Genomic DNA, 71,249 nt, shown 5'->3' with positions numbered 1-71,249 from the left:
CTTTCCTCCCCTGTAACTTTTGGGTCCTCACATACTACTCCAAGCACGCCACGATTGTGAGCTGTAAGAAACCAGGGGGATTTTGAGTGGAGAGTGTGAAAGGGCACTAAACTCAGTGTCAAGAGGCCTGGGTTCAAACTCTGGTGCTATATGACCTTGGAAAAGTCACTTCCTCTCTCTAAGGCTGTTTCTTCAACTGTAAAATAGGAATAATATTGACTGCTTAATAGGAACTTCATAATGATTGAATAAAACAGTACATAAAATGCTTAGATACATCAGAAAGTGTTGGATTTCTTGACATTCCAGACAGAAGATATGAGGATCCATCTTGCCCCCTTTCCCTTGGGGAGGACAGCACCTCTACTAACAGTCGAGACCAAGAGGCTTGAGGTTTTCAGGGCCTAGAATTTCACCAGTATACATTCTGTATACATTCTGCATGAACATGCTGGACAGCAAGATATCCATCTGGTAGGATCAGGGTCATACCTGCTTTGTGGATTGAGAATGGTCCTCTTTGCTGTTCCCACAATGGCTACCAGAGGGCAGCACAAACCCCCAAATTGCCTCAGGCTTCAGGCTGCCTAACTGGGCTGCCTTTTCCACCTGGTTGGTTAAAGGCAGGCAGGCCCTTCTGGGCCTTCCTCTGAGGATTAAGACCTGTTTCAAACATCCTCCTCCACTTCCCCCTCTCCCAGGCAGGTCTTGGTTCCTGTGCTCCAGGCCACAGTGCTTTCTGTTTTTTCCTGGGGCTTTGTGCTCTGCTGGCCAACTTATAGCAGGTGCCAAGGCTCAAATTACCCAGCCTGTCCTTGATCTCAGCCAGTCATGCCCGAATTGTGACCCGTCAAGAGACACAGTCTGGATCCAGCTTCACACCAGACGGGTGTGCACAACAGCGAGAGAAGTGATATAGGGCTCCAGTTCACCTCCACCTATAGAGTCCCACCAGGCATCTTTTCTGGGTGAGACAACTGAAACTCAATTACCTTATGGGGACTGGGGGTGGGAGGGCCAGGAATTATTATATCTAAGAGGTTGGGGGCATTACTGGAATCCCCAACCCTCTCACCCCTCATCCTAGGCTTGGTGAAGTTGTCCCTGAAAAGACTCTCACCACCTTTCTTTCATGGTAGTGGTGCCTGGACAAAACTCAGAGAAACAGTAACCTTACTCCTACAATATCTCATCCTTCTCACCTTTCTTTTTACTCTTCTCCTTTCCTTTAATGCACCCACCCTCTCTACTTCCGTTTTCTCTTTGGGGCTAACTTCCTTCCCATTCTTTTCACCCTGTAGAAATCCTACCCTCTCTCCATCCCAAATGCTTTCCCCTAGACCCACCCCCAGCTCTTCATCATCTTCCTCTAATCCTCTCCTCTGTGCTGTGCTTCCTCTCTTAGGACAACACTGGAGCCCAAATGATTTATGAGCCACGTTTTGGAGACCCCAGACTCAGAAGCCAACAACTTCTGGTGCTGCAAGGGACATCACTGCTGGGATTAGCCTTACTGGTAAGGGTATTGGGATCAGAATAGTCCCGTGCAGAAAGCAGTAAGGGAAGAGGGAGTTCTGTGGCCAAGAGTCCGAGCAAGTGAGGGTCTTGCCAACCATTGTTGTTCTTGGGGTTTCAAATTTGTTGGTGGTGGAGACAAATCCAACATTCCTCATGTTATATCATTTAATTTTTCACATCCTTGTTTACTGTTCATCTTTCCAAAAGTCTATCATGACCATCCCCCAGCACCAGCTATGCCTTAGTCTGTGAGCCCCAGAAGGCAGGGATGACATATAACTCCATCTATAAAGCTCTTTGCATACTATCCCCTGGGAACAGACATTCAATGAAGATTTTTCAGGGTTGCTGTCATTGATGAGATGGTGCAGACAATGGAGTTAATAATGGTGGCCATGAAGGGAGTATGATCATGATGGAGTTAATGATGGTGACAAGTGAGGGTGCTGACCAGTGGTGATAAGGACAGCACTGGTGAAAATGAAGCAAGTGGAAATTGTGATGCTGACCACTCACTTAACCCACAAATATTTAGTAAGCACTTGTCATGTGCTTTGCACTGAGGCAGGAATCAGGGATCCAGAGATGAACTAGAAATAGACTCTGTCTACAGGAATTCTGGTTTATATCATAATATAGATGAGGTGCTGTGAAAGCACAGAAAAGGGAGTAATTCTACTTGGAGGAATACCTGAAGGTCTCAGGAAGGAAGGAACCACTGAAAATATGTAGAGTGGGCTGGTTGGGGGTGGTGGTACATGTTTGGGCCTGGAGCATACCCAAATGAAACCCATCGCCGTCAGGTTGATTCCGACTCATAGTGACCCTATGACAGAGTAGAACTGCTCCGTAGGGTTTCCAAGGAGCAGCTGGTGGATTCAAACTGCCAAACTTTTTGGTTAGCAGTCGAGCTCTTAGCCACTGTGCCACCAGGAGGAATGCAAGGAGAAGGGAAGGACAGGATGCAGTGAAGGAAGGTGTGGGTTAGACTGTGAAAAGCCTACATTTGAGGAGTCCCCAGGACACTCAGGAGGAGGCAGCAGAAGGTAAGTGAACAACACAGAGGAAACAGAGAAACAGTTGAGCCCTAGAGATACAGGTTTGGGGTCATCAGTCCATAAGCAGTGGTTGGAATTATGAGGGTGGATGAGCTATCTCAGGAGGAGAAAGCAAAGTGGGATGAGGATAAAAGCTGAGGATGGAACACTGGCATCACTACTGTTTCAAAGGTAAGAGGCTGAGATAAAGTGGCCAGAGGTAGAATGGGGACTTCCAGACCACAGATCCTGCTAGAATCCATGCATAGTACTTTATAATTTTAAACAATAATTATTAAGAACACATAGTGCTACAGATGTTTATGATGTTAAGTTAAAAAAAATACAAAATAGTACATATACAATATTTATATAACAATGGGAATCTGTCTCATATGGACAAAATCTGGTCAAGCACACAAACAAAAATATGTATTATAATAAGGTGATAGGATTATGGTTTCCAGTTTTCCCTTTATCAAATTTTTTTTATTATACTTTTTAAAAGATATTTTGTAAAAAATAAAATCATTATTTAACATTTGAACTAAATCCCTTCAGGAAACTCACATCCAGAGAGGGAAATTAATTTACCGATTATCACACTGCCTGTGAATGACAAAGCCAGACCTGAATTCTCATCTAATGATTTTTTCCCAGTGCCCTGGGCTGTTCTGGTGTACTGGCTAATCCTGGAGCCAGGTCAGTTGTGACTTTATATTGCCTCCTAATCTCTCTCAATCCACATTTTATCCTGCCATTCTGTCTTTGACCTTCCAATAGCATGCTGTCCCCAAGGCCCTCACTGCCTTTGCACCTGAAGAGACACATTGCCTCCAATTTTTTGCTTCTAATTTGTATGGTGGTCCTGGCTCAGGTCTACAGCAGTACCCTCTAATGACTTCATCTTGGCCCAGAGAAGCCCACAAGGCACCTTCTAAAGCCCCTCCTGAGTGTCAATGTACACTACACCCAATGGTCGAGTCAGCTAGGGTTTTGAAAAGTATCAGTGTTCCAATATCCTCATGGTGGACTAAGCATAGCAAATGTCTAACTCTGGGCCTGCTTGCTCAGCTTTCTCCTATCCCTCTTCCAACTTTTGCCAGCATGTGCTCGGGGAATGAAAACTTCTAATGCTGCTCCAGGCACAACAGTGGAATCTGCTGGGGAGTGGCGGTGAGGAATCCAACCCACTGCCCATTGACGTTGAGTTGATTCTGACTCATAGCGATCCTACAGGACAGAGGAGAACTGCCCCATAGGGCTTCCAACAAGCAACTGGTGGACTCGAACTGCCGACCTTTCGGTTAGTAGCAGCCAAACACTTAACCACAGCGCCACCAGGACTCCAAGGAATCCAAAGCACCTTTCAATCACATTCATAAATGATTTGGGGATTATCTGCTGCTTTGAATTACCTAGGCCATTGCTTACCTTCCATTAGAGTGATTCAACTTGGGCTCAGTAGAGTTTAATTATTCAATGAGCACAAATGTGCGGAGAAAACCCCATTGCCATCCAGTTGATTCTGACTCATAGCGATCCTACAGGACAGAGTAGAACTGCCTTATATGGTTTCCAAGGAGTGGCTGGTGGATTCGAATGGCTGACCTTTTTTGGTTAGCAGCCGTAGCTCTCAACCACAGTCCCACCAGGACGCCAAGGTATGGAGAGTTACATTTAAATTAGTAACATTCCTCCAACTCTCATCCACACATAGATCTGCCATTTCTTGGAGGGGGGGCTATCTGCCCCATCTCATCTTTGGAGACAGCAGCAGCTATTCAGTTCTGAGAAATCACTAAGGTTCTAAGGTGGAGTGAGGTACCACTACCTCTGGCCAACAAGTCCTGTACTGCCCACCTCCCTCCCTATATGCATTCCCTGGGACCACCTGAAGCAGAACTGAGGATTGAGGGAAGAAACATTGGGATTCCAGGCTCTTCATCTCCCATTCCAGGGTGGAAACTGAAGTCATTCAGGATGCAAAATGGTCTCCTGCAATAATCAAAATAGTTCAGATTTTAGGGAGGTCATCCAGTCCAGAGCAAAGACTATCCTAACTCAGAACACATGAGGCTGAATGCTAAATTGATTCATTGCCCAGAGCTCTTCAGAAGTGAAGTTCCATCTGCATTTGTCTGGGTGAAGAAGACGTCTTGCCTGGAGGCAGAAGGATGCACAGCTTCAGATGGCGTTGCCTGCCCTTCTCTGAGCTTCCACATTCTTTGCATCTGTGTTTTGGCACACATGTCATCTGTACATCATCTGTTTTTCCAAGTCTCTCATCTTCCACTCTTTCTCATTTCATTCCTCAGTATCCCACAGTTTGTCAACGGGATAACCTTGTGCCTCTTTCTCTTTTTCCTTTCACCTCCTCTATCCAAGCTTGCAACTTAGTTCCCAACCAACCCCGACTCAGCTTCTTAATCCAAACCATAAACCCTCTTCTCTGCTTTTAATGAAAGAAGCATGGGGAGAAGTAAAGGGTGGGATGAGAGATCCAATCTCTGTCCTGGCACTGTTCCTCACCTCCCCTGTACAAGCAGGCTGGGCCTGCCTACTAGGGATGTGGGAGGGGATCAGGGAAGTGGTTCTACCTGCGCCATGATCCCTTAGGCTAATAAATGGGGCAAGAAGAGACCCCCCCAAAGAAAGAAGTTATCATTCCTATGCTGAAAGGGAGCAAGAATTCATATAGAAATAAGAATCCAACTGATTTAACTGGACACTAAAGATTAGTGATTTCCAGTCTTGTTGCAACACCCCAGATGGCTCCCACCATCTCAAGGAAGACTATGAAATTCTCAAAAGTGAGCTCTTAATTTTAACAAAAATATACCACAAAGAGAACTGGCTTTGTTTTCCTGGAGATGGCAAGGGTCTCCCTCACATACACACAATCACAAGGAACCCAATAAGAATTGAAACTATTTTTCAAGGTTAAGAATTCCTGTTTTAGACACAATTGCTGAGAAAATCAGGAGAGCTGAGGGTGGAGAGATGTTCCAATCCCCAGGAAAAGAGAGATAAGCAATTTCCTCCAGAGCAGCAAAGGGAAAGAGGAAAAACACTCTATACTCTTTCCCTCTCAACACCTTCCCCCAACCCCTCTCATTAACTCTCTACTCCCGGAAACATGAAAATGAGAAACAGGCCGAGGAAAACAGGGAATGAGGAACTGAGAAGATAATAAAAAGGGAAAAACAGTAACTGAGAAAGGGCAATGAAAGAAAAGGTCAGGGAGAGGAAGGTTAAAGGCAGAGAAAACATGGAGAGGGTGCATCCTCCGAGTCCTGGTCTAGAAGCGAGGAGAGATGTGCCTGAGCAGCAGGTAGCCCCAGCCCAGCTGTCTCCCAGGACCTTGTGGCAGCTCCTACCCCTTTACCTCCCAGCTCCATGTGTAGACATGATTAGAATGCTGAGGCAAGAACCAGAGCAAGGGGGTATGTGGCAGAGGACAAAGGAGCACAGTCAGACCTAGGTCTCTGGGAGCTGGGCTCTCCTGGTCCCTGCCAGGAATCGCTGAAACATAAAAGCAGAGGATTATAGGGGTGGGTTGTGCGGTAGGAAAGCAAGGGGGAAGCAAGCTGTGCAGGGAGATGCTTAATGGTATCGGAAAATGCATGAAGGAATGGCCTGCCCCATTCCTACACAGCACAGGCAAGGGCCCCAGATCACCTGCCCACCCCCGACTCTACTGCAGATCTCTCCTGCCCACCCCACCACCCCCTTGCTGCAGATGTAGAATTTCACAAGCTGTAGCAGCTGTGACCAATACCTCAGCTCCCTACCAGCTTCCTTCCCCAGAAGACAGCAGCAGCAGGAAGGGGAAAGAAAAGGAAAGAGGGAAATAACCCCAAACCTTTTCATCTCAGCAGCCCCCAAATTTATCAGCAAGCTGAATTCTCAGCATCTCTTTCATTCCCCCTGGCTCATAACCAAATGATCAAACAAGGCTGAGAAGCATGAGGCTATTGAGCCAGCATTACTTCTCCTAGGGGTTGTCACATTATACACAAAAGGAGTTGCACCTGTTTCCAGAGATAGCCTAGGGTAGAAAGAGCTCATAGAGTCCCAGATTGCTGCAAGAAAGAATTTGATGGGGTTGAAACTAAACGTCCAAATTGAGGTTGCTTATGATATTTAAAGGGGGTGGAGAAAAGGCAGAAATAGGAAGAAAAAAGACAGAGGAAACACACACACAATGTAGTAGACAAAGGGGAAAAACCATAAAAACACAGATGCACAAATAGAGAATTTGAAAGAAGCGGGAGCCGCACCTGGAAAGCAAGACGTCACAGCTGCGGAGAGGGTGGGTAAAGCCAGAGAGTGATGGGGACGAGAAAAGACTCTGAGGAGGAGCAAAGAAGCAGACCCTTCCCCTCATCTGCCTTCAGCTTGTCTTTGACTTTATGGAAGCAAGTTCATGGGTTTTCTGACAATCATCATTCCCCCATCACTGCTTGAATAACAGAGCCCTACAGTGCCTGTGTGACATGCAGGCACACAATAGTTGGCTCAGCTTTTGCTTTTGCCTCTTTGCCAATCTAACACACACACACACACACACACACACACACACACACACACACACCACGCTGCCGCTGCCTCCCTCCCACAACAGGTCACTCTCAAGGACTGGGTAGCAGCTTGGCGTGTCCATAAGCTGTAAGGGACTCCACTCTGCAAATGCTCTTAGCCCCAGCTCACACACTCTTCGGACAGAGGCTGCCTGGGGGCTGCCGACTGTAACTTGGCGATTTAGAGCAGTGTGTGCAGCGATCCACCTAAGCAGCCCTCCATTTTCCTCAGGCTGCCACTGCTTCATCAATTTCACTAGCTGTGCAGCCAGTCAGTGAAAACAGAAGGGGAGGCAAAACTGCCTGGCTCTGGACATCTCCAGTAGACTAGGAGAAGATTCCTGGGAGGAGTTATGAGTTCATCTGAATGCCATTTAGGCACAGCACCAAACTCATTGGTTGTTTTTTGGGTGCCGTCAAGTCGATTCCGACTCATAGTGACCCTACACAACAGAGTAGAACTGCCCCATAAGATTTCCTAGGCTGTAATCTTTACAGGAGCAGATTGCCAGGTCTTTCTCCCACAGAGCCACTGGTGGGTGTGAACAACTGACTTTTCGATTAGCAGCCGAGCACTTAACCAGTGCACCACCAGGGCTCCTTCAACTCACTGGAGGGAAACAAAAGCCAAGACCCAGTTGTTTAGGAGTGGGAGTGGGGGTGTCAAAACCCTGCAGTCACGCTTTCTGATGGGCCTGAGGCAAAGTGGCGCGATGGTGAGAGAACGAGAGAGTGAAGGGGACGGGGACAAGCAGTCCAGCTTCAGAGGTAGGAAATAAATAATGTCCGGAATGGTCTGGCTCTGAAGTGGACCAAATGGCTCTCCTGTCCCATGTTTATGGGGTCATGGATCATTAAGCCAGCCAACCTACAGATGTCTTCATGAGACTTAACGACATTAGACTGAGGAGACCCTATAACTCAGCAGCAAGAACGGAAAACAAAGAGGAAAGAATTGCAGATAAGAGATGGTGGAAATAGAGAACTTAATCTTCGGAGGAGTCACATCTCAGTGGAGGATGTGGGGGTTCTGGGAACGCCTCCATCTTCCTCACTTCTCATTCTTCTGTGATAGTTTCTGCCCGTCTTCATTATTCAGAACTGCATCAGGCTTATACCACCCAGTAAATTCTTGATTAGCCACATACTCTTTTCTTCCTCATTCAGCTTCCAACTACTCCCCCACACATTCCTGGTTGTTACCCCAAAAGCATTAGGTCCCAGAAGAAGACAGTTTCTTTGGTATTTGCGAAGCAAATCAGAAAGATAATAAAATACAAAGCTACAACAACAAAAAAGTTACATTTACATGCACATAGTGGGATTTTCAAACCTGATTTAGATCGTTGATGTTGTTACCCACAAATTCTAAAAACCATGAGCTGACTCATGTAGGGGCCCCTGGGCTCCTAAAGGCTAATGTTTATTCTCTCAACAGCCCTGGGCAGAGAAAAGCATGAAAACCAGGAAGATACATAATCTGAACTGGTTAAGGGATTACAGTGGAGAACAGGATACAGGATCTCTTACTCTCTTAGGCTTGCGCCACCCAGTGGCTATGTGCAGAAAGTCAGAGACCAACAATCCTTTCAGAAACTGGGATGAGTGACTGACTGCTGGGCTGACACTCCAGGACCCAAATAAAGAAGGGGTGTGAGACCAGTATCTTCAAACCACCACTCAGGATCCGTATTTGAAAAGCAACCATTTATTAGAACCAATACAAGAGTATGAAAAGAGGGAAAAGAGGAAGGTGGAAGAGGGGGAGAGAATGAGGTCTGCATCGGATGTCAGTTGTGGAAACACATAAATGCCTACTTTTAAACATTTACATTTAAAAGGTGAACATATATATATCACTTATCCTTTAAAAAAATCAAAAGCAGACATGTTTGACTGAAATAAAATCAAGAGACACAACCTAAACTCCCCCATAAACCAAAAAAATTCCACAGAGAATCCTATTTCCCACTTTCCATTCAGAAATCTGACTACAAAGTGTAATTTATTTTGCTACTCAGGATGGTAGAGTGCTAAAATAAACCCAGCCTCTTGGGCCTTAGATCCCATCCTGTGGCAAGTGGAGGTGAGGCCAGCGGCCCACAGGCAAGTAGACTCCGGGCTACTTGGCAGGGTATCAGACTGTGCCCCCTCCATCCTCCATGACTCCACTGGCATAGCCACTGCTGGGTCAACAGTGGGCGCAAAGTCCACAAAACACAAAGAGAACCAGAATATGACAGCAGCAAGGGGCCAGGACCTTGTGCTTTCTTATGGGTTACAAATTGAGGGCCAAGGAGAAAGGAGAAAGAGCCCTGTTGGGAAGAGGAGCTGGCTGAGCCCCTAAACTAAGATGGAAAGAGTAAGGCTCTTGAGCCCACACCTGGGCAAATAGAAATAGTGTCCAAAGTTTTCCTAAACCAGAGGGAGAAAAGGTCAGGTTCAGACTGTGGACACTGAGAAAGAGATGACAGATGCCAAATACAGTGAATTAGATGACATTTTAAGGAGCAACAATGCCCAAATCTGAGTGTTAAACCTATTTCTGGGGGGAAAAAAATCCAATGTGGCTTTTTTTTTGATGGGTGGGGTGAGGTGGAGGTGGTAGTTACGTTTATTGAAACAGCTGGTTCCTATGAGGAGGCGGAGACTCAGGTACAGATACCACAAAGGGGTGCAGTGACCCAGCTGTCCTGGGATCAGTTCAAGGAGTGATAAGCAATGCTATAAATCAAAACCATTGGAATTGCTTTGCTCCTGGAACACCCTAAGTCTGCTGCAAGCCCACGGGGAATAAGACCTTAATTTCCAACCTGCAGAAGAGAAACAAGTAGTACCATCTCTGCCTCAGGATACCCTATCCAATGCTCTTCAGTTTGAAAGAGTCTCTTTTTGTCGACGCAAGATATAGAAAACACTAAGTGCCTTCCCCCATAACCTCTTAAGTTAAATCTGGGCTATTAAGATTGCCACATTCGTGAAAACACTGTCAACATCTGAACTAGCAGCTTTGATGAGGGATGGGGGGCAGAGAATTTGCTGAGATCACTAAGGAGTTCCAACCTTGGAGACAGCTCAGCGAGGACTGAATAAAGCATGTGACAGGCTTACAGTTCGGCTCAAGGCATCCTCCATTGAGGACTCTACTAGTAGAGTATTTTATCAATTTTGATTTGCAATGCCTCACAACACCCCTGTGAGGTAGGTCAGTACTATTACCCCCATTTGACAGATAGGTAACAGAGGCATTGAAAGGAGTGACTTGCCCAAGGTCAGTCATTAAGAATCAGTTGAGGAGGTTGGCAGATACGGTCAGCATCCACTCAATTCTTGTTCCACTTCCTAGAGCATTTTACTTCTCAGAGAGCATATGATGGCAAAAGGAACCAAGCTGGTACATCCACCTCACTCTGTGAACTCAATCAACACACAAGTATTAACTGAGAGCCTGTTATCTATCTAGTATAAAGTGAGGAAACTTGGAGAAACAAAATGCTTCTGAAAGTCATGTTAACGGATATGTAAGATTACATTTTAAACATGAAGGGCATTACCTATTCACAGGAACCCTGATGTGAATTCTTTTGCAAAGAAATACTTTACCGTCCTTCCTAATTCTACTTCCCCCTTTAGTTCAAAATTCATGCATTATATTCTTTCAAACCTACCCTAAGAGGTGAAGAAGGACTAAGTCACATGATTTCTCAAAGCTCTGTACTGAGTAACAGAAATCCCTAAAATCGAGAATGAAGCAAGACGACACTCAAGCTGGAATAAGAACAAGAACCATATCCTCAGTGGTGGCCTTGGTAGTGCTGTCTGAGCTGCAAGGCTGGTGGGGAAAGGTCAGCAACAGCAGTGGCAGCAGCAGCAACATTCTCTCCAGGCTGAACTAGTAGCTAGAAATCCTACCATCTCTAAACACCCTCCTGCTGCTTCTCACCCCTCCCTCTATAATACCCAGAGGGTAGAACCTCTCCTCTTTCTGCTTCAACTCAACATCAAGAGTTGCAGTGTCTTCAAACTCAGCTAAAGATTAAGGATACAATGATCCCTGCTTTTCTACTGGGGAGTAATGGGGATGAGTGTATCTCTGTTAACTAGTCAGACTTCTGTAGTATTTCTTTCTTTCTGCCAGAGGCTTAACTCTTTAACAAAAGAAAAAATAACTAATGTCTCCACCACTCCACCCTGCCCTGGATTTATTCTGGATTCTGCTGGAAATCATTATGTCCCTCATCCTAAAATGATGGTGGCAGGGGAACTAAACCCACAGACAGCCCTGGTTTGCAATCAAATAAATACTAACCACAAAATACTGACTTGAGCCATGAGTGTTATGACACAAACTGTATCTTTTTAAGTCTTCTTAAAGAAGGCAGGAAGCCCCTCCTTCCTTCCCTACCCACCTCACAGCAGCCAGTGCTGTAGGATTCTACATACAAAAACTCAAAAAACAATTTATCAACACACATAGGATGACCACCAGGGATACTCCAGTCTCAGGGAGAACCAAACATCCCAAGACCTAAATATAAACTTTGACTGCTCATCACACTGGACAAGTCCAGGTGGTGAGAAAGTTCCAGACTGATGTTTAAAATGACAATGACAGTTCAGGTTCAGTCCGTGTTTGGAGTGAGCAAAATTTCATAAGAAGTGTGATGCATGAGCCACTTGGGCCTGACTCATGGCTTAGGGTCACGCCTGCCAATCCCAGGGGACAGCACAAAAAAGAGAGAGAGAGAATGACAAGACAAAAAGTTCATTGGATCCAATCTGGTCTAATTTCTTGATAATAGTTTCCTATTAGATTTTCCGATTAATACTGATGGTTCTTACCTAGGCTGTGATAATTAGGTTTTGATCTATTGTGACATTAATGATCACAATCAGTTGACTTTGAAATTGTCTTAATTAATGGTTCTTTCCTCCTCGGCTGCCTGTAGTGCAGGTTCCTTTCATGATCACTGTCACCTCCCCCACCTTGTTTTAACTCCTTCTCTTACTGACCCTCAGAGACAAATAGCATTCTTCCCATATACTAAGATTTTAAATTATTTTAAAATATTTCTCAAACAGAGGAGCAAGATGAGATGATATTTGGTGAAATGAGGATCAAGATGACAAAGCAAGAGAACATGCTATCACTGAACAGGAAAAATTCCATCTCAGAAAACATCCAAAGTCAAGCGTAATGTTAAAAATGGCAATGACAAAAAGCTGAAGTAACTCTAAAAAGGCAAGATGAGGTAGATTAAAATTCAAGAAATTCAGCTCAAGCAAAAAGAAACTAGAATTGTTTTTTGTTTTTTTCTGAAGCTATCCAAAGAACCTTTACACTTTTCAGAACAGTTCATCTAACTTCTAAGAATTCTGACTTCCAGCTAGTCAACATTCAATTATTCAGGCAGGAGTAAGTATCTTTTCTTGTGGTCACCTAGGTCAGAACTGAGAACTTTCTTAAGGTCACACCATTTCTTAAAGGGGCTAGGCCCCAACCTAGACCTCTCTAGACCTATTAAATCAGAAAACTCCAGGGAATATGTATTTCTCGGAAAGGTTTCCACATAATTGATGTAAATCCCTGCCTGGAAAACACTGTCCAAAATAAACGTTCAGGCAGGTGTTAACAGATGTGCCCCAAGCCTTCATTTTAACAAATCTCTTGTCATTGAAAAGAATGTCCATTTTAGGCTTAAAACCAGCCTCATGTTACTTTCTCCAAAAAAAAAATGGTGTGAGCAACTCTGATAAAATGTCCATGAGGAACAAATGTTGTTACAGAACCCACAATAATGTAACACATAACTGGATCTGCAATAGTTAGTACTTTCTACAAGCATTGAGTAACTTAACCATGAACTACTTTGGCAAAGAGCCTAAAACAGTGACAGAAATCAGTTCTCAAGCCCCCCTAAACCTGTTGTTGCTCTCAGTCAGTATAACAGCATTTCTAACTAGGCCTCAGATATATTTATATTCTAGAATAAAATAAACCTTTCTTATGGTCTATGGCCAGTTAGTTCATCCAAGGTCATAAGTCTTTTTCACAGATGAACCAATTAACATCACCCTCTTACTCTAAAGCCACACACAGTATGCTGACATCAGCCAGTTGTCTCTGCTCCCATGTCAGAAATGCATACCCCTATTTATAGTACCTATTACTCTGAATTATTATTACTATTGGTCAGTTCATCCCCATCCAGTACAGAAGTTCTTGTGGGGGGGGGGTGTCTTTTTGAACTTTGTACACCCAGGGCAAAAATATGCTGGTTGAATGAAATGAATGCTGATGTAGGCTAAAGTGGATAGAACATAGACAATTCATTGCAAATCCACCATCATTATTGGGGGGGAGGGGGGCAAACTGTGCCCAATTCAGAGCAAATGCTCTTGGATATAAGGCTGGTAACCTATCTATCTTTGAAAACATAATTTTTATGATTAGTGGGTGAGGCTAGCACAAAACTGGAATACAATGGGTCCAGATCTTTCCTTTCTCTGCCTTGCCACAGGTATACCTGGTGGTCTGATTACAAAGGCATAGACCATAACACTTCAAATTTTTACTCTAAAAAAATCTAAACCAAAAGGATGGGGTGGTCATAGATGTTAAATGAGCCTTTCCTTTGATGTAATTTGTGGGAAACAATTTCTGCATTTAAAATCTAATGATCTAACCCTTCCTAGGGTTCTCATGTCATTGCAAAGCAGTATTTTAGGCACTCAACTTCTAACCCTAAAGGGCAGAGACAGTCACTCCCCAGCCCAAACACAGATCCCTCTGATCCCTTATTGTACCTCAGGTGAGCTGGGTGAAACCAACAAAATGACAAGATGAAAATCCCCAAAAACCTTTCCCAAGGTGCTAGAATTTGACCTGAATATAAGGAAAATGGACTGCAGGGTGGCTACCAAACAGGACTAAAGAGTTAAGAATAATCTGCCCAAGCTATGGCCAACAGGACCAGCCCTTCATCAACAACAAAAAGCATAAAGTAGATATGGCTGGGGGATAGCCAAGGATCATCTAAGAACTTCTGAGTGTTAAGGAACACCACAGAGACAAATGCTCCCTAGAGCAGACAAAAATTGGACTGCTATGTGAAGGAGAAAAAACGATATGCCCTTCTACAGGTTTCAAATGGGCACTTGAATCCAGGGTGACTTTCCCCAGCTGACCTGAACATTAGGGCTATCTGCCTAGCCCAGCGATCAGAATAGCTGCTACTGGTAGACTCTGCTTAGCAAAACTCTCCAATAATCTGTGGAAAGTGAGATCATTTAATGCTGATTACTAGAAGAAGAGATGTTTTGAAAGAGGACTAAACACAAGAAAAATATACTTTGAGCACCTGAGACCTAGACTTTTAAGGGTGCTTAGCCGATTATTTACTAACTCTTATATACGAAAACAGGTTTCTCTTTGAGGCTGCAATTCTCCAAGGGCCAGCGCAATTCCTGAACACTAACAAATGCCAGGGGCATAGGCAGACACCCATCTGGTTTCCTTTCCTTTGTGCCAAGGGCTCAAATCAGTACTGGCCTCAGGCTCCCTACATTCCTACAGAACCAGCTGGGAGTAGACATGGAGAGAACAAAAGTTGTTTTGGTGACACTCAGTATAAGACCATAATACAATAATCTGAGGACAAGAAAAAGATGAAGAGTAAGGTATTAAAGGGGTGATGAGTAGATGATGACAATGGAATTATTTTGTTAAATCAGGTTTTGATGAATGTCTTAAATACCACCAACCATGTGACCCAGATTTCTCAGGACCAATCTCAGTACCAAATATTCTGTTACGTTGTTCATCCACATCCTAGATTTTTGTTTTTAAAAATATGGTCACAGCTTGAAGGTAAAGGACCAGACTTGGGATATCTATGTGAATTGGCACAACATAGTTCATAAAGACAGTGTTCTGCATCCTACTTTGGTGAGTAGCATTTGGGGTCTTAAAAGCTTGCGAGTGGCCATCTAACATGTAACTATTGGTCTCTTCCTATCCGCAGCAAAGGAAAGTGAAGAAAACCAAAGACTCAAGGGAGCAATTAGTCCAAAGGACTAATCGACCACATGAACTGCAGCCTACACAACCCCGAGACCAGAAGAACTAAATGGTGCCTGGCTACCACTACTACTTGCTCTGATTGGAATCACAACAACAAAGGGTCCCAGACAGAGCAGGAGGAAAATGTAGAACAAAAAAATCAAATTCACAAAACAGACCAGACTTACTAGTCTGACAGAGACTGGAGGAACCCCTGAGACTATGACCGTAAGACACCCTTCTGACCTGTAACTGAAGCCATTCCCAGAGACCACCTTTCAGCCAAACAACGGACAGGCCCATAATATAAACAGTAACACCCCAGAGGAATGTGCTCCTTAGAACAATCAACTGTATGTGATCAAAAGGACAACATTTTCCCAAAAGCAAAGGTGAGAAGGCATGAGGGGTAGAAAATCTGGATGAAAGTTAACTGAGAACACAAGGCAGAAATGGGGTGAGTGCTGACACGCTGTGGGGAATGCAACCAATGTCATGGAACACTCTATGCACAAACTATCCAATGGGGAACTAATTTGCTCTGAAAACTTTCACCTAAAGCAGAATAAAAAAATTAAAAAAACAACTATGGCCACTGCAGTTTATATGCCCACTGCTACTGGGAGGTACACACTGAGTATACAGATAGACAGCCATTTTCTCCAGCTGCAAGTCAAGAGACACAGATCACCTCCTCAGGGGCTTTGGCCTACTTTTGTCCTATTCTTGTCTACCCTAACTGATACCCTTAGTTACATGACAAATTTGTTGCCTGACCATCTTTTTTTTTAAAAGATGCTCATCAGATTAAGTGCTAACAACTGTCAATTATCCAGCACTTGATTTAGGCCTTTAATTCCTTTAGAAAGTAAAGGAAGAAGATGGGAAGGCAGAGAGGGTTAGGAGCTGGTTGAATGGACATGGGGAATCGGGTGGAAAGGAGGAATGTGCTGTCACAGTATGCGGAGAGCAACTAGAGTCACTAACAATGTATATATAAATTTTTATATGGGAAAAAATAAAAAAAAAAATAAAGGAAGATGGAGATAAAACTCTCACCGAGTTGAGGTATGGGTTATGAGTTCTCATCCAATCAAATCACCATTCAGATGGATTTTCCTAGATGACCTAAACCAAAAGTTTCATTGTTCCAGTCTGTCATGTCACTACAGCAACAGCTGTCTTCTCAACTGTGCAGTAAAATTTTTGACATAATTTATACAAGCATACAGAATTCAATCAGCAGCTGAGCAGGGAAGCAATGTTAACAAATGCTATGAATGGGTATATGATTTGCATATTATCTGGCTTATCTGTGGACTAGAGCAATCTATCCATTCCCCTCATTACTCTGAATAATCCAGAAATGGTTGAACACTCCTGGCCAGACAGCTATGTTTTAAAAATCAAAAGCAACAACAAAAACAGCCTTAGTGGCTGGTGAACTCTAGAGTTAAGGCTATTTCAAGCATTTATTCTTATTTCCTCAGCTTTGAGGCTGGGAGAAAGATGCTCAAAACCCTGCTATTTCCTTACTTTTAGTTCTGATTCTCTAGCCCTCCTCAACCATGAGAAGAAAAGGGTAAAGAGAAGTAGGGCATTTCTTGGGGGACAAAAGTAGAAGGATACGTTCAGAAAAATAACCTCAATATAATGGCAAAGCAAGAGGAAACCAAAAAGGAAATATTTTGCTGAAAAGGTAGAGAAGGTTGTGCCAACATGCAAATGCCAGGGCCTGTCACTTTCTGAGGTGATAGTTTTCCATGGAAATGCATTTTTTAAAATATGATACAACTAAGAGCTTGAGGGCAGAAAAACGGAAGAGCATTAATACTTTGGGGACTCGTGGTGGCAAATCCAGGAGTCAACAAAGCAGGAAACTGCTGGCTACAACAAACACTATGAATATTTAAAATTGATATTGTGGCCAATGGCTCCCCTCTAAGAAATTCCCACTGAAAATAATGGCACGAAGGGGCAACTTGGGTCCACTGAGGAGTGAGAGTCAGGTCTGAAGCCTCTTTGGTAACAGGAATGCTTTGGGAGGCCACAAAAGTTGGCAGGGTTAGAGGGTGCCTAGCACCTTGGCACAAGCAAGCACCAGGCAGTCACTCACACCTACATAAATATATATTCCAAAAATGAGAGATGGAAGAAAATAATATACCTATACCATATGTGATAATAATAAAGACAACTGTATCCTACCCGATCATCCTCATGTATGATAGCTAAAAGTCTCCAGTTAATAATCTTGCCATCTTATGGCAGACTGACACCACCTTGCAGAAGCAGAATAAGGGATTGCTAAGAAACAAGGCCAAAAATCCTGGGGCTAAAGGAGTGCCTCAACAAACTTCACTGTAAACTTTCTAGTCCTCCAAAGGATGGAGTTATTCTGGGAGGATAAGCAAGCATGAACACAGGGTGGCCCAGAAGACCACACCAGGAGCCCTGTATTCTCCTGGGTAGGGCTGAATGAGACTGGGAAAGCCCCAAAAGGTAGGCAGTTGCTATTGGCTTTTTAAAAAGATGGGCAGCATCCTTTTCATCCCAACAGCTCAAAACAAAGGCCAGCTAGTCATCAACATGTTCTAAGAACCAAAGCAAAAAACCGAAACTCATCATCATTGTAACAAAATCCCCCTATCTAAAAAGTGGCCAACTTGGAAAAGATCCAAGACTCTATGGAGATTAAAAAGTTAAAATGCATCTTGAGGTCACAGGAGAGCAGAAGGAAGAGACAGGGCAAGGAAAAGGTAGTGGGAATTACACACAGTATGTAAATGCCTGGTCTTCACAGAGACACTTATCATGAATCAGACCATCAGTTATGTTACAAGAGAACCAATATCAACATTTCTCCTGTGGAGCACAGTGATAAGCACATTTTTTATGGATGTGTTTAGGATAGACAGGGGCAGGTAGAAGGGAGAGGAGGCAGGGAGGTGAATGTATTATGTACAAAGAGAAATGACAGAGACCACCCCCTCCTTTAGCTCTTTGCTGTTTCTTTCTCTTTGTTTTCCGCATCCTCAGGATATGCATGCCACGTCAGTCTCTCTTCATAAAATGCTATCACAATCTGTGGACATTTCACATTAGCTTCTTTTGCAAGAACCAGGTCAGCTTCATCTGTGTCTTTCCTGGAGAGAAAGAATATAGACACTTACGTCACTGCATGGATTTAGCTTACTTGATTTCCTCTTCCCTTTGATTTCAATGTGAAAAGGACCCCAAAAGTTCAATATTTTCAAGAAGAAATTTAAGTAAAAGAACTAAATTATTCATCTATATCATTTAACTACTACATCAGACAGAAACAGTAGTCTTCAGCTAGAATTTAGAAGCAAAACATGGTAGGCTCAGCCAGAAAGACCAAATAAGTTATATTCATTCTGTTTCCATAATGCTTATTTGTCAGCACATGAGTGAACACATAATCAAACCTACATCCAGACCTATTGATTATGTATAAGTGATTAATCTAGTTTTTGGATCATCTAAGTGAAGAGGTCCTAACCCTCCTCACCTTGTGGACTTTTACACACTCATTATCTCCTTGGTCAGAATTGTGGATTGGAACAATAAGAAAACAGAAATTTACATCAGCAACAATACTTCTGAAAGGTGGAGTAAGGAAGAATGTGAAATAGTCACTAAAATGAATGTAGGAATTAGCTGACAAATTTCATTTCTCCACGTTACCCACAGGCTCCACTATCACGTATAATAAAAATCTAGCAACATCTCCTTAACCATGATTCAAATGAAGAAAAGGTATTTTAAATTAAAATTCTGAGATGCAGGCAAAGGTAACTACCTCCTTTCTAGAAAGTTGAGATGTTTAATTCATTGACTCACTATGGGTGAGAAGAGGGGGAAATACAAACAGCTTAGGACAGATACTCAAATTTAGACTGTGGTGGAAAAAGCTAGTTAATAAGTGAATACCAAGCCCAAGTACCACATATGGCTGAGCAGGAAACAGCAATCTCTAAAGCTCCTTACTTCTGACAGAGTGTAGCGATTCTTTAAATATAGGCTTCGGGGTAATCTACCAGCAGCATTTCAATCAGATAAAATATTAAACCTTTCAATTACACAATTGTTAAGGTAATTAGCTTCCTTAGTGGCACTGTAGCCCGAGCCTTCTATTTAGAGACCAAACTTAAATCAAAAGCCCAGAACACTTGGAAACAGAGAGGTAGCTAGGGCCACACCATAAATCACCCTGTCTTTAAAAAACCAAACTGAGGGGAAGGACTACACTTTCCTCTAAGAGCCATTCTTTCTGCCGGATGAAATAACTTGTGCTTTAGCCAGTATTAGCCTTAATGCTTTTTGTTGAGATTATTTTTCTCTTTTAAACATTATTCAGTAGTCCTGGCCTTCAGTGATGGCAGAAATACTCACCAAACTCCTGTCCCATGGCCATAAGCTCATGGTCTGATGGTAAACGATTCAGAACTGTGTAAAAAAATGGTTAGATCACATTTATAACTTTTTTACCTCAACTCTACCTTTTCCTGGTAAGTAAGCTACTATAATATAATTTGGCTTAATATTAAAGCTTGAGAAGGTTTTAAATCCATTCTGAACCATAATTCCCATTTAATACTGATGGCTGGTATTGGTTGAGGATCCTTGACAATCAAAATTCTTAGCTGGGGGAATACTCAGTCTTACTACCCTATCTTCCGTACAAATTCAAGTCCCTAGCAAAGAAAACACCAATGTGAAGTGAGGCCCCCATATCTCTCACCATTTCATTAGGAACATTAAATCGCCACAGGAATCTGTCGCCCCAATGATCTTTTCTGGTTCCAGTCCTCTCTCAAAGCCCCGAGCAATATCATTACTCTGCTATAAACAGAAGATAAAGAAAGGTTATGGCTTTGGAGAAAGAGCAAAACAAACTCTCTGTTTTTAAGTTCAACAAAGCACAACCGAAGTTAATACATGAAACCATTTCTGTCATCAATTAAGAAAAATTATTAGAACTTAAGAAGCACAACACTGGGTCAGTCAGTGACGGTGATGCTAAGAGATATTTCTGCAAGAAGATACGGTTGCTCCTCCAAGAATTCCTTCAAAAGATTAGGAGTGATCCCTGAAATTCCTTAACATCACTTAAAATATTCTTAAATCATCATCCAGAAATTTCTCAAATCTCACCATGAATCGCCTTAAAGTTCTAAGTTGATTGCCCCTAAGTTTTAGGTTATAAGATGATGAACAGGTCCATGGTCACTCTAACTGAACCCTTTTTCATCTTATAAACTTCAAATACACGATCATTTTTTTAGACTTTTTAGTTTACCTTAACATTGACCAATAGTCGTAGTACTTCTTTTCATAGTCATCTATACTTAGGAGTCAAAGTAACAGTACAAAATAGCAAATTTCAGAGATCAGATATACCAATTCTCATGCACTTGGTTGGGGAAAAAGCCCTGATCTGTGCTTATCCTCTCCTGAAATGGATGAATTATTAGCATTAGAAGGCAGAACTTGATGGTGATTAAAACAAAAACAAGTGATAATTCACTACAGGATTACTGAAACTTGGCTGAAATGCAATCCAGACAAGTAGCAATCCAGGTGTAACAGCATTGATGAGAGCAAAATGGTGAGATTTTATACAAATCAGATAGTCTTTAAAATGTTACTATGGAAGATAATGCAAGCATAGCTGGGGATATCACTAGAGAAAGATTCAGAAAGACTGCCCAAATGAACTAAATCTCTGGTATCTGATTTTCATAATAAAGTCTCTTTGATCTGATATTCACCTTGCTTTGCTCTGAGAGATACAAAGAATTCAGGGTCCAGGTGGTCCCCAAAGATACCAGAACCCACATTGAGAAGAAAATTCCACGTATGGATCAAGGGAAATATTGACTCTTAAAAACATAGCCCCTTTTGGGGGCGCTTAAGGGGAAGAGGTTCCCAGATGTGCACACAGCTGCTCACAGCTGGAATGCTGGCGCATGGACTGAGTCGTAAATCATAGCTGGCGGCTGAAAACAGTTTGCCACATAGAGAGGGAAGGGAGGGAGAATGAAATGAAAACGTTCAAGTTGCTGAAAAGGAGCCGAAGCGAGGAAAATGCTAAAATCATCACACAGGCAGTAATCTTAAATCAGGCATAATACCGATTAACAAATATCTTCTTCTGCAGTGGTCTAAAGAAAGAAATGTAACCCCTCCTGTACCTTTAAAACATACAATCACCTATCTTTCTAGCTGCCTACCTGACTGCCGCCAGCACTGGTGAGGATGCTGCCAGAGGCCCCAGATGAACATTACGATGTAAGGGATGTGTGGGGGTTGTTTCAAGGTCGGCAGCACTGGAACCTGGTCTAGGAACAAAACTCCCTGCTCTGGCCAATAACTCTAACTAGATTGCTCCTTCTTAAAAGAACAGAAACCCAAGGTTGGGGAAATACACACTATATGCCACAATGGCTAGTCAGAAGTCTTATGCCATGATGTTTTTGCTTTCTTAGCTAGAAAATGAATCAAAGGACTAAGAAAAAAAAGGAGTAAAAGAACCAAGTCCTCACTCCTTAGAGAAGGAAAGGCATTCTAAAGTCCTTTATCAGTACAGCATACCATGATATACAGATCTTACCTGAATAGGGCAGTTTTAGATATAACATTGTAAAAAATAAAAATAATCAGGGAAACAACTAAGGACATAAACCCAGAGTACACTGTCACTTGCAGCCTCTAATCTCTCACTCTCATTTCAATTCTTTTTAGAAAACCTTTTTAAGGGTGGTGGAAAAACTTGGAAATGGATAATGGTGGTGGCTGAACAACATGATAAATATGATTAATGTCACCAAACTGTATATGTGAAATTGTATATGTATACATACACACACACACATATATATATAAATATATATCACCATTTCTCTCCAAAGGAGGCCAGGAATCACCTGCTCAAGCCTTTGTAAAGGTACTTCTGGCAGTTGAACAGGAAAACATGTGTTAATTAGAAACATAAGCACAAATGTCTAACTTGCCCTTTACTACAAATGGAAATTGGTGTGCTGGTGTTATTAAAAGGTACCTATGCTACTCTTCTCCATGCACTGTGGTGAGATTAGAAACATACAAAAAATACAGATAGTTCATTTAGAAAGAAAATAATCAAATGTGCTTTACTTGCCGCCCCCCACCCCCCAAAGGAATTCCCAAAGTTAAAAGCTGTCTTCCTTCAAAATGTATCTCTAGACAGTGGTTCTCTATCTTGGCTCCATACTGGAGCTTTAAAAAATACTGATGCCTAGGTCCAACCCATAAAAATTTCAATTTAACTGGTCTGGGGTGCCATCTTGGGCACTGGAGATTTTTTTTAAAGCCTCCAGGTGATTCTTATGTGCAGCCAGGGTTGAGAACTAATGCTCTAGAATGATGGGTATCCAAGTAGAATAAAGATAAGTAAGGGTGCTTTGTGACAGTGATGCTAGAAGACTCAGAAGTGAACTTAAGCTTTTATTTTATTAAACTTTAAGGGTATGATACATCCTTCACCACAAGTCTTCACAACCTTGAAATAAATGAAAGGACTGGAAGCTGGGTGGTGTTGTGTATGTACGTGCACGCGTGAGCCGTGAGCACATTTCAGCAGATGGAAGAGATATACATAAAAAAAGAGAGGCAATAACAGTGCTTGTACTGGTTACTTGAGAGCTAAAGATCAAAAGGAGTAAAGCAATGGAATCAAACCAAAATTTCATAAACACACTTAACAAACTGAACAGTAAAAAAATTGAAAATGAAGATAAAAATTAATTTCTCAAAGTATGTAGAAATAGGATCAAGAGAGTATAAATGCCACAAAACTGTATACTTTAAAATTATTATTATTTGTTATATGAATTTTACCCCAATAAAAAAAATAGAGGGAATATAAAGAGTTGAAAATAATTGCTATCTTTGGAACAAAAAAAGAAGAGAAGTGGTCAACATTTCAAAGCCTTTTCCATCCTTAAAATATTCACCAAAGACCTTCCCTCTCTAAGATAACTAAGACTTCCGTTTATGGAGAAGGCAGAGAATAGTTTAATGTTTTAAAGAAATTTAATTTTGCCATCTGAATACTATTCACCAGACATAAATTACATTTCTCACTTAGCCAGGAGAGGGCGCTGTAGTTAATCAACATACCAGGCAGGAAACTCTTTGTTCAACAATTTACCTTGTAGAACAGAAATAACCAAAATAAGGCTTTTCTTTCATGGCAGAATAGTTTATGGAAACAAAACAAAAAATAAATGAACAAACAAACAAACAAAAAGAAAAACAGGGAAAGGAAGCTTACCTCTCTCTTTCTTTTAGACTTGATATCATCAGTACTGTTTGAGAAATTGGATTTCCTCTTGTTACTTTCTGACTTCTCCCTAGGTTTGTTATTTTCACCCTCCTTCATCTTCTTATACTTTTTCATAAACTCGGAAATTAGCTCAGGGCAATCAAGGTTTTTTTCAGGTTCCCAAGTATTGTGCTCCCTGGGCAAGAAGAATGGAGAAAAAAGCAAAAGAATGAAGGGGGAACAATAATCCGATGCCTTATTTAAAGACAAAATGACATGCAGGCAAAAAGAAAAGCAACCTTATGCTTATATGCTTAAAGGAGATAACAGATTTTATCCTAAGAATCTATCCAAGAGAAATGACAATGTATATCCACACAAAGACTTGTAGTATACAATTGTTTATAGCTGCATTCATAATAGTCAAAAACAGGAAACAGTTCAAATGTCTATCAACCAGTGAATAGCTAAACAAAATGTGGTATATTCATATAATGGAATATTATTCAGCAATAAAAAGGAACAGACTACTGATACATACGACAAAATTAAAAAACCTCAAAAACACTATGCTAAGTGAAATGAACCAGATGCAAAACACCATATATTGTTCAATTCCATTTACATGAAACATAAAATGTAAAAAAAATTTTAAAGAAACAGAAAGCAGATCAGTGGTTACCTGGGGCTGAGGGTGGAAGTTGGGATTAACTGCAAATGTGTTCAAGGGAATTTTGGAGGGTTATGGAAATGGCCCAAAAACTGGTTGTAGTGATGATTGCAAAACTCCATAAATTTACTAAAAATGATTGAAGTGTACACTTTCAATGTACAAAAGTCAGGTGAATTTTATAGTATGTAAATTATATCTCAATAAAAAAACAAATTTGAATTCTGCTTCATAAATGGTATGAAATGATTTCATATATTTAACTATATGAAATTATGCAACTCTTGAAACGAGGAAAACCTGATAAATCATGCAACCCCACTTTACACTGTCTTACCTGTTACTCATTTTGAAGAAATGTCAACAAATTATTGAAGGATTGGGAATAGTTATTTTTAAAAGGCAATAAGGTTTAAAATCATTAGAATATGGACAAACAATAAGAAGGAGAAGACTGAGAAATGGCATTTGGGGTGCATTAGTTTAAGCACTCTGGACTCAAGTCAATTGTCACTAGGTAGTCAAAATACATTTTCAAATTAATAAGCCAAAAAAAACCCCTAACTAATTCAATCTAATTAAATTTGGATCAAGGGAGTCTTATGAGGAAATAAATAGTTGGTATTCTCAAAGTCATTCTCTATATTCCTGGCATAGGTTTTAAAAACCAAAACTCCAACTGCATCATTAGCTGATAAAATCCAAAGCAAGAAATGAACCTATCTAGGAAAAACTAGACCAGGCATCCTCTTCACCCCTCGCCAGTGTCAGAGGTTCTTCTGGTTATATAGTAAGAACTAATTTATATTAACATGCATCTATAAATGCATCATAGAAACAACTTATGTAATCCCTCGACTGAATAGGGAAATTTTTTAGAAGTATGCACTACTATTTTAGATATTTTTAAAATAAGGTATCTTTCAATAGGAACGGTTTGAACGCATGCCATAAACTTGACTCAAATAGGAAGCAGAATGATGCTACCCAGGGAAACAGCTGAACTACTTACTCTAGTCCTAAACAACTTTCTACAAAAGGAGCTTAAAAATGAGACAAAATGTATTTCTAAATCATATGGGCCAATAGTGGAAAGGCCTCTCCTCCATCTCCCTTCTCTCTGCAGAAAAAAAATTCCTCATACAGTAACTTTCCCTAAAATTCAAACTGAGCTTCTATTAAGGGTGGTGGAAAACCTTGCAAATGGATAACGGTGACAGCTGAACAACATAATATAATTAAAGTCACAGAATTGTACGTGTGAAAAAGGTTGAAATCACAACTGTTTTGTAACATATATGTATGTACACACACACACACATATAAATATGTATCACAGTTAATCACAAAAAAATAAAAAATCACAGACCATACAGTTTACTATCCCAGGGGAAATTAAGGCACCCAAGTAGACTTAGGGGTGATAGCAAGGAAAACCAGTACTATATCAGGATTATCCCTTTTCCTACCATTTTGGTACTGTTGTTTCTACTTCAATCAGTTTTCACCAAAAAAGACAGCATGGTATAACATAAAAAGAGCCTGGGCTTTAGGGTTGAAGAAATCTGATACTGGATCCTTGTTCTAGCCCTTAGTAGTTATGTGATATTTCTCTAATGCAATGGTTCGGTTCTCATCTCTAGAGTAAGTTGTGATACCACTCCCCTTTAGAAATATGGGGGTCACTTTCTGATTGTTGGAGTGACTGGGGGAAGGTCCTACCCACATTTAGCGCTCTGGGCTAGAGATGCTAAGTATTGCAATGCATGAATTGTCCCACCTAAAATGCGAACAAGTGCTTCAGATAAGAAATCCTGATTAATGTAATAAAGTAGTCTTCAGTATGGTTCAAAGGAAACCCTGGTGGCACAGTGGTTAAGTGCTACAGCTGCTAACCAAAAGCTCGGCAGTTTGAATCCACCAGGCACTCCTTGGAAATTCTATGGGGCAGTTCTACTCTGTCCTACAGTTTTTTTTTTTTTTTTTTTAATGTTTCAAAGGCTACTGACTCACATCTTTATCCCAAGACACTGTCAAAACATTGAGTCTTTTAGTATATTTAAGTACTGTACTTTAAAGCTATTATGTTCAATATGGTAGCCACTAGCTATATGTGGCTACTGAATACTTGAAATGTGGCTAGTCTGAACAGAGATGTGCTATAAAATATAAAATACATACCAGATTTTAAAGACTTAGTATGAAAAAAAATGTAAAATACCCCGCTAATAATTTTTATATTGATTAATGTTGAATATTTTTTATAAACTGGGTTAAATAAAACACTAGAATTAACTTCACCTTTCTTTAATGTGACCACTAAAAAAAACCCAGAAAACCAAACCCGTTGCTGTTAAAGTCAGTTCCTCGACTATAGGACAGAGTAGAACTGTCCCATAGAGTTTCCAAGGAGTGCCTGGTGGATTCCAACTGCCGACCTTTTGGTTAGCAGCCATAGCACTTAACCACTATGCCACCAGGGTTTCCAGCCAGAAAGCTTAAAATTACATATGTGGCTTACATCATATTGCTATGGGACAGTACTACTCTAGGAGCCTGAACCAGATTCTATCGGTTCACTGGGGTTCTAGGAAATTCATTCTTTGTTATCAGGCATCCTTGGAAGATAACTCATCTGAAATAGACTCAGAATGCATAATGATTATACAGCCTTAGATATTGCACCTTCAATCTATTTCTTCCATTTTTCAGTATGTGCCTAGTCCTATTTACTCTGAAGGAGAGAATAATTTACTTTAGCATTTCAACATAAAGGCAGTTGCTGCCTAACAAAGATTCTAGTCAACAATTCAGTCAACAAATCACTTTTAAGGCTCTCTGATTTAAAAAGAGTTTTTAAGGCCTTTAAAAAAAAATTAGATTGAGAGATTAAAGGAATAAAGAAAATACATTACAATGTTAACAGTAATATACACCAACGTCCACTGCAACAATATTCACAGTAGCTGTGGAAACAACCTAAATGTCCATCGACAGAGGAATTAATAAACAAAATATGGTTCATACATACAATGGAATATTATGCAGACATAAAGAGAAATGAAGCCCTGATATATGCCACAATATGGATGAACCTCAAAAACATCATGCCAAGTAAAATAAGTCAGTCACAAAAGGTCAAATATTGTATGATTCCACTGATATGAAATATCTAGAATAGCCAAGTGTATACAGACCTAAGGTTATTAGTGGTTACAAGGTGTGGGTGGGGGGAGAGGTAAAGGGGACTCATTGTTTAGGAGACACTGAGCTTCTGTTACAGGTGATGAAAAAAACTGGAAACAGATAATGGTGATGGTTGCACAGCATGATGAACACAATGTCACTGAACTGTATGTATTAAGAATGTTGAAATGGCAAATGTTTTGTTACATATATTTACCACACACACAAAAAGCATGTTACTAGTAAGTTTTTAAGAGTTTAAAAAGACCACAGGAAAAAAAATTAATAAAAACAAGTTTAAAAAAATTAATAGCAAAAACTAGGTGTTGTATCTGAGAATTCACTGTAAATTTCTTTTGCTTTGGCTGTATGTTTGAAATTTTTCAATAAATAAAATTTTAGGGAAAAAAGTGTGGTCTCATATTTAAGTCTCTCCTAAAGATGTTTGCTTTGCTCTGCAACACTTCTAAGATCTAATGATCATCTTGGAGAGTTACATGGGATTTATTTCTTCTTTTTTTGCTTAATTTATACATTTTAGCTTAGTTGTATCCAAAAGAATAGTAACAACAACAGGAACCCTATGGAGTATATCTACCAAGGAACCCTATGGAGTAAGTACTATTTCTTATCCCCATTTTGTAGAGGAAGAAAAAAGACTAAGTAACTTTGCCAAGGTCACCCAGCTCCTATCATAGATGTGGAGCAAGAATCTGGACCCAGGCAACCTGTGTGCCTAACCAATTCATTACACTGTCTCTTAAAAGCAGTATCAATAGAAGGTCAGCTCACAAGAGTGGAGCCTTTGTTAGTTTATTGCTGTGTCTTCTGACTCTTTAGAAAGGAATGCAGGTGGAGACTTTGTTTAGTTTATTGCTGTGTCTTTTGACTCTTAAGAAAGGAAGGAACGCAGGTAGGAGAAGGAGAAAGACAAAGATGGCAGTGGTTCATGGGGAAATAAACCAAACGTGTCTACTCCTGCAGAGTCCTAAAGCCTAAGAGAAGGCACTTACTCAGAAAAGCCTTTCCACTTCAGTAGATATTCCACTTGCCCCTTAACCACACGCCTGTCTAGCACCTTCTCCACGACATACTCCTCCTCATCCTCTGAAGAAGAACTGTCAGCTGTCCGCTTGGTTTTCTTTCCCATGTCTCACACTGTTTCACCTGAAGAACTAAGGCCACCAGGTTCCTGCAAATGTGAAGGACAATATGATTAGAATCCACGTGAGGAGTTAAAACTTTCTGTCTCTTCTGGATGGGATGTAGGGGGCAGAACACAAAGTTGCCATGTAGCCTTCTCTTGGGTCCTGAAGCATTCTATAGATAAGTCCTAAGAAATTAATTTTAAAAAATAGGTCAAGCCCCACCCACAACTTTCCCTTCAGTTAAAGAGACCAAAGTTACTAGATGCCACAATTGTCTATCTCTTCTAATTTCAGATTCTAAAAGACAAGTATTGTGGTATGCTACTCCTGGCTACTTTTCTAACTATTTACAAGCCTCAAAGGGAAATACGGAAAACCTTCAGCTAAATGAACTGTAATAGAATTAAAACCTTTCCTCCAGGGTGAATGAGGTTCTTTACAAAAATGGAAAAAGAAAAGCCACCAAAATGTAACTTCCCTGCTCTGAGCATCCTGACCAGTCTCTTCGCAGCATAAAAAAAGGCCTGCTCAGACATCTTTCACCACATTTTCAGTGACTTGGTACATTTCCCTTAAACAAATTGAGCTTGTCCCTTCAGAGCATCCATCAGAAAACAAAAGCAAGGCTGACATCTCAAACACACTAAATCTCCTTTAGCAAGCTCGTAGGCGCGCGAGCGCGTGTGTGTGTGTCAGGAAGGAGTAAAAATTTTTAGTCCTAAAATTCAAAATTAGTCACTCAATTGTTCAGCAATTCCCAAGGCTCAACTAACCCAAATAGTTAAGGAGGTAACCTCTCCTCTTCTCAACTGAAGTTGACTTTGGGCCAAAGGAAGAGGAGGAAGAAAAAGAAGTCTGGCCCCAGACCCAGCATCAACATGAAGTCTCAAAACACAGAGGAACCATTCATAGGCCCAAGGAAAGCTGAAGCAAGGCAACACAAATGGAAATTGAGTTAAACTCAGAAATATGCACACTAGGGGGTAGTCAACTGAGAATCTAGTTTTTTGAATTACCATGCTGTTGCTACCACAATCATTTTAAAGAATTCTTCCTTAACCATGTTAAATGGTGCCTACAGTCTGGATTATAGAGTAGCAGGAATTGTTTTCTTAGCTGAACTCCATTTTTATTCTGCTGTCATCTTTAAAAATGTTTTTCAGCACTCCCTAAAATATTTCCATCCTGACCAGAAGACCACTCCCAGGAATAGAATGAGCAACTACCAATCTCAGAATTATGTTCAAATCAAGTGATATAAAAAGTTGCATTTATCAATTTACTTCAAATTTACAATATTCCAAAAAATACATAGTTGGAAACCATAGTTCCAGAACTTACTAGCAATAGAGTTACTCATACAAAAAACTGGCTGTATCCATATTACTGTCCTGTAATTAAACTATTTTCATTAAAATACTTTATTTGGAAGACGGAGTGGGGAAGAATTTAAGTAGCGGGGTTTAAAAAAATTTCTCCATGAACTTAGAAGAGAGACCTAAGCTTCAAGAAAACATATCTGATTTGGTTTATTTGAAATAAAAACAGCCTCCAACCTCACCAGAGACAGGAAATGGCATATTCCAGCGAGAGCACCCCACCCCCACCCCCACTCACCTTGGAATTTCCGGGAGCTGAGCAGTTTAGGTCAGAGCGCTAGGGTTAAAACCAGCCCCATGTTGGATGCATGCAGTTAAGCATTGTGGCTATGGCCTCCCTTGCCTCACCAGGAAAAACAAGGATTTACATATGTGTTCTTCAGTTTGAGGGAGGGAAGAAGAAAATCTCCCTTTATACCTTCATGCAGAAGAGGAGCCCCAAAGGTAGAAGATGAATGGGGGTTCCCTCCTTTACCTACCGGATCGCCCCAGTTCTTTCCTTCCCTCTGGGCTAACAGGAGGGGCCTCCCCTCCTAGGTCTGAGGCTTGGCGGGCTGGCAGCTCCCCCGCCCCCACCCAGCTGCCTGGGCGCCACTGCGCAGCTGTCCCAGTCCGTTGCCATGGCAACTGGCAGCAGTACTAGTGGGGGGGGGTGGAGAGGCAAACGGAAAAGTTAAAAGGCTTAACTTTCCTTTTCAGAGAAGACTGGGTGGAGAAACTGCAAGGTACCTTCCTTGGCCTCAAGGCTAAGGCATTCAGGGCTCAAAGGAACTGCTTCTTGGGTTTTAAAAACTTGTGCTTATTTCTCTAAGAGCATTAGGAATTAATCAATAGCATTTTAAGATCATCTAACAGGATTATAGCTCTGTTGGAAGGGGGAGGGGAAAGACTAGGTCCTTCCACAGAAGGATCAGTACAAACCACCACCCCTTAATCCAGCCCACCAGAAGCACTTTGGACAAGGCCTTTTGTACCATCTGTCACTGAACAATTAATTAAAATTGCTGGGGGGGAGGAGGGGTGCCGGAGGAGGTAACAGGAAAAAGCAGGCATACAACTTTCTTTCACTGGGAGATTACTAGATACAGAAACAGAATCCAGAGACTTGAAGCACTACCAAAACACACATTTTCAACTGAAATTACAACTAGAAAAAAAAAATTTAACCCCTAAGTAGTTTAAAAAAAAAAAAAAAGAGGAGGGAGCCGTTCAGCCACAATTACACTGTATATTTTAAGACCACTTCTTATTAGTTGTCTTTGTAATGTTATCAAACAGATTTCTTAATAATTATTACCTGATATATTAATACATAATACAATAATAAACAACTCCCTATAACAATAATCTCTAATACTTGAGGACTGGGATAAAGGAAAAAGATACTTATAGACTTGAAGTTCCATAAATTTTCCTTTCTCCTGGCTCTAAAGAACATTTTAGAGAGCCTCCAAACCTGCTCTGCTAACAGATATGGGTCTTTAGAGTCAGAGGTTGCTGGCATACCAGAGTAAGGAAAAGGGACACTGAAAAGCAAAGAACCCAACTGAGGAAAAAGCAGAGAATGGTGATTACTTCGGCTGTCAAAAAGAAGAAACTATAGGTTATGACGAGCCCGGGCTGCGCGGTGGTTAACAGCTACAGTGAGCTATGGCTGCTAACCAAAAGGTCAGCAGTTGAAAACCACCAGCTGCTCACTCCTTGGAAACACTATGGGGCAGTTCTACTCTGTCCTATAGGGTCACTATGAGTGAGAATAGACTCGACGGCAATGGGTTTGGTTTCATAGGGTATGAGAGCAAAGTAAAAAAAAAAAAAAAAATTCAATTACAGGGGATTTTTCTCAAATTTGAATGGAGCTATCAAGAAATCTGAGTGAAAACTGGCTTCTTGGTCTCTCTCTCTCTCTTTTTTTTTTTTTAACTTTTCTTGTTAAAGGATATGAAAACAATGCCGAAGGAATTAGATCAGGGTCCTGATTCTGTGATTAACTTGCCATGTGTGATCTTATGTAAAATAAATTTCAGATCTAACCCTGCATCATTAAAACACGCCAAATAAATTCCCACTGCCTACCTCCTTGGGAAAGAGTGAGTTTATGTTGAAACCAAAGAGCTGTTATGACCTCCAAAGAGAAGCTTTTGTAAAAATATGCTAGGGCTGAATATAACAGCAGCAGGAAACATGTGACCTTACAAATTCCTTAGCTGTTAAAACGTATCACACCAATAGGGTAAAGTAACTCCTGCTGCTCAACGTGTTAGTAAATGGCAAGAAAGGAGGAACAGTTTTTGTTAACTAGGCACCAGAAACTAATAAACCTTCTAAGAACAAGGCAGGTATGTTCTCTCTCAAAGGTAAAATACTTATTCTATTTCCTCAAAACTCAGAAAAGCATTGGCAAATACAGAATTAAAAGACTACCTGACAACAATTCTATGAAGGGATAAAGGACAGAAAAAAAAGACAGCAACACTAACATTTTGGTGAAAACTTTCAAAAAAAAAAAGTGAATTTAGCAAGGAAATGAGCAAAAATATTCTGGTGTCCACATGTCCCGCTAAAATTACATCAGGAAATAGATCAATTCCCTCCCTTCCACCCTTAAGAACTACCTAAAGGCCACATGGGCTGAGGTCCCTTTCTCTTTTGGAAATGGGTTTCGTAACAGCTGACAAATGAAGTTGGGCCTGATGCCAGGAGTCAGAGTCCAACCATAATATTCTGTAAAGAATGGCATGCAGTTGTCTTGTAAATCTCCTGGACAGTCACAGATCAGAAGCTGGCAAGGATGACGACATAGTTCTGATGGAATGTGTCTTATCTTAACCTTGAAGTTACAGATCTGCTCAGGAGCAGCAGAAAGAAATGAGAAATGCACTCAGACATTGGAGGGGACGTAATTCTCTTTTAGACAGTACGACCCAGTGTATTAGGGTCAAACGAAACACAAAGCCAGACGGACAATTTAAGGGCTAGAGCCTGGACCAGATAAAGCATCAAGACTAGTGGTTCACGCTGAGCTTGGGAGGAGGGAGCGTTCCAGTATGAGAAATGAGACATGGCTGGCAGGATGATGGAGTGATTAAAGTAGAATCCTGATACCATGACAGAAGGAAGAGAGGATGAGCCTCTGAGTGCAACCTTATCCTTGCGGAAATCTCCATGGGAAGGGGCGAACAGCTTCTCAAGTTTCTAGACTATCTTTCAGACATGGCAGCTCTCAGCCCTCTCTTGAATATAGTCAGGAACTTTCTGGTAAAGGCAGCAACAACTACAGGTAGAGTCCAGCAACTAAAATCCACAAGTACAGGAGAAAACAGCAGGTTCCACCAATCCTTCATGTCAACAATGCAAGGCATATTCACCTTACAGGCCTCCAAATGCTGGGAAAAGCACCTAAAGTAAGAAGTAAGGCTTGGAAAAAACATCAAAGAGCTTTGTGGTCAGGCACAGTCAGAACCCACATTCCAAGTTGCTGACAGGAAACTCCTTTAACCGACGACGAATCATCCAAAAAAAAGGAAGAGGTGAGAAGGTGAAGCAGAAAGAGAAAAGGGAAAAATATTCCATACATGTAAGGGTAAAAGGAAAAAGTTTAAAAACTGTCAGTCCCCAGCAATTACAGAGAGAAAAAAAGAGGCATAACATAAAGCTGGGGAGACCCAGAAGGAAAATACATGCAATAGTTAGCTCTCTGCATTAACGAATCAATCCTGGAACCACAGAATCACCCACATGGGCCCCTGGGGTCTTCTCTGTCCAGTTCAGACTGTTCTAGTCCCTTCAGTCATCACCTGTCAATGCCAGCTATCTTAGTGGCTTTGCTTAGAGCTTGATGTAGCAAATTTTATTTTCACCATCACATGAGCAAAAGAATATATAATTCCAAAGATTTCTCTAAGCTTTGTTTGCACTGTTTAAAAAGGAATGAAAAACAATTAGTAAGAGGTGGTAGCTAGACCAAATGTCCAAAGGCATAATCGATGTGCTCTCTCATTTTAGACTTTCAATATAAACTCTATAAGCCTACTAAAACCAAACCAGTTGTCGCGGAGTTGATTACAACTCATAGCGACCCTATAGGGCAGAGCAGAACTGCCCCATAGGGTTTCCAAGGAGCACCTGGTAGATTCGAACTGCTTACCTCTTGGTTAGCAGCCAAGCTCTAAACCACCGCACCGCCAGGGCTCCATAAGCCCACTAAGGAGGCAAAATCCTCCAGAAAGCAAGCCAGGGCTAAAGAGCACGAAAGGCAGCAGGCATATGTAAAGCTCCCTATCACATGGATTAATTAAATATGCCATTGATGGGTGACTTCAGTTGGCCCAGGTTTGAGAAATTCCCACTGCTCCTCTAAAGTCCCTGGGGAAAGAGAAGTGGCTTGGCTAAAAATTAAATTGTCAGCTATAGCACTGTCTTCAAGAAGTCCTCTATATAGCCTTATTGCAGCAAATAAACCCGATGAAAACAAACCAATTTACAGAACCATCTTAATCTGCCCTATGTCTGCTCTTTGGTCTTTATCAATCTTGAAGTACTGATGGTCTTAGGTATGTAACATACAGACCAAAATTAAAATATCCTCTATAAAGATGCTTTTTCCACTGGATTTATGATTTCCAAAGTATTAGCCATTTTAACAAAAACAGCAGACATGCACATTACAGCTGTCCTGGCTGTCTCAGGTTTTGTTAAATGGGCTGATAACTATCACTCCACCTCCACCAAAAGCTCACGAGCACCCAATGCAAGAAGAGTTAAAAGCTTTTTAAATGTCTATTTAAGAGACTGGATTAGGAAAGAGTTGAGGAGAAAGATTAACTGTGGTCATTAACACCCCTATCGTTAACAAGCCACATATAGACAACACAAACTTTATTAATAGAGAGGAGTGTCGAAAGAGGAAATGTTTTCCCTTTGGCTAGCACAGCTCTAGTTCGTGATCTTATAAAAATCAGGCCAAGGCACTGCTACAACCACAGTCACAGAATTACTATTCTGGGGCAAAGTATCCTGTTTGTTGATTATCCATGCCTCCTGTTCCAGTGAGTAAGGGAGTAAAGGGCCTTTTGTTCTTTTAGATTAAAACATATACATTATAAATGGAGATAATGGCTGTCTTGTAAATTTTATTTGGCTGGACTACCCCCAAGCTCTGATCACCATTTAAAAATATAAATGAATGTGGACTACAAGACTCATTTCTCAGAACTGCTTGACGTTATTATTCTGGAAAACTAGTATATTTAGCAGGAACACACAAATTCTTGCTATCTCATTACCAGATCACAGTCTCACAAAATAATTGTATATATGATTTATTTTATTAAAAGCTACTAGATGTTTTCTCTCAAGTATCAGTCTTCTTTAAACTTAGGGTATGCCTGAACTCGCCAGTAGGCAAGCAGCTAGATACCCAATTGTTCAAAATTTATGAGAAAGCAGAACTTGGCACCACTATGGAAAATGTCTTCCAGATGGTGCTTTCCAACAACTCTCCTTGGAATGCACTGAATTCATTTCAAGGCCCTAAACTCTCAGGTGGGTATTAATCTCACACCCATTCCTCTCTTAATTAAATGCAATGAAGCATGAACTGGTAGACCCTGTCACCTCTCAAGAAGAACCTGGATATTTCATCATAAATAATTCTTAAGAAAAGTGGATAATAGCAACATTTGAGTAGATTACCATGAATCTTAGATTTATACATTATACCACCTTGGCAGATCATGTTCACAAAATATGGAAGAGTTAAAAGAGAACTGAAGTGCCCACCCCCAGATAAAATTATGGTCATAAAACATCAAATATCAGTCATAAAATTAAGACTCAGTGCTTACCCTGGCCATCTACTAGCTTGCTAGATTTTGGACATCAGCAGCTTGAGTTACAAAGGCCCCTTCAGGTCATTTCAACAAATCCTCTATTATAAGGAAGAGCCTACACTAAGTTAGACAGTTTAGGTCCTCTCATACTCTTAGTTTAGCAAAGACATTTAAGAGACAGAAAAATTAATTTGCTTAATCATAAACTAAAACCTGTAAAACGTATCTAATTTAATTGTTGAGAAGATATTAAAATTTAAACTAATCTACTAAAATCTGGTTAATCCATGCTGACAAAAAATCAGTTTATATAACTGGAGTGAGAATAACTCAGGCTGCAAAACTTCCGGGAGTAAAAGAGAGCATTCCTTCAACATATGGCATAATTTTGTGCTTTGCCCATTACCATGGTATATTTGCAACATGAAATATCTTGAAGTCATAGCCTACAATTTAGATAGTCAACCAGTACTGAACTTCTCCCCATCCCGTAAGGGGATCCTCGGCGGCTTGTTGGCCATCTATTATGATCCTGACCAATTTCTCTCTGTGGCAATTTAAAAGCTGTAAAAAAATACATAATGGGTGATGACATGAGAAACAAACCCATACCAGAAGTTATTGAACCTTGCAGGTCTTTGCAAGTGTCTCTATTGACATTTAAGTATGAGTTACTATGCTACAATATCATAAAAGTGTACTCTACACTTCAGATATATTGGTAGTTAAATGCAAAGAAAGGCCACCACCAGATTAATGGCTAAAGGGACGGTCAATTTCAGACCACCCAGCTCTTCAGCAGAGTGTTTTGATGTGTTACTTATGCCAAAAAAGCTTTTCCTGACTTTTTTGTTCTAGATTCCAACTACATTCCTAATTCAAATCCTATGCCAAAAAGATGGTTAATATAGTAATTCTGAACTTTGCTCTAAAATTATTTGATTGGTTATGAAAAACTTATGGAGGGCATAGTAAGTATCAAGCATTGCACGGGTACTGTAAGTTGTGTCTTCAATTTAAGGGCTGAGGATTTTTAAAGTTTCTCATTGGTTAAGTCAGCCCTGGTTAGCACCATCTCTGAAGGTTGCCAAAAAAAGGCTACTAAAAGGGCAACTTGTTAACAGTGGAAAGATCAGGACAAGGAATGAGACCTGGGTCCTATCCTAACTAGATCACTGAAAGGTCAAATTGGACAGTTCACTTGACCTGGGTGTTGGTTATTTCCTCTACTTAATCCCATAGGTCTGTTTGACTTTGAAAAATATAAAGCAAACAAATAGAAGATAAAATGTCTGACAGTAGATGAAAACAGTAACTAATGATTTGGTAAATGTTCCCTCTTCTATCTTCTAAAAGAGTGTGTGGAGGTGATATTATTTCTTCCTTAAAAGTTTGGTAAAATTTACCAGTGGAGCCTCTGGGTCTGTAGTTTTCTTAGTGGGAAGGTTTTTAACTACAAATTCCATTTCCTTAATAGATATAAAGCCAAACCTGTTGCTGTTGAGTCAATTTTGACTCACAGCAACCCTGCAGGGCAGAGTAGAACTGCCCTGTAGGGTTTCCAAGGCTGTAAATCATTACAGAAGCAGACTGCCACATCTTTCTCTGGCGGAGTGGCTGGTGGGTTCCAACTGCTGACCTTTCAGTTAGCAGCTGAGCACTTAACCACTATGCCACCAGGGCTCCTTTCTTAATACAGAGCTAGTGAGACTCTGTATTTCTTAAGTCAGCTTTGGTAGTTTACATCTTTCAAAGAAGTAATTCATTTCACCTAAGATACTGTATTGGCATAGTTGTTTATAATATTTCCTTGTTACCTTTTTAATGTCTGTAGTGTTGTAATGATGTACCCTCTCTTATTCCTGATGCTGGCAATTTGTGTCTTTTTTTCCTGATCAGATTTGCTTGGTTTATTAATTTTATAGAACTTCTCAAATAACCAATATTCAGTTTCAGTGATCGTCTTTATTGTTTTTGTTTTACGTTTCATTAATTACCGCTTTTATCTTTATTCTTTCTTTTCTTCTGCTTACTTTGGATTTAACTTACTCTTCTTTCTCTAGGATCTTAAGGTAGAAACTTAAGTCACTGACTTTAGACCTGTTTTTTTTTTTAATCAAAGCATTTAATGTAATAAATTTCCCTCTAAGCACTGCTTTAGCTGCATCCCACAAATTTTGGTATGTCATGTTCTCATTTTCATTCAGTTCAAAATATTTTCTAATTTTCTTTGTGATTTCATTTTTGATTTGTGGGTTACTTAGAAGTGTGTTCTTTAGTTTCGAAATATTTGGAGATTTTCCAGATGTCTGTTACTGATTTCTAATCTAATCCCACTGTGGTAGGAAAACATACTGTATATGATCCAATCTTTTTAAATTCGAGACTTTTATGGTCAAGAAGATGGCCTATCTTGGTTAAATGTTCCATGTGCCTTTGAAAAGAAAGTGTATTCTGCTGTCCTTGGGTGGAGTGTCCTACAGATGTCAATTAGATCAGGTTGGTTGGTAGTGCTTTTCAAGTCTCCTGTATCTTTACTGATTTTGTCTTCTCGTTCTATCAATTATTGAGAGAAGGGGTACTGAAATATTCATATAATTGCAGATGTCTATTTCTCCTTTTAGTTCTATCAGTTTTTCCTTCATGTATTTTGAAGCTTTATTCTTAGCTGTATAAACATTTAAGTTTGTTATGTCCTCTTGATGAATTAATCCCTTCATCACCTAACCTGGTATTAGTTATTTCCCCTTTCTATTTCACTGATCTGGTATGGAAAAAGAACAAGAAAACACTGAAAAATATACAGCAAATAGAAGGTAAAATATTTAATAATAGAGGAAGTTAAAAATAACTTTAATAAATTTTCTGATTTATCTGTAAGTTTTATCTATGCTTGTCTCCAACTATTTATACAAATGAGATTTGCCTACGTTTTATCAGATCCTTAGATATAATTTATTGTTATGAAATACTGAACAAATTAGCAGTATATTACCCTCCACAACTCCCTGTGAGGTAAGTGAGTCTTACTGATTTAGGGATGAGAAACAAAGCACACAGAGTTCAAGGATTTGCCACAGAAACAAAACTTAAGACAGATTTTCCAGTCTGTTAGTTGATCTTTTTATCACAGGGCATTTTACTGCGACATAATTATGCCCGTTGGCTCATATATGAACTTGTTATTCTAAGAAATGTAGATTACAATCAGAGAAATACTTGAATTCAGTTTGGTTCCTCCTCTCCATGGAATAAATAAAAAACGAGAATGCTTTATAAAATCGATCTTGTTAACTACGGCATCTCAATTCCATGCTTTCTAGTATTCTTCCTAGCAAAGCAGCACAACAGAACGGTCACTTAGTAAGTCTGAATAAGAATGAAGGTAAAATTTTTTTACTCTGTACACACCCTAGTTTGTTTCGGGTAGATCTGTTAGTGTTTAATTCTGACCAACTACTATTACCTGATAGGTCCCTGGGTGACAAAACGGTTAAGTGCTGGACTACTGGCTGAAAGATTGGAGATCAACCCATGTAGAGGTGCCTCCAAAGATAGGCCTGGAGATCTGCTTCCATAAGGTCACTGCCTTGAATACCCTAAGGAGCAGTTCTACTCTGCACACATGGGGTCGCCATGAGTCGGAATTAACTCAGCAGAAACTAACAACTATTACCTGGGGAAGAAATCCAGACTACACAGTTCACAGTCTCATAGTTGTTGTTAGTTACCAACTCCTACTCATTAGGATGAATGAAAACGGCCCAGCTAGCCCATTACATCCTTTTAGAAAGTCTTTTCTTTCAAAAGGTTCAAACACATAGTTAACAAATAAAGGTTTTCTATCCTGTTAATTCCCTGAGGAGCTGACGTCAGCCAACAATGCAGTCTTCAGTCCTTAGGCAAGAACACCACAGATCTACGCTGGTCTAAAATGTTAGAATGAGTTCTTGATTCATATTTATAATTATTACTTCAATAACAATAATTTATAATTATTACTTCAAAAACAAACTCCAAGACTTAGGAGTCACTTCATAAAAATCTTAGGTCTAGGAGGCCATTAGCTATCACCTGGAGGGGCAAATGGTTAATGTGCTCAGCTGCTAACTGAAAGGTTGGAGGTTTGAGTCCACCCAGAAGTGCCTCAGAAGAAAGGCCTGGTGATCTGCTTCTGAAAAATCAGCCACTGAAAGCCCAATGGAACAGTTCTACTATGACACACATGGGGTCACCATAAGTCTTAATCAGCTTGACAGCAACTGGCTGGTATCCAACTTCTTCATATAAAGTGAGGAAACTAAGGGCCAACGAGGCTAAATGGCTCACCCAAGTTTACACCTCGAGTTAACAGCAGAAGGGGGAAAAGAACCCAGGTTTCCTGAGCCTGTTTTTTTTTATTTTTCCTCTTTTCATTTTTTAAATAACCTTTTTAAAAAACTTCTGGTCAAATTTATTTGGATAGGGGTTAGGAAATGAGAATGTAATGGGCTGAATGGCAGCCCCCCAAAAAGATACGTCTACATCCTAACTCCCCAAACTTGTGAATGTTATATGACAAAAAATGTGCTTATGTTAAGGATCTTGAGAGAAGTTTATCCTGGATTTGCAGGTGAGCCCTAAATACAATCACATGTATCTTATAAGAGAGGGGCAGAGGGAGTTTTGAGAAAGACATCCAGAGCAGGAGACGTTAAGACAGAACACAGTGAGATGCGGCCACAAGCCAAGAAATGCTGACGGCAACCATAAGCAGGAAGAGGCAAGGAATGGATTTCCCTACAGAGCCTCCAAAGGAGTTCAGTCCTGCCAAAGCCTTTATTTCAGACTTTTCTGGCTTTCATAACTATGACAGAATGAATTCCTCTTATTTTAAACCACCAAATCTAGGATAATTTGTTACAAAAGCTGCAGGAAGCTAATACAGAGGGAAATATAAAAAATCATAAACTGGACATATATAAATTAATGATTTGAAAAGAACTGTGCTTCAAGAAATGCAAAGAATGCCCAAAATCTTCAATCCCTCATTCCAAAGGGTAAACTGAGGCAACCACAGGATGCAGTTTACAAAAAATATATATATATATTGGCAGACGTAAGACAAACTCAAAAAGGTCTAATATTTACATAGCTGTGAACAAGAACAGTGTAGGTTTTTCCCTAAACACGCTCACTGGTAGAGCTGCTGGACAGACTAAACATAGGCAGCAGTTGTCACTGTGGGTGTTCTGCCAACACAAGTGTAAAGTTGTCATCAGAAATGAATATGTGGCTTCAAGTGGCTTACAGAAATCCAACAAATCTGTATCTTGGACTCTGCACAAGCCAGCTCTTCTCAGGATGACCTGGACTTCTTCCCACTGGTACAATTATCAATAAAAGTCATCCTTTATAACCAGGGAAGGGAAATCAAACTTTATGTCACGGAGAAAAGATGCTGCCCCGAGTCCAAGTTCATGAATAACAATATGTAAATAGTACCCATATATACTCAGTTACAAGTGATATTTCCCACTGTCACTTATTTTTAAAATCAATATCCACAGCACAGCTTAAAAACAGAAATAAAAATAGACCAAACAAAAAGGATCAACAAAACCAAACCTGAAATGCTTTATCAGCAGGGTGTCATTAAATAGGTAATTCCAATAAAATATGGAAATCACACTATGTGATTAAATGTAATACCTCAATAAAAATGAAAAATAAGCATTAGTCTTTGTCAGAAACCTCTGTACCCAGGATACCTTTTTTCTCTTTTCCAGAGCTACTTTTAAGGGCTCTGAGAGTCTCCAGAATTTTCCTAAACATATAACTCCAGTCACTTCAAATGTATGTTCCTTCTCTTTCCCAACTATCATCCTGCTCTCCTACTACTCAGATAGAAACTTCCTACTTACTAGTTTTCACAGACCACTGAAGACGTGTGATTTTCCCTTTTAGTGAACAACCCTTTTAGGTTTTGCTGCAATAATATGACTCTAAACTCTAAGCAGAAGTGCTTTAAATCTAACTTTTGTAACATAGGCTCAACTCTTTAAATTACTCTTTTAAATCTCCCCACCAGACAGAAATGTTCATCAGACGTACTATCATACTGAAAGTGAATTCAAAATAAAACAAGCAATTTTTACTTGTACACCATGGAAACAGGTTCTGTAATCTTTCAAAGCAAAATACATCAATAAATACACCAAATGAGGGCGGTCAAGATTAAATTGTGTATAAATCCAAGTACCTGGGGCTAAAGATGGAGAAAGCCCCTCAGAGAATATCTAAGGTGACACGATTTTGTAACCTATTATGATCAGTGTTGTTTTTTTTCTCCCTCAAACTGTGAGTCTGTACACAGTGGTAGGCTGTGAAATCAGTTCAGTGGAAACTGATCTGCATTTAGAAAATGAGTAGTATACTGTAGACGAGAAAATATCAAAGTGCTCTGCACATATAGTTTAGTGAAAACTGTTTCAATCTGTGTATAGGGTCAGTGTAAAACGTATTTCTTACTGAGGGTCAAGGTCAAAAAAGTTTGAGACATTGATCCAAAACAATCCCATGGAAAAAAAGAGCTAAATCAGATGAAAACAGAAGAAGTCTCTGAAGCAAAGTCTACCTTCTTCAAAAACATATTTGCAATTATTCTAGGAAGGCAAATACATGATGTACTCAATCATATGTTTGAATTACAAGAAATGGTGAAAACTTACGGCACTTCCTAAACACTTCATCCATCTTCTCCCTCCTTTATTTAATTTCTAAATGATAACATATTTTGAACAGATAATCAACTCTAGCATCTGTCATTTTAGAACAAGTTTTCAACTGGTGGAGATTTTGTCCCCTCATCACATCTGGCAATGTTTGCAGGAGGAATTCTGGTGGTCAGAGCTGGGAGTGGGGACGAGTTAGGTGAGATGCTACTGGCATCTAGTGGATAGAGGCCAAAGATGCTGCTAAACACTTTACAATGCACAGGACCGAAAAAAACCCCAAACCTGTTGGCATCGAGTCAATTCCAACTCATAGCGACCCTACAGGACAGTGCAGAACTGCCCATAGGGTTTCCAAGGCTGTAATCTTTACAGAAGCAGACTGCCACATCTTTCTCCCACGAAGTGGCCGGCTGGTTCCAACTGCTGACCTTTTGGTTAGCAGCTGAGCTCATAATCACTGCGCCACCAGGGCATGCACAGGACAGCCCCCACCATAAAAATGTCAATAGTGCTAAGCTTGAGAAACACTGTTTCAGGTCAAGATTGTACTCTTCTTAAACCTAAATAAATTGGGGACAAATATCCTTAGCTTACTTTAGTTCTTAGAAGCTAAGCAGCTGCATCATCAACATATCTACAAATAGGTTTATAACCAGGTATAAATTAAGTTTGTCCTTTTTTCAAGAGCCAGAGTATGTGGAAATCTCTGTTCATTATGAGTTTAAGTAAAATAATAATTTTTCATTTTGGGGGAGTACTAAGTTGGAAAGGTGTCTAATCTTAAGTGTACTTCATACACAGTCAAGTTTGTTACCATACACTATTTGACAGTTTTCTCTTGACCTAAGTAAAGACTCTGATACAGCCACTATGTAACGAAAATCTATGTATTTTTCCAAAACATTCCAGAGTAAGCACAATAGGCACTGCCAATAGATGGGCTGCCTGTTAAAAAAAAAAAAAAAAAAAAAAATCTAGAAGAAAATATAATCAAAAGGCAATGAGTTATCCAGGTGATGGATGGGTCTTCTTGTCCCCAACACCTAAATATCACCCTCCTTAAACAGCGTCCTTCTTCTCCATATTCAGACATCCTCAAAGGAATAACAAAGAAAAACTTAGAAAATCTTCAGTGTAGTGGGAGATAAAAATATATATATATGCAAAGAAAAATTCCTCAGAGACTAAGATAACAGGCATTTTAAAAAAACCAAACCCGTTGCCATCGAGTCGATTCCGACTCATAGCGACCCTACAGGACAGAGTAGAACTAGGCATTAGGGACACAGAAAAAGCTTGTAAAGTGCTTAGCACAATGCCTAGCACGCTACTAAGTACTCAAAATTTTAAGTTACCTATTATTTTCGTACCAAGAATCACTTTAGGGAAAGAAGGTCTGCCTTGAGCATTATGCTGTTTTAAGAATTATCTCTATGGAATCCAAGTGACAACAGCAACTTGAAAGATTAGATAGGAATCTTAGGGGGCAGTGAATTTATGTTAATGAGGGAGGAACAACTCAGAAAACGAGGGTGAGAACAAGTTGCACAACTAGAGGAATGTAATCAATGTCACTAAATTGTACATGTAGAAACTGTTGAATTGGTGTACGTTTTGCTGTGTATATTCTCAACAATAACGTAAGTAAAATGTAGGAGAAAAAAAAAACTAAAATCAGAGCGCTTACTCCAAAAAAAAAAAAAAAGACTCACCTTAGTTCTTAAAAGAAAGACAGACTCTTTACAAGTGTAAGGAGAAAAGACGTGGTGAGAAGTACCTGATAACAACTGGAAACAGAAAAACAACTACCTTTATTTTGTATTTAACTTTAATCACAAACTATTAGCCCCGCAAAGATTTAAAGTTAAGACTTAAGTGCTCACTAACCAACCCAACCTGCCTCCATCCCACTATATCCTTGGAGGTAACACTTTGGTATCTTTCCAAAACTTTTTCTATGTATTTACAAACATAGCTATTTGTCCATAGAAGTGTGCGTTGTTTAGTAGATTTTCCTCTGATGCCTGTCCATGACAGTAGAGATTTCCTATTCGTTTTAACAGTCATCCAAAGTCAAAAACCCTCTACTGCTTCCCACAACACCTAAAAAATATGAAGTACGGCGGGATGTACCGATTTGGGAAAAAATGCCAAATTCAAGGCTTTCCTATCAGGGAGGTGTATGGGGTGGAGGCCCACAGCTTCCTTAGAGAAGTCACTGTGGATAAAATATCCACCCCCACACACCATCACAGACTTTGAATTCCCTTCCTTACAACCCCAAATCTAAGAACTCCCTCTCTTGGAGAGCTGATTGGCCCACCTGCCCGAGCGCTTTCCTAGGCTATGTGCCTACTGGCTCCAGATTTGGTCCATCCATTTACCCGCCCGACTCCCGCATTCCCCATTGGACTCAGATCACTGCTTCTTGCAGAAGCCCAACCTACCGCGCGCTTCGTGCTCATTGGTTCAGTGAGCCGCTGCTCAGGTGGGGAAAGCCCGCCTCCCACATTCCGATGGCCCAAGGACCTATCAGTCGGTAGCTGAAGGCAGACACAATTGGCCTATAACCTCGCCAGTCAAACGCTAGGGCTGCACAGCTCCGATGAACCCACAGGGAATTAAAACATCCCGCCCCCTGTTCTTCCATTGGTTGGACCGAATCACCGCTCCCCCTTCGCTATCCCCCACCCCGCGGTCCATTCATTTCACACAATAACGGGCCCAAGTGAAATCCGTTTAAGACCTCGTATGGGTAGGCAAGATTGTCTGGCACTTACCAGGGATCGAGAGTGATCACTCACGCTAACGTCTTTCCCGTTCTTCCGTGGCGAGGCCGCACCACAAACCACCGCTGCCGCCGCCTTCTGCGCAACGCCCGCCGCCCGCCAAAACGGATCCTTTCCTGCGCCTGCGCGACCAATCCTGATACCGGACCCTTTCTCCGCCCATTACGCCTGCGCAACTCCCACCACTACGCAGGCGCCGTAAGTTCACCGCCTCTTCCACCGCCATTTCACGTGTTCCAAGTGGCAGGTGGAACTTCTTAATGCGCTTGCGTAAACTCGCCATTTTACTACACATGCGCTCTGTAGGTGGTCTTCACCCGCACCACCACCAAAAGATTTTGTAACAGGCTAAATGTTTCTCTAATGCATAGTGTTAAGCGTGCTTTGAAAAGGAATTGAGTGTAATATTTGAAGCTTGGAGAATCGAAAAGTTCTAAATCCCTTAGGTACGTTCTAATATGAATGATAGGTCCGTTAGCCAATCAGACTAGTTAAGAATATCATTACCCAGGAACCAATGAACTACAAGGGGTGGAGACTGCGTAGAACGCCCAAACGGATGACGTTGCATAGCAATACGGCACCACAGACCAATAGTAGGAGGAAGCTATTTCAAATATCCAATGAGAACTAAGCAGGGGCGGAGTCTACCAATGCCGAACGCGAGGAGGCGGGATAAAAAAGAGAGACCGTAGGTAGGTTGGCAGATACGTTCGTTAGCTTACTTCTTTCTGCTTGTGGACGCTGCCGAGGAAACATCGTTATAGTGTTTCTTCCCACTGCCGTCATGTCCAAGTCAGAGGTAAGATGCTGTTTTCAACTTCATTTTCTTCCTTTCGCCTTCCTGGGTTGCGTGGGATTCGGCTTCGTTTCGTTGCTTGTACCAGCCCATCTGGCAGCTTTCTTCGGTCGCTGCCAGGGCCTACCCCTCCCAAAGTTCGAGTCGCCATTTTGTCCTCGTCGCCATGAGGCCGCTCCGGCAACCATTAGTTATTTCGCGGGACTCTGGTTAAGGCTGGCAGAACTCTTGGTCACAATCGATCTATTTTTCCCCCTTGTCTCCATGGTCAAGTTTTCTTAAAAGTTTGTAGTCTTATGTCGGCGACATGCTCCTCCCGCCAAGTCCTATTGTTGCGCGTGCGTCTGAAGGCGCATAGGGACGCATGCGCTTGAGGCTTCGCGGAACTTCGGTCTCAACATAGCGCCACCCCGATAGGGAAAAGCACGTGGCTTGTCGCAGCCTGAAGGAACAATAAATGGTTATGTATGTTGTTGTCTAGTTTTATGCCTCCGTACTGGAAATTGAGTATTGTTTAATAGTTCAACTCTTTTTTTCCACCTCTAGTCTCCTAAAGAGCCCGAACAGCTGCGGAAACTCTTCATCGGTGGTTTGAGCTTTGAAACAACAGATGAGAGTCTGAGGAGCCATTTTGAGCAATGGGGGGCGCTCACGGACTGTGTGGTAAGACAAAAGGGCAGTAGAACTAATAGAGTTTTTTGGCTCGTTATTTCTGTAGTTTGTGTTTGAGTGTAAATGTAAAGGTTAATGGGAGTATAGCTTGAAAGGTATGACTTTGTTAATGGACTGAGTCTTATGATCTTCCTTGTATAAAGTTTTCTATTTCCTTGATGTAGGAATGACAGTAAGTTTTGGGCCCCTAGCATGTATTAAGTGAATTCTGACAACTTTCTCAGGTAATGAGAGATCCAAACACCAAGCGCTCCAGAGGCTTTGGGTTCGTCACTTATTCTACTGTGGAGGAGGTGGATGCAGCCATGAATGCAAGGCCACACAAGGTGGATGGAAGAGTTGTGGAACCAAAGAGGGCTGTCTCACGAGAAGTTAGTGTTTTCCTTCTCTTAGCTATTTGGAAATGTGTCACTGGGCGGACTTCAGTTTTTTATTTCAAGTTCTTGATTTGGGGGTAGTTTTTGCTAAGTAATTTAAGTGGTATCTTTCCTATTAAGGACTCTCAAAGACCGGGTGCACACTTAACTGTGAAGAAGATCTTTGTTGGTGGCATTAAAGAAGACACTGAGGAACATCATCTAAGAGATTATTTTGAGCAGTACGGGAAAATCGAAGTGATTGAAATCATGACTGACCGAGGCAGTGGCAAGAAGAGGGGTTTTGCTTTTGTTACTTTTGATGACCATGACTCCGTAGATAAGATTGTTAGTAAGTATCGGATGACTGGAGCTTACTAAGGATTCTAAAATCCACATGGTATTTGCAACGCTAAGATCTTATTTTCTTCATCTTTGAAATTCTTTAGTTCAGAAATACCATACTGTGAATGGGCACAACTGTGAAGTAAGGAAAGCGCTGTCAAAGCAAGAGATGGCCAGTGCCTCATCCAGCCAAAGAGGTGCGTTTGTTGTTCAATTAAGCCTTAAAGGAGTTGTGAGTAACCCAGTCTGTATGGTCTGACATGACGTATTTCTTAAGGTCGAAGTGGTTCTGGAAACTTTGGTGGTGGCCGTGGAGGTGGTTTTGGTGGGAATGACAACTTTGGTCGTGGAGGAAACTTCAGTGGTCGAGGTATGTATGGTTGTAGTTTTCAGTAAACTTGTAATTTAATTACCCAGATTAACACCCCTTTTGCATAAACACTACAGTACAGGTTAGAACTGTCCCATTGGGTTTCCAAGGCTGTGAATGTTTTACAGAAGCAGACTGGTGGATTCAAACTGCTGCTGCCAAGTGCTTAACCACTAGAGTCATTTTATTTATAACGTAAAAATGTCTTCTGGTTAGTGAGAAGGCAAATCGTCAATGGGTGATTTATTTTTTACAGTACAGAGACTGCCTCCTAAAATTTTGCCTTGAGGGTGTAATTTAAAAATCTTCTTTCTTTAGGTGGCTTTGGTGGCAGCCGTGGTGGTGGTGGATACGGAGGCAGTGGGGATGGTTATAATGGATTTGGTAATGATGGTGAGTATGGTTTTGTGGCTTATTTGTGGGGTTTTTATATATGTGTATGTAAAGAACATGTAGGTAATCTATTATCTTTAGAGTAGGCTAGAAGAGACTAAAACTAGTGCATGACAAGCTTAGTTTTCACCGTAACACGCATGCTGTGAGCAGGCTTTAGCCATTACGCTTGCACAGATATTGGTTGCTAAATACTTTTGTCTTATTGAGAAGAATTGTATTCTTGTAGGTGGTTATGGAGGAGGCGGTCCTGGTTACTCTGGAGGAAGCAGAGGCTATGGAAGTGGTGGACAGGGTTATGGAAACCAGGGCAGTGGCTATGGCGGGAGTGGCAGCTATAACAACGGAGGAGGCGGAGGCGGCTTTGGCGGTGGTAGTGGTAGGTATCCAGTGATCCAAGTCTTTGGTGTGTTAGCTAGACTAGCCTCTTAGTTTGCCCATATTTTGGGGCTTGATGCTCTTAGAAGCATTAAATGTTAACAACGTATGGTATTTTTCAAAAGTAAATGGACTTGCTGTGCTACCTCCTCCTAGCTTTAAGCTGGGGCCGCCTCACTCCCGAATAGATGAATAAATGGATAGTGGTGTCTTCATTTGGAGTTAGATTGGCTTCCATTGCAGGGTTTAGCATCTTAATTCTTTCTGTTGGGACCTCAGGCACTTAGTTGATACATCCATGAAACTTCTTTGCAGTGGCCCTAGGTGCAAAAAAGCCTTCAAGGTTAGAAATAAGTTATTTTATGTGCTGTAAAACTTGACAATCTGTTTTATGCTGATTTGGGTTGATTTTAAACTGCCGGATTATTCAACTTAATGTCTTGTCCAGACAAGATGGAAATGCAAGGATAACCAATTACTGGAGCCACTCTTTGGGAGGAAGGCAAGCAAACGCTAAAACCTTTTTCCACTTGGGAACAGTAACAGAATTGGGAGCTGTCATCTTCCCCAAGTAACAGACAAAGGTCCTCTTTCCCTTCCTAGGAAGCAATTTTGGAGGTGGTGGAAGCTACAATGATTTTGGCAGTTATAACAATCAATCTTCAAATTTTGGACCCATGAAGGGAGGAAACTTTGGAGGCAGAAGCTCTGGCCCTTACGGTGGTGGAGGTCAATACTTTGCCAAACCACGAAACCAAGGTATCGTGTATATGTAATACTGGAGGGCTGAGCGTAGCTATAGCTAGCATTGGTAAAGGGAACACTTCTCTTGCCAACTTAGGCAACAGTCATTTTTAAATGTTCCGTTGAGCTGTGATTCACTGCATGTTTCTTTGTCTTAAATGCAAAAGTATTAGAATTTAAAGGAACAAATTTTATTCTCAGGTGGCTATGGCGGTTCAAGCAGCAGCAGTAGCTATGGCAGTGGCAGAAGGTTTTAATGGCTGCCAGGTAAGTAAGCACCTTTTCATGTTTTGACTTAATTTTTTTATAATTGCTAATGAACCCAGTAACCCTAATGTAGCTGAGCATTGCAACATAGTTAACATAATTGCAGTAAAATTGTGGATATTAAGTTAATCTTCAGAATAGCAAAATTTGTGGGGAACAACTTGCTATTGGATTGTAGCCTTGAGTATTAATATGTTTAGATTAACAACTTTATTCCATATTGTTCAACAGGAAACAAAGCTTAGCAGGAGAGGAGAGCCAGAGAAGTGACAGGGAAGCTACAGGTTACAACAGATTTGTGAACTCAGCCAAGCACAGTGGTGGCAGGGCCTAGCTGCTACAAAGAAGACATGTTTTAGACAATACTCATGTGTATGGGCAAAAAAATCGAGGACTGTATTTGTGACTAATTGTATAACAGGTTATTTTAGTTTCTGTTCTGTGGAAAGTGTAAAGCATTCCAACAAAGGGTTTTAATGTAGTTTTTTTTTTTTTTGCACCCATGCTGTTGATTGCTAAATGTAATAGTCTGATCATGACGCTGAATAAATGTGTCTTTTTTTAAATGTGCTGTGTAAAGTTAGTCTACTCTGAAGCCATCTTGATATAAAACTGCCCCAACAGTGTGAAAGTTTAGATTTCCTTCAGGGTGATGCCAGGTTCCATTCAGAATTTATTTACATCCTTAGAAGACTGCTTGGGAGCAGAGAGAAGCCATTATCTTCAGAAACCTTGGTGTAGTTGAACTGATAGTTACTGTGTTGTGACCTGGAGTTCACCATTAAAATGGTCACCTAAGCAAAATTACAGAATTTATTTGGTTATAAAAATGAATGTTGGCATATCTTATGCAATATCTAAATTGAATAATGGTACCAGATAAAGCTATAGATGGGATCGGAACTTAATGTATCATCCATTATCATGTGTAATCAATAAACAATTTAATATCTTGAATGGAATGACAACTGTATGGATTTGGGACTGGCAGAGATTTGGACTTACCCTACCCACTACCCACTACCCCTGAATAATGCTGAATGCCTCAAAATTCCACTTCAAAACTCTGCCAGAGAATAGACCAACTGCTGGCTAATGCCACCCTGTAAGTCCACAGATTAGAAGTGTTGGAAGAGCTTTTCAAAAGAAAACCAATACCAAATTTTATTCTTAACGTTAAAAAATAGGCTTACATTAAAGGAAAACTGCCGTTTTATTGGGTTCTGGTTGGGTGGATCTTTATATAGACTGAGCACAGTTAACTGGAAATTTAAGAAATTAGAATAACAGTAAGGAACTATGTTCTTATCCATATACGTTTGTCTTAACTGCAGTTTTCCTTTAAATACGGTACAAGAGCACACAACCATCCTGAAGTGTTAATTGTATAGAAATTCATTTCTAAATTTTTGATTGGTTATTTAATATCCAATAACTGTCTGTACGTAGGTTCTTCTGAACCTTCCCTTTGGTGTGTTCTTAATTTCAGTGCCATTGTACCTAGTAGTAATAGAGATTGTTGATCAATAGGACTGTGTATTCCATCCCATGGGTGTGTTACTTGAAGTTTGGGGAGGAGGGTGGGGGAGGGTGCGTGGGGGTGGGGGTGGGCGGGGAAGGATGAATGTTAGTTCGATGGGTTTGATATTGGCTGAGTTTGCAATAGCAGGTGGAACCTTAACTGTTGAGGGAGTTTGCAGATACCTCAGGATTCCTGACAATGCCTTTAAAGATCCAGGAGAGATGTTCAGCTACTAGGAACTGCTAGCAAGTATAGCGCGAATGGCTCCGAGCTCAGACACTCTACAGCTGAGAGTAGACACTTGTGGTATGTGGAGTACAGATAAGCCAGGGGCAGGCCACGACATGCTCCATGAAAGCTAGGAGGGAGTGAAGTTTCAGTGACCATCGCAAGGAAGGAGGCAGACAAGAGTAAGGCACACACCTGACTCTTAGGACTAGCAGTCAGAACCAGGAGGAAAGGTTTTATTGCTATGCTGGTAGGTAAGAACAGATTTTACTTACATCCATATAGTTATCTAAAATCCAGTTTTCTGTTAAATGTTTCTTAATGTATTGAGCCAAAAAAAAACTAGTCCAGTTAAGCTGAACTTGGTTTTTCTGGAGTTGAATTGTAAATGATGCCCTAGTTTTGGTGGCTCCCAATTGAAGGAAGTGAGCACTGTAATTAAATTACTTAATCCTGTGATATATATTTTTGCCCTTTAATTTTGATTAATTTTTATCTTTGCACCCATTTTCTTAAAATAACGGCTCAAAGTAATGCATTACAATCTTTTCCCCAAAATGATTGTGGGGGGGGCAGGGGGGCTATTAATGGGTGGTGGGTGGCTTAGCTTGAGATGGGATTTGGTCCAGAAGAAAAGCTCATTCTAAAGATTGTTTACTTTTCTAGGGAAGAATCTGCTACTACAGACTTTTCTGCTCTCTAAAAAAAAAAAAATCTAATCTGTCCAAGCTAAAAGGTAAGTTTTGTTTTTTGTTTTTTTAATTTTGATATTTCCATAGTGTAAAGTAAGAATGGCAGACTGCCTTTCAGAGTCAAGAATGATTTTATAATCTGGTCAGGTAGTAAAACGATATTTCTAGTAAAGAGAAAAGAGAATGGAGTTGTGGAATCCTTTATTTCTCTGCTTTAATGTAAATACTTAATGATCTTTTCTCCTTTTGCAGGAACATCCTTATGAGTATGAGGACAACCTTTATCTGAGCCACTGTGCCTTTCATTTCTCAACTGCCATGCAGTTCACATTAGCTGCTGTGCGGTTAAAATCATTCAATTTTGTGAATGGATTTTTTAATAAATTGTGTTTAGTTTTGTTCCATCTCTTATGTTTTTGGTCTTCATATTTATGGTAAATAACTTGAGATGCTGCACATTATTTCCCATTTCAAGTTTGGGAATGATAAAATGCAGGTGTTAATGAAATACTAATGATGGCAATGGGTTCTTTTTTTTTTTTTTTTTGTAAAGAAGCCTCAAGTCCAAATTACTTGTCCCATTCCATATCATGGTTTTAGTGAAGGTAAGAGAAACCAGCTCTAACTGCAGGGATAACTTGGCCCAGTAGAAGTGAACTCTCAACTGGCTTGTTCCACTTGAGCATGTTACTTTTCTAGTTGCCCTAGCACAGGGAAAAAACAAGCCGTAGAACAAGTTAACAACTGCCATTGAGCTTTAGTGCATCTTTTCTGGGAGTTGTGCTTGTAAACTGTTAAGTCCTGGAGAGAGGAGCATAAGAGATCTCATCATAGATGAACAAGTTACATTTATTAGCCAGTTGTCTCAAGTCTCAAGAGGATGAGCTGAATATGGAAGAGAAGCCTTAGTTTCTCGAAGGTAATCATTTTAGGGGCAATTTAGCAATTGCTTACCATGTTCAAGAAAGGGTCATGCAATCTTAAAACTAGCAAAAGCTGGGGAGGGGCCTGAATCTAGGTTTCCTGTTCTGATTACAAGGTACCTTTTGAGGGGGGGACAGTTTTGTATCTATGCTAATGTAACATGTCCCATCTATAGGACTAAGTTGTCCGTGAGCTCCACACCACTTGAGTAAATCTGAGGAATCTCAGGTCCTCCAGGTTTCTCTCCAACAAAACCCGCAGGGAAGGATTGCTATAAAGAAATTGCCCCCCACCCCCAAAAAAATTGCCCCAAGAATAAATCTTGGTGAATTAAGATTGGTGTTGCCACTCGAGATTTCAGGAAGTTGCTTCCCTAGGTATCAGGAAACAACCATCTTACCGCTAGGATTCTGATGAGAAAGAATCTACATTTGTAACTTGTGTTTATTTCAGGAGGCTTCTATTTTGGGCAATCCAGGCTTTTTGGAGGGAGAGAACAACTATCAAACACAAGTTGCCCTTGAGTCAATTCCAACTCATGGTGCTCCCCTTGTGTGTCAGTAGACCTGTGCTCTGTAGGCTGAGTTTTTTCAGAACTGCATTGCCTGGCCTTTCTCCTGAGGCACCTCTGGGTGTACTTGAGCCTTCAGCCTTTCAGTTAGTAATTGAGCATGTTAACATTACTACAAGAGTTTGCTAAAACTATTGAAAGTTTATCATTGTCCTACTGTTAAACACTCCAAACTCCATATACTTTGCTTCATGTTTTACACGTAAGATTAAAAAAAACATGTTGCCCTCAGTGGATTCTGACTCAGGTACCCTGTAGGACAGAGAACTGCCCCATAGGGTTTTCAACACTGTAATCTTTACAGGGAAAAACCCTGGTGGTGCGGTGGATAAGTACTTGGCTGCTAACCAAAAGGCAGGCAGTTTGAACCCACCAGCCTCTCAGTGGGAGAAAGGTGCAGCAGTTTGCTCCTGTAAAAATTCCAGCCTTGGAAACGGGCAGTTCAGCTCTGACTCTTGGGTTACTGAGTCTTAATCAACTCTTAAGGCAATGAGTAATCTTTACAGAAGTAGACTGCCACATCTCTCCCGTGGAGTGTCTGGTGGGTTTGAACCACTGACATTTTGGTTAGCAGCTGAGCGCTTGACCACTCCACCACCAGGGCTCCTTACACATAAGATTACTAAATTCTGTGTTTTATAGGTAAGGAAATAGTCTTGTCGTTTTAGGTCAGTGTATACCAAACTACAACTAGGCCAGACTGTGTGTGGTACAGGTAGTTCCCAACTTAAAGTGTATTCAAGTTATGATGAACCACACTCATAACCATCTGTATTTTTTTTTTTTACATCATCATTAGTAATACATCCTACATACAATGTTGCAGCATATAATTTGCTGTTATCATTCAGATGTTTACTCACAGATGTTCAATGTTATGATTTATAAAGATACTGATAATAAAAGGCAATAATAATGAGAACCAAAAAATGAGATTGAACAATGACAGAGTGGCCGGAATAGAACCACATCTAAATTGGGGACTACCTGTATGTGAATGTGATCTCCATGAGAGCAGGGCTTTGTTTCTCCTCTTCACTGTATCTCTAATTATTAAAACAGTAACTAGAGCTTACTAGGTGCTCAATATTTGTTGAGTAAATGAATGCTTAAATTTGTCTTTGAATTACAACCCATTGTGAGCTTGGTTACAAAAAAATCAGCCCTCAGTGTCTGATGTCCCTTAGGTGAGACGAACTAATAATTTCTGAACTGCCAGTCCCAGGCCCTATCCTTTACAACTTGATCCTACATTTTCAATTTTTCAGAGAACGTAAGTTGTCTGAACATTGAAGTCTTCAAATCTATTAGAAATGTCAAGTTGCTTTTATTCCCTAAACCCAGACCATGTGTTTCAGAATCTACAGACGTGGAGATTTCACATCTCCCTTGATCATTTGTATGCTTTTGGGTCTCAACATCTGTGATGTCTGTATCAAGGAACTTAGAAGTAAGGTTCCCCTGTTACAATAGAGCTAGTAAAATTGAATAGAAACATAGACTTAAAATACTCTGAAGCAGTTCAGTGATGGGGAAGATTGGAAACCACCCAACTCCAAGCAAGGAGAGAAGGGGGTGTGGTGGTGTCACGGAGGTTTGATTGGATTTTGATTAATGTGGCTAAGCAATCTAAATCAATCAGTATTCAAGTTCCAAATAAACTAATAAAAGGCAGATCTTCAGGGATCTAGAAAAGGGGGCCTCAAAGCAAGAATTAGGTAGTGTTTGTCTAACATAACCAGAGAGAGAGAAAACTTCACAGGAACGCATATTGTACTGCATTATGAAGCCGGTTTCACTGAGGCTTGGGTGTTAAATCCCTGAAACTTGGTGTCTAATCAAATTCTCATTCCAATCAAGAGCAGCTCACTCAGTTTTCTGAGAGTGCTAGAAAAGTAGAGAGGAGGGGAAGAACAGAGAAAAGGCTTTCTAGACTTTCTGGTGCTCTTTAAGGATTGAGAGGGGCGAGACCTAAACCCCAGAGCCCAGCTTTGGCAGCTCTCCTAGCTCTATAAATAGGGGGCCACCAGAGACTGTGGAGTTCCTTAGATCACTATCCCTGGCTCTGAAAAGGGAGATTAAAGTAATAGATCTTCATACTGCTGGAGCCCAAATTATGTGTGTACCTCTCTCCTCATTTGACACCCCCTCTCTTCCTCGCAAACACACAGCTCACAGGTAAGAGAAATGAGCTTGGCAGAATCCCTTCCCACGCCCAACAAGCAGTAAGCTCCGAAGAGTGTTCAGATTCATCACTCTCCCTTGGGAAGAAAGACACAGAAGTATATTTCTGTAGAGCACTTTATAGACCAAATGACAAGACCTGGAGGTTGGAGACCTGGGAAACTGAGTCACAGAAGAGAGTTTCCAGCCTCCCCTCACATGCTCGCCTCAAGGTGAACACACCCTAGAGCCTCTAAATGCAAGGTGTGCCCACTGTTGTCCACTTTGGTCTAGAATACTCAGTTTCTTCCAGGCTCGGTGTTGAAGAGTACCTTTATCAGAAGAGAATGAAAGGAATCCTCATTACCAGTCCCACCTCTCTGGGTTACGTCAGTCTGTGGCCTCCATCTTGGTCCCTCGGGGCACCAGGAATATGGCCCCATCAGCAGCCTGTTGCAGTGCATACTCCTCAGGGGAGTAGCTGTTGCCTGCTCCATCCCGCAGGTGCTGGAAAATGTCCTGATACAGCTGGGTCAGCTGTTGGCGCATGGCCTCCAGGGTCCGGTCTGCCTCCCCGCGGGCCCGAAGAAGCCGCTCTCGCTCACTGCCCAGCTGCTCCAGTTCCCGCTCCAGCTGCACGATGGTCTCCAGCTTTCTCTTGCGGCAGTTCTGGGCGGCCACCTTGTTCTTGCCCCGCCGTCGGATGTCCCTGACTAGCGCCAGCTGGCTCTCAGTCAGTGGGTACCGTGCCAACAACTCATTAAAGTCATCTACTGGCAAGTTGACAATCTTGTCCGTGGGAAAGGGGATCTTCATGGCCAGGGCCCTGCGCTCATCCCGACTCCCTGCCTCCGCCCGTGCACTGGGCTTGGCCCGCACAGGGCCTGAGGAAGGCTCTAAGGCCAAGGATGTCTCAGTAGGTGGCAAGGAGTAGTTGGGATGGGCCAAGGAGTGGGGCATAAGTGAGTAGGGGTACTCCACTGGGTACATCTCCACATACTCATTGCGCCGCCGTCCAGCCTCTGTCCCCTCCAGCTCAAGAGATTCAGCATCACTATAGTTGAGGGATAATCCTGAGTCTGATTCTGGGTCTTCTTGAAGCTTGGGGGTCCCCGCAGGCATTCCAATGTCCAGGAGGGCCAAGGGGTCTGAGAGGGGTTCACTGAGCAGGCCTGAGAGGGTCAGTGGCTTGGACACTGGTATGGCCATGTTGCCATAGGAGTATGGGGAATCAGGTACATGGGATGTGGGTGCTTGGAGGTCATAGGGTGGTGGAGGAAGGGGGAAGCCAGCATCGGGGTGAATTGAGCAGGGGCAGTAAGTTGGGGGTTGTGGGGGCCCAGGGTATGGGGCTGGGGCTGGGGACTCAAATGATGGCTCACTTGGAGTGTTTAGGCCCTGCAAAGAAATACAGAAAAAAGTTTGGAGGCAGGCTGAGGAAGAGACACCAGCTCTTTCTCAGGGCCAGGCCAAATCCTTCTGAAAGACCCAGTGAGATAGTAGCAAGGGAACAGAAAGGTATTAAAAATCATCAGAAGCTTCTTGTAAATCTGTGATGCATCCGTTCCAGGAAGAAAGCAGCTTAAGAATGGAAGTCACTAAGATCAGATTTCAGAAAGGACTACCTAGCATTGGAACAATTACAGAATCTCCTCCTCAGACGTTCTTACTGGGTTGAAATGGTTCATATTTTTTTGTTTCCTTCAGGAAGACAAGGAGCTGTTATCTAAGATGACCTCTTAGAACCCTTGCATCCTGGGGTCTCTAGGGTCAAAGGGTCAAGTTCAGACCCTGGCCTTGCTCCAGGTGCCCAGCAGAGGGAGCTGCTGTGTGGGAGGAAGTCCTGGGGCAAATCCTGAGGACGCCAGGCAGTGATGGCAGGGGAAGAAAAGGGGGCGGGGCAGAACCAGGGCTGGGAGCTAAGAAGCACCTTGGTGAGTCAGCCCAAGCTCTGCCCTCTATTCTTCCGCCTCTCTGTCCCTTCCCAGGTGCAGCAAAGAGGAGAGAACATTCTGGAAACAGGGTCCCCAACCCACGTCAGGGAAGCCACCCTGCTCCAGCCCAGCTGAGGACAAAGGCACCATTGTTCAGCCAACAGACACCCCTTTGTCCAACTAGCAGGAGGAGAGGACCCCGGCATAGTCTGACTACCCTTCCTGAGGCCCCTGAACTACTACTGTTCTGTTACCTGAGGGAAAGGGGCCCAGCTACTAAGGGCAGGAGGAGGAAAACAGGGAAGAAAATGGGCAGGGTAGGAGGAAAGAAAAGTCAAAAGAGAAGGTGAGAAGGGGAGGATGGGGCAGGAGAAAGGATGTAGGGCAGGAGGTAGGGTAGATAGATGTGAGCAGAGTGGCTGCCAAGAGAGCCTACCCCCTCAATCAGATCCTTCCCTCCACCACTCCTATCCCCTTCTGGATATTTTAGTCTTCAGTTCAGATCTCCCTCAAACTCCAGCCCTTCCTTCTCCAGTGCCTGGAAGACCTTCAGCCTGAGACCCTGTCCCTGCTCCCTCCAGCCCCCTGCCTCAGTCCCAGCCAAAGGCCTTGCTTCTCTGCAACTCTCATCCACTGCCCCACCCTCACCCCCACTCACCTGCAGCTCAGTGATGGACATGATCTCTTGCCAAGTCAGTTCCATCTCACCCAGATCAGGAGTAGGCAGCTGTGTCACCCTGTTCCTGCTCTGCTGGGGAGGACACGGGGGCATCCTAATGGGCCAGGGTCTAGTTCAGGTTCCTCCGAAGCCCAAATGGCCCCCAGGAACCTGTGGCAAAGGAGAAAGGAAGATTAGGGTCTCCACTGCTAGAGGTCAGCACCTTTGTCCTGCCTCCATTGAGAGGTTCCCTCTAGCTTCACCTGAGGGAAGGAGAGACTTTAGCCCCCTCACTTATGTGTGCTGGACTCACTCAACCAACTCCTTAAGCTGGAAGTTCTTTTTCTGTGGTAGACCTCTACCTGACTTGCTGTGGCCACAGGCAGTTCCTTTGGGGACACAGTAGGTCTTTGCCTCTTTTTCAGACAAGATGCCTTCTCTTTTCCCCTACTTCTTACTCCTCATAATTGGCCAGGGGCAGAAGTCAGAACTTCTGGAGTTTTTTGTTTGTTTGTTTGTTTCCTGTTCTCTGGGACAACATCAAGGGAACACTCATGCTTTCCTCATCCCCAGTTTTAGGGTCTCGGCCTTTTCTTCCCAAGATGAAAGCGAGTACTTGGGGATCCCCAAGGAGTGTGTTGTGGGAAGAGCCAAGCAGACAGCCCTGCCCCCTCCCTGAGATATGGCCCAGGCCTGGTGGCTGATAGCAGCCCTGCCTTCTCCTATCCTGGTCCTGGGCTCCCCTGCCTGGACCAGATAAGAGGTTTATCAGCTGCATGCGGCAGAGGAGGAATGGACTCTGGAGACACTGGACATCTGCCCTGTGTCCCTACAGGGTCATCTTGGCCATACCTCAAACCACACAGCCAGGGGTCTTTCCTCTTCTGAGGTAATATAACAACCATAGCAAAGACTTATTAAACACTTGTCAAGAACTATGCTGGTGTTTTATGGGCATTAGTTTATGAGATTGATTTTCACAAAAATTCTGTAAGTTCCATTCAGGAACTGAGACCCAAGATGGTAAATGGAAGGATCAGGTCTAAAACCTATACTGGCCAACTCTACCCTCCTATACAGCCTTCCAGACTTACAGATGACTTCCCATGCTGTTCCTGTGTCTCCGTACTCCACACCTTTATTTGTGGTCTACACTAATCAGTTCTCTTTGTGGAGTCTCAGTCTCTTTTCCCTTCTGGGGAATATCTCTTTAGAGCCTTGAATACATACCCCAGTCCCACCTAGCCCCTTTTCTTTTGATCTAGGCTCTAGCTGCAGCTCTGCCACAAAGCAGCAGTGTAAGATTGGGCAAGTCATCTCGCTTCCCTGGGCGTCTGTCTTCTCATTTGTAAAATGAGGGAGTTGGACAAGTTGGACTCAGAGGTCCCTTTCTGCTTGGACAGCTTAAAGTTCTCAGCAACCTCTTACCTCTGCCTTCACCTTCCTCTCTCTGTCAGTGCCCGTCCTTATTCTACCTCCCTATTACCTGACCCCATCTCTCCCTGCATCTGTTCTCCCTGCAAGGGATTCCCGGAAGCTTTGGAGGGGGCCTCCTGATGTCTCAGGGCCAGACCCCACAGCCGTGCCCACCGCCCACATAAGTAAAGGCAAGCAGGCTAGGGGTGAGTGAGAGAAACTTGTAGAAGGACATTGAATAGGACTGGATGACCTCAAATTGTATGACCTTAGACCACCACAAGGATGGCCCATCACAACTATTTAATATGGAATCCACTCTGATTTACCACAAAATTTTTGAGAACTACAAATTACCCTTTTGAAAGAGGATCTCTCCTAGCTCCTGCCCCCATTCCTTTGTTATATTGCCATCCCCAGAGCTGGGAGTTGGTGTAGGCATAGGACCTTGGCCAGTAGGCAGAGTGGGTGGGGTGTTTATATCTGTCCAGGATGCCATTTCAACACCGGAACCCCACCCTCCCCACCCAGGTTCTGGCGGAAATTGCCCAAAGGCAAAGTGAATGGAGAACGAGGTTAGGGGGCAGGGACAATGACTCTTGCCTCATAGTCCTTCACCTCCCCGCTTTGTCCCTCCCTCTATCTTCCTGGATCTGACTCTAAGATGCAGTATAAAGATTCTGCCCTAGGAGGCAGGGGACCACGTTCTCTGGCTCTCCAGATGCATGACCATGGGCAAATTGCTTCACATTCTTGGAGCCTCCACTGTCTGTCAGTCTCTTCCGTTAAATGGAAACAAGACTATAGAACCTCATTGGTATATGAGGCAACAGACTGCATGTATCCGAGGTTGTCACAAACTTTAGCGTATGCCACATTCTCCCCCAGCGCACTTATAAAGAGATTCCTGGAGATTGACCCAGATCTACTGAATCAAATCCACAGGTGCTTGTACCAGGAATCAGCATTTAACACCTTGAGAAACACTGAACAGGTCCAAATATACAGATTCACAGAAAAGAATGCAAGGCCAGAAAGGAGAGCTGTAAATGATCTCCAGGCTTCTTCTAGCTTCCAAGCTTTGACCCAGGCAAGGCTGGACTCCAGGCTGTCCCAGTCTCTGAGGCTAAATATCACCCCCTTCTCAACAAGCCCGGGAGCTCAGTCTCCTCCTCTCCCTGAGACAGGGAACTGAGAACTGAGAAGGGGAGCAGAGGAAAGGAAAAGATAGAGGAGAGGGAGTTAAGGGGAACCTCTGGATCAGCTCCAACCAGCTTTCTGGTGCAGTAGCAAGTTTGCACCAGGCTAAAGGGTTTGTTTTTCCCTAGATGCTCAGGGATGGGTGGTGGTCTATACAACAGGCATAGGCCCCTCTGGGTCTTAGGAGCCTGCCTGTTAGAGGACAGGGGACTGGCAGCCAGTGGGATAGATCAGAAAGGAGGGTGAAGTCAGAATGGGATCAAACATCACAGAGGATACAGGAACTAGGGAGATACTGGGAAAGAGGAGCAGGCCTGGGAGGAGCTGATCTGAGAGAAATCTCCCAGTGTCTCTTCTTTTATAATAAACAGTTCCCACTTTCCAGTTTAGCCTACATTTTGAGGTCACATAGCCATCTTACTCCCACTAGGTTGGCTGTTCCTTCTCTAATCCTCCAACATCTTTGATGAGGTAGGACTGGAGCAATCTCCAGGGACTAACATCCATCCTCCTTCCTCTTATCCTGACAGCCCTACCCAGAAAGACTTGATCACAATCCCTAAGTACTCACAGAAGGGTATTGGAGCTTTATGCTTGCAGATACAGTGTGAGGATCGATCATTTGGACAAGGATGCTGGAGAGAGGCAGGCATTCAGCCTCAACTGCTGCCCCAGGGCTCTAACTTCCTGACAAGGGAAAGTGGCAGAGAGCAGGCTGCTTTGGGGTCCCTGTTCTGAGGCTTGTCTGACTACCCTACCATTCTGAGTGTCAACAGAGGCAGTGAAAGAATATGGAAGGATCAGGAAACTTAGAGTATGGAGTGACAGGTGAGCAACCTATTTAGAAAGATTAGGGAGAACTCCAAAGAGGCAGAGGCACACAGAGGCCATCTAGAGAAACAGAATGGAGGACCAGGGAAGAGATAGATTTGATCAGAGCAAGATTCAAACCCCCAGGGGATGTGTATGACTCTGATCTGTATAAGCATATGGGAACAGGAGAGAGGGGGACAAGCTTTTGCTAGTCTGTCACCACGTACCTGGACCCCAAAATCCAATCCTTTGGGGGCTTATGACAAGAGAATCCCAGCCCCCAGTTCCCTCTTCCCTTCTGCTGCTTCCAAGCCCCCTACCTCTCAAGCTGCCAATAGTTCCAGTTGGGAAGGAACTACATTGGGGGTTGGAAGACTTCCTCTCCCTTCCAGTTCCAGCTGATCTCTACTGCCCCTGGGTCCAGAGAAGAGAAGGGGCAAAGGCAAGAATTCAGCACCCCCACCCAATCACCCCATCATACTACAATGAACACATTTTAGAGATCCGGGCATCCAGTGTCCCCAGTTCCTCAGCGTCTCCCAAACCTTTCCAGCTGGCTGGACAGGGCAGAATCATGGAATGGGGTGGAGGGGAGAGTGGTACCATAAGACAGCCTGTCGAAGGCTCCTCTGGGCCATTCTCTAGCTCCTCAAGGGCCTTCGGGACCACTGTTTGGTCCCCATCTACAGCCTCTCACCCCAAGGATCCCAGCGTTCAAGAAACCATCTAGGTCTTCTCCCGGAGGAGTTCCCAAAGATGTCAAATTCCTAAACCAGGGGTAGCCGGGGAAAGCCCGAGATCTGCTAGGAATGTACTGAAAATTGGTTGTTTTCTCCCTCCGCCTCCTCCACCTCCCCAGCCTACCCCTCAGATCTCACTAGAATCCACCCTCCCACCCCAGCCCTCGGGCACCTGTGGCAGAGTCCAAGGAGGGTGAGGAGAGAGATGAGGCTCCGGGTGTCGTCTCTGAGGAGGCTGGGCCTGGGCTGACACCTCTTGGGTGAGGATTCCTCACCACCTCTAAGAACCGGGCAGAGCCGCGCCCCGCCCCCGAGTCATTTCTGAGCACTGAGTGTGGCGGCTGTGGCTGAGCTAGGGGAGCCCCGGGGCAGGGCAGGCGCACGAGCCTCTTCTCTGAAACCCTCCGCCTGAGTTCTCGGTCCTTCCCCCAACCCTCCTCTTTTCCCCGTGGCCCTCCTCTCCTCCTGCCCCTTCTGGCCAAGAGAGGAAACTTGAGCCCAACCCGGTGTGGTTTCTGCCCACACTCCCGCCCCTACCTTGCTCCTGGCCAGCGGGGCTGCACAAGGCTCCAAGACTCTAGGAGCTCTCCTTTTGAGCCCAGGAGCCCTGCCAGTCTGCCTTTCGTCCCTATATATAATGAATCTCGACCTGGTGGTCCACTTAAAAGTAACCTCTTAACTTTATACAGGTTGTAGCCTCCTTCCGTCTGCCCCCTTGGCTCTCTTAGGAGAAGGGAAACTGAGTCATAGCAAGGCGAAGGGCAGCTGTCGATAAGAACTGGGTGTCTAGCTTCCCAGCTGTTTAGACAGGTGAGCATTTAGGGAGCGGGTTTCATTTAAGGAAAAGTCTTAAAAAAAAAAAAAAAATTCCATGTGGAGTTGATTCAGACTCATAGCGACCCTACAGGACAGAGAGAACTGCCCCATAGGGTTTCCAAGGAGTGACTGGTGGATTTGAACTGCCGACCTTTTGGTTAGCAGCTGGAGCTCTTAACCACTGAGCCATCAGGGCTCTGGGAAAAGGGTAGGGGAGCTGTTTTGGAGAGGAGGGGCAGCGGCTGCTTTGATGTGTCCCTTCACCTGTAGCCTTCTCCCCTCCCCCCAGCCTCAGATATCTTAGGACAAAGGCCTCTTTCTTGGCCAGTTTTTTGTCAGTGTGTGAGGGGAGTTGAGTGGAGGGGAACCCAGCAGGGAGATTGTTCACCTCCCTTAAAGGGGCCTCCAGGGGCCCTCTGGTCTCTCCCAGGCAAGACACCCCAGTCACATGGCAGCCACACACCCTGGACAGGCCAGGGCACGAGTGTAGGTAGGATATCAGGTCAATCCCTAAGTACTCACAGGAGCTCTGTGTCAGGCCAGCAAGTATCCCTAGAAGTCACTCATTCATCCCTTTGCCTCCAAGCCATACAACCGAAGCCTCAGGCCAAAAGGAATTCTCTCCATAGACAAGGAGAGAAGGCTAGTCTTTCTTCCTCATAGCTTTTAGTGGCTTTCAGCACTAAGGAAAGTCCTTCCTTATGTCTGGTCTCAATCCTTACAGCTGCAACTTACACTTTTTCTGTTTTTTCCCCATATGGTGTTTAAGTTAAACTGGAAACATTTAAAACCCTTTCAAGACCCAATTATTTTCTCCTTTGAATTTTTTGTTGATACTATGTGTTTTCACTAATGAAGGCATGTTGATTAAAGAACCAACTCAGAATTTTTGTTATGAATTATGGATTTTGGTACTATTATCTGGGATCACAATGTTCCAGCAGACCCTGGAAGACATAAATCCTGCCAATATGAGTCAATGATTAAATCGAGGTTTTTAATTTTTTCATCTAATTTCTTGAAAATTTGCAAAACATGAAGGCACCTAGCAGTGACTGCACTTACATTTTATTCTAGCCCCCTTCTTCTTAGCCTTTTTTTTTTTTCATGAAACTCTGCAAAACATGGTACAATGCATTCTTCCTTACAGAAAAAGCAGTACTTACAGCCCAAATTAATAAAGCCACGGGATTTTTATCTCAAGAAAATTACCCTACAAGGCATTCTTCATTACTGCTAAAGCAGCACTTAAAGGCAAAATAAATAAAACTAAAGGAATTTGAATCTCAGGAAAACTACCATTACTATGTATTCTTCACTATGACAAAACAAGTACTAACAGCTAAGGAGCAGAAACAGCTGCCCTGGTATACTGTAGAACTGCTTACAGGGGTGCATTCCACCTGCTACATGTGGAACTAATGATTGGGCCCTATGATTGAACGCAGGGTAAGAATAATATACAGGCGTTCCAATTCTATTGAAATGCATTATTCCTTATTGCAAAGGCATTATTTACTGTTCAGAAGCTAGAAAAGCAGGGAGCCGTAACACCTGGAAACAAAGAGTGACATCAGGGCGAAAATGGCCACTATGACTTAATGAAGAATGGCAGTAGCTTATTCTTGAGATAAGTACATTCTTACAAGAACATAGTAACTGGGAAGCATAGAAAGGAGGCTTATCTCACAGAAATAAAGGAAACCTGTCAAAAGTTTATAAAATTCATACATCTGGGAGGCGTCAGCTAAGACAATGCTCAAGACACATAAATGAGGCTCCCACTCAGAATTTTTAAGTTTCACGCATTTTAAAAGGCTCCCACCTTGAGGCTAAATGTGTTAAAATTGGGCTAACCCCTTTCTAAAGAACTCTAGAGGCATAAAAACTGGGTGGGATACCTGATGTCCCACAAGTCTTGAAAGGGTTAAAGACTGGAGAGATGTCAGACAGACATCACCCCAAAGCAGAGTTGGCACTTAGCCAGCGTGCCCTGATACAATTGCGCCCACTGTTAAAATAATGAAAATGTTCTGTCCTAGTTGATAAAGAACAGCTGCTGTGAGTCCTCCAAGTACCCCCCACCACTACCTTAGCTACCCTACTACCCTTCACAATCCAGTAACACAACCAAGCAACTAAAGAGGCAATGCTGATACAGCAAGAGCCCCCCTGCATGGCCTATGTGTGCTGGGATTGATCAGTAGAGTCCTTGTGCCAAACCCATGGTTAAATGTTTTGCATTCCACCCTATCGCAGGAGATTATGACTCTACATGCATGATCTATGTAGGACAGGTGGTGACAAGACCCCCAATGACTTCATTGCATGTTACATATGGGTTCAGAATTTTGAGATGACTTGAACTTAAATCTGGGTCACATACTTAGGGATTCAGATATAGCTGTCTCACATGCATACTTATTTGGGTCCCTCAGAGGGGATGAGGGGTGGTGGTAGTCATACTGGTAGCTAATTAAATAAATAATGATACCAAGTTACAGTTAATCAACAAACATTAATTGAATGAAAACTACCAGCTTGTATTACTGCAGATACAATTATGGATAGCACAAGCCTCAACATGCATTCATTCAACAAATATTTACTGAGTGTCTACTATGTTTCATACTCCAGGAACACAAAGATGAATAAAACATAGTCCATGTCCTCACTCACAGTATATAGTCAGGGAATTGTATTAAAAAAGTATATATATAAAAAATGCTTTGGAGTAGAGGAGGAAATAAATTCTGCCTGGTGAAGTTCACAGAAGGCTTCATACAGGAGGTAACAATTGACCTGGGTTGTGGAGAATGTCTAGGAGTTCACCAGGCAGAGAAGGGACGGGGAAAGGGTAATCAAAGCACAGATGTGAAGGCATAAAGGCATTAAACGGAATGGGGTTTGGGGTGGGATGTGGTAGAAGATAAGTCTGGAAAATTTGACTGGGGCTGGATTGTAATGGTACAATGGTTAAAGTGTTTGACTGCTGACCGAAATTGGCAGTTCAAACATACCCAGCGTCTCCGTGGGAGAAAAGACCTGGAGATCTGCTCCCATAAAGATTTATAGCCTAGGAAACCCTATAGGGCATGTCTACTCTGTCCTATAGGATCTTTACAATAGATTGTAGAAAGCCATGCTAGGGAGATTGTATTTCATTCTGTCGGCAATGAGGATTCACAGCAGTGTTTGAAACAGTTTGCTAGTTATTTGTGAGAACTTACATGGTCATGTAGGGTGAGCTAAGTAAATAAACAGACTTCACTTAGTCCACTGACTAGGAGGATGTGTCCCTCCCATCCCCCTCATTCCCCTCCTGTAGGAAGAAGCCGTTACTGCGGTTCCCAGGCTATGTCCTGCCTCTAGAGCACTCTTTACAGCCCCCAGAGGAGGGGACAGTTCCTTTAGTCCCCTCCTCTCAGGTTCCTGAGGCCCAGAGTCAAGACACATCAACCTTAAGTCTCCTTTGCTTGATTTATGATTTGCAGGGAATTAGGAGCCCACATGCCAGCCTGAATTGGTTGGATAATGTCTGTGGCTTGGCAAGGAAGGGATGCCTAAGATTTTCCCTTTCCCAAGATCCTCCTATTTTGGCAAAAGTAGCATTGACAGAATATGGGGAAAAATACAGCCACAAACATTTATGAGTATACCACTCTCCATTTATGTTGCTCACCAACACCCAAAAGACTGACTTGTCACCGCATTCAGCCTGCCCCCACCCTCACCCCCACAGCGCGTGTGCACACCACCACCAGCATCATGTCAAGCCACAAGCAATGTTGCCAAACACTGTACTAGGTTATGCAACCAGCTTCCCCCGAGAAGGATGAGAAGGGCGGGTGGGGAGGGCAGAGATGGAACCAGGGGAGGGCACTGAGTCCCAGAGGGAGCTGGCTGCCTTGCCTGCTTGTCTGCTGGTCTGACCGCAGTGGCCCCAGGGGGTGGGGGCAGGGTTGGCCCTTTATCAGTGCCCTGCAGGGTTGCACCCGACACCCCCTGGCTTCCTCTCTCAACAGACGGAAAGGGGAGGTAGCCACAGGGGGCAAGGGGAGGGCTGGTTATCCTAGGCAGCAGAGCCGGGCGGTTGCCCTGATGGCTGAGGGAGGTGGTAGAGGAGGTCTGGGACCGGGAATAGCAAGGCTGCTCTTACCAAAGTAAGAGGAAAGGTAAACTGAGGCCCAGATAGTGGAGTCAGACCTCCTGAGCCATCCACTGGTTGTTCCTTATCTTCCAGTTTGGGTAAGGATAGGATTAAAAAAAGAAAGAAAAAGTCTTTGACAAAAGAGGTTCTTTTTCTCAGATAAGAATTCTTAGAGGATTGACTCAAGAGTTGAGGGGAGAATGAGCCCCACTATCAGGCCAAAAAAACTTGGAGTTCATTCACTTAGGGTCTTTCAAGGGTCCAGGGAGTTGGGTAGGACTGAGGTTTCCAGGCCCTGGCAACTAAGTGATATGCCCTCTAACAAAGCCCAGCACAGAGCCCTGAAGGAGGGACTGAACCCAGAAAGAATGAAGACTGATAGAAGAATCCAGAATAGCCCAGAAGAAATAACCCCTGAAGCTTAATTCTAAATCTAGAAAAAGTTGCATGGTGTAGTAGATTGAGGACCAAATTCTGAATCTTAAGACCTGGGCTTCAGTCCTGGTCTAGCTTATACTGTCTATGCGACCTTGGGCAACTCAATCTTTGTTTCCTCTGAGCTTTGTTTCCTCACCTGAAAAATAGAGATAATGGTGATTGTATCTATTTCATGGAGTTGTTGGGAGGATGAAATGGGATAATCAATATGAAAGTCTGTTAAGATTAGGACATGAAACTTAGAAACCTGGAGGCCACAGTGCCTCCAGGGCTGGTGAAATTGAGAACGACCTATAAGGAATCCAGCCTCTGGTAGAGAGATACTTGGGACAGAAATGAAGAACTGAAGTGGGCAGCTGATTCTGAGAGAGAACCAGGGCTAGGATGCAGCAGTGCCGGCTGAGTAGGGGGGAGTCTAGACTTCCAGGAACAAAGTCTCAGGCCGTGGCTCGCCCACCGCAGCACTATTGGGCGGGGCCACTTCTAGCCTTACAATGGGCACAGTGCCAGCCTCAAGGGCTACATTCACCTTCCAGGAACCCCAGAACCCTCACCCCACCCCACACTGTTGCAATCCTGTACAGTGGGTGGAGCTGTTTAGGAAGTCCCACCCTCTGCTCCTCAGAGGATGGAAGGCCAGATGCCTGGCTATTTACTCTTCCTATTTCACAAGCATCCTACTCACTCCAGCCTCCCATCTTTGCTTCTGCTCCCCTCCACGTGGAATGCCCTCCTTGGTCCTTTCTACCAACCTGAGGCAGTATGGAGTGAGTGGAAGAAAGATCTGGGTTTGAATCTCCATTCAATACTTGGCAGTGTAGACTTGGGTAAATTATTTAACCTTTGTCCTCAGTTTCCCCTTAGCAACCCCATCACAGTTGTTGTGAGGGATCAGATGAGACAATGTACATACAGTGCTTGTACAGAAAGTACAGTAATGTTGGTTCCCTTCCTCTGATATACTCTCCAAGGCCCAGTTCAGTTCAAGTTCTATCTCTACAACGCTTTTTCTGGCTACCTCTGCCCATACATGTATTTCTCTCCTCTAACTCCTTATGCAATTATATGTACCAGAGAATTAAGAACTACATTTAAATATTTTATTCGTTAATTGTCTGGACCACATAATTTCATGTTTTATTATAGCATCATATAACAGTGATGGTATAAACTATATTTTACCAGGCTTGTCTTGGGCACCACAGTATAACAGTTAAGAGCATGAATTTTACACTCAGGAATGCCTGTGCTCAAATGTTGGCTCTGACATTCAATTTGAGATCTCAAGAAAATTCTTTAATCTCTCCAAGCCTAGTTTTCCCTATCTGTAATTTGGGGATAATAACAGTGCTTACCTTACAGGGTTATCGTGAGAAGTAAATTAGTTTTTAAAAAATAGGTATATTTAGGGACTCGGGCAGACATGGCTGTGGCAGCATGCTTGTCCATTTTCCCATTCTTGCCTATTCTGTAATATTCTTTGAACTTGGACAGACATGGCTCTAGCAGCATGCTTGTCCGTTTTCCCACTTTTGTCTGTTCTGTGATATTTCCTCGGACTCAGGCAGACATGGCTCTAGCAGCATGCTTGTCCGTTTTCCCACTTTTGTCTGTTCTGTGATATTTCCTCGGACTCAGGCAGACATGGCTCTGGCAACATGGTTGTCCATTTCCCACTTTTGCCTTTTTGAATATATGCCGAATAAAACTTTCTTTTTGCCTTGAAAAACAAACAAACAAAAGTAATTAAGCAGAAGTGAAAAAAAAAAAAGGTATATTTAGTTTAGTGGTTCAGTGCCTGGGACATAGTAAGCACTATTAAATGGTACATATATGGGACATATAGTTATTATTAACTAATAGATAAACTTCTTATTGGGAGGGATTGTATTTTATATTTTTCTTTTTTATATATACCTCAAAGTAGTTCTGAGTATAATATAAATTAATTCATTCAACAAATATTTATAGAGTATTTACCAAATTGATAAATTTCAAATACCAGTAGGGTCACCCATGGTGGACAGGTTTCAGCAGAGCTTCCAGATTAAGTCATACTAGGAAGAAAGGCCTGGCAATCTACATCTGAAAATTAGCCAGTGAAAACCCTATGGATCAGACAGAATATTGTCTGATATAGTGCTGGAAGATGAGCTCCCTAGGTTGGAAGTCAGTCAAAACAAACAGTGGCCACAACAACGGACTCAAGCATGCCAACGATTGTGAAAATGGCATACGACTGGGCAACGTTTCATTCTGCTGTACAAGGGGTCACCATGAGTTGGAGTCGACTTGACAGCAACTAACAACATAACAAATTTTGAGGATACCAAGGTAATTAAGGTGTGATCTTTGCCTTTGCGCATTCACAGTCTAATGGAGCAGACACATGTATAAACAGATAGATGGATGTGGCCAGTGATAAAACCAAAAAACCAAACCTGTTTCCATCGAGTTGATTCCAACTCATAGTGACCCTATAGGACAGAGGAGAACTGCCCCATGGGGTTTCCAAGGAGTGGCTGGTGGATTTGAACTGTCGACCTTTTGGTTAGCAGCCATAGCTCTTAACCCCTACACCACCAGGATTTCTGTGGCCAGTAACAGGAGGATGGATAATAAGTTCTGTAGAAACAAAGAAGGAGCAACTGTCCCAGGGAAGTCTTCAGGGAGGAGGGAACTTTTCAACTAGCCAAGAAAATTAGAAGAATCTGAGTTTTCTAGGGAGAAAATTGTGGGACAGTATTCCAGACAGAAAAAACAATATATGTAAAGGCACAGTTATGGGGAAAAATTCTATAAAATTTGATCGATTACAGTGTATGAGAGCCCCGGGGTTGTGAAAAGGAGGCTTGGGTGGGGAGGAAGTTTCCCGTAGTTTCCTAGGGTAGCAGAATAAATCAGGGTGACCAGGGCTTAGGGCTATTCCTTGGTAGGAGTCTAGTTGCCTGCCAATGTTCTCAGATAGTGCTCTCCCTCCAAGTACCCGAGGGCAGGCTGGGCTGACCTACCTGGGGAAAATTCAGAGGGCTTTACTAAAGTACTTCCAGCCTGTATAAGTGACCACCTTGCCCAAAACTAACAAGGAGGGAGACTCTTGTACTTCTCATAACTGTGGTGGGCCCAGGCCCCTTTGTTTCTCCAAGTCTCGTGTACAACACATCAAGACTCAGGATAAGAGGTCATTTAATTTGCCCTAGTGCCTCTGGGCCCCATCCAAAATTCTATCGTATTTAAAGCTCTTCCCAATAAGGGAGGCTGTCTCCATACTAGGGCCTCACACCATCTCTTTTGGCAGTTCTTCCGGTCTGTGCTCTCTCCGGTTGCAGGTGAAATTCATGCTTATAACCTGGTCGCTGTTGCCTCTGGCCATGTTTTCCCCAAGGAAAACACTTGCCACAGAATGAGACAC

The 71,249-nt window shown here is 42.3% G+C and overlaps 3 protein-coding genes and 1 long non-coding RNA gene across 13 annotated transcripts; 2 read left to right on the top strand and 2 right to left on the bottom strand.

Moving 5' to 3' along the window:
• Positions 1 to 15,981: 15,981 nt before the first annotated feature.
• Positions 15,982 to 58,358, bottom strand: CBX5 (chromobox 5). 5 transcript variants are annotated; one of them, XM_023729095.1, is made up of 5 exons: positions 58,265 to 58,358; positions 28,399 to 28,577; positions 23,539 to 23,725; positions 19,966 to 20,066; positions 15,982 to 18,346 (listed from the first exon to the last, which is right to left on the bottom strand). In XM_023729095.1, exons 2-5 carry the CDS (start codon positions 28,533 to 28,535, stop codon positions 18,196 to 18,198), a joined length of 576 nt encoding a protein of 191 aa, XP_023584863.1. In that variant the 5' UTR covers positions 28,536 to 28,577; positions 58,265 to 58,358; the 3' UTR covers positions 15,982 to 18,195. The 5 variants fall into 5 exon arrangements, with proteins under 5 accessions (XP_023584863.1, XP_023584864.1, XP_004374000.1 ...); XM_023729096.1 differs by having other exon boundaries at positions 19,966 to 20,063; XM_004373943.2 differs by lacking the exon at positions 58,265 to 58,358 and adding an exon at positions 45,240 to 45,350.
• HNRNPA1 (heterogeneous nuclear ribonucleoprotein A1) lies at positions 45,902 to 51,150 on the top strand. Of its 6 annotated transcripts, XM_004373941.2 has the most exons (11): positions 45,902 to 46,050; positions 46,594 to 46,710; positions 46,944 to 47,090; positions 47,217 to 47,427; positions 47,525 to 47,617; positions 47,698 to 47,790; positions 48,109 to 48,183; positions 48,413 to 48,562; positions 49,165 to 49,320; positions 49,507 to 49,572; positions 49,804 to 51,150. In XM_004373941.2, exons 1-10 carry the CDS (start codon positions 46,036 to 46,038, stop codon positions 49,560 to 49,562), a joined length of 1,113 nt encoding a protein of 370 aa, XP_004373998.1. In that variant the 5' UTR covers positions 45,902 to 46,035; the 3' UTR covers positions 49,563 to 49,572; positions 49,804 to 51,150. The 6 variants fall into 6 exon arrangements, with proteins under 6 accessions (XP_004373998.1, XP_023584858.1, XP_023584860.1 ...); XM_023729090.1 differs by lacking the exon at positions 48,413 to 48,562 and having other exon boundaries at positions 45,903 to 46,050; XM_023729092.1 differs by lacking the exons at positions 48,413 to 48,562; positions 49,165 to 49,320 and having other exon boundaries at positions 45,903 to 46,050.
• LOC111820127 (uncharacterized) lies at positions 51,179 to 52,420 on the top strand. The gene is made up of 2 exons (XR_002823669.1): positions 51,179 to 52,058; positions 52,267 to 52,420. It is a non-coding gene; the product is annotated as an uncharacterized LOC111820127 (long non-coding RNA).
• Positions 55,795 to 58,270, bottom strand: NFE2 (nuclear factor, erythroid 2). The gene has a single exon (XM_023729094.1). The coding sequence runs from the start codon at positions 56,879 to 56,881 to the stop codon at positions 56,063 to 56,065; it is 819 nt and encodes a 272-aa protein (XP_023584862.1). The 5' UTR covers positions 56,882 to 58,270; the 3' UTR covers positions 55,795 to 56,062.
• Positions 58,359 to 71,249: the final 12,891 nt, after the last annotated feature.

This window comes from Trichechus manatus, unplaced genomic scaffold (genome assembly GCF_000243295.1).
Source record: "Trichechus manatus latirostris isolate Lorelei unplaced genomic scaffold, TriManLat1.0 scaffold00027, whole genome shotgun sequence".
In the NCBI taxonomy this organism is placed as follows: Eukaryota; Metazoa; Chordata; class Mammalia; order Sirenia; family Trichechidae; genus Trichechus; species Trichechus manatus.
This window is presented reverse-complemented; position numbering and strand designations above follow the sequence as displayed.

Coding starts and splice junctions, on each gene's coding strand:
- CBX5 (XM_023729095.1), bottom strand. CDS start 28,535: ATGGGAAAGAAAACCAAGCGGACAGCTGACAGTTCTTCTTCAGAGGAT. Junction 23,726..28,398: donor AAGTGGAAAGGCTTTTCTGA/GTAAGTGCCTTC, acceptor CTTCTTGCCCAG/GGAGCACAATACTTGGGAAC. Junction 20,067..23,538: donor AGTCTAAAAGAAAGAGAGAG/GTAAGCTTCCTT, acceptor TTCTGTTTATAG/CAGAGTAATGATATTGCTCG.
- HNRNPA1 (XM_004373941.2), top strand. Junction 47,091..47,216: donor AGAGGGCTGTCTCACGAGAA/GTTAGTGTTTTC, acceptor TTTCCTATTAAG/GACTCTCAAAGACCGGGTGC. Junction 49,321..49,506: donor TGCCAAACCACGAAACCAAG/GTATCGTGTATA, acceptor TTTTATTCTCAG/GTGGCTATGGCGGTTCAAGC.
- NFE2 (XM_023729094.1), bottom strand. CDS start 56,881: ATGGCCATACCAGTGTCCAAGCCACTGACCCTCTCAGGCCTGCTCAGT.